Source organism: Neopsephotus bourkii, unplaced genomic scaffold, assembly GCF_033783945.1.
Source record: "Neopsephotus bourkii isolate Nb327-2 ecotype Australia unplaced genomic scaffold, CSIRO-AGI_Nbou_v1 NB_1358, whole genome shotgun sequence".
NCBI lineage: Eukaryota > Metazoa > Chordata > Aves > Psittaciformes > Psittacidae > Neopsephotus > Neopsephotus bourkii.
This window is the reverse complement of record NW_026901837.1, coordinates 3,402,822-3,462,093: the sequence shown is the minus strand read 5'-3', so window position 1 is coordinate 3,462,093 and position 59,272 is coordinate 3,402,822. Positions and strand designations below refer to the sequence as shown.

At 38.0% G+C, this 59,272-nt stretch overlaps 3 protein-coding genes across 5 annotated transcripts; all 3 read left to right on the top strand.

Moving 5' to 3' along the window:
- Positions 1 to 996: 996 nt before the first annotated feature.
- LOC133219468 (adenylate kinase 9-like) lies at positions 997 to 29,015 on the top strand. 3 transcript variants are annotated; one of them, XM_061366803.1, is made up of 12 exons: positions 997 to 1,123; positions 3,735 to 3,798; positions 7,719 to 7,771; positions 7,856 to 7,952; positions 12,981 to 13,093; positions 19,496 to 19,621; positions 21,541 to 21,615; positions 23,596 to 23,694; positions 25,587 to 25,726; positions 25,787 to 25,985; positions 26,439 to 26,577; positions 28,869 to 29,015. In XM_061366803.1, exons 1-12 carry the CDS (start codon positions 1,007 to 1,009, stop codon positions 28,880 to 28,882), a joined length of 1,236 nt encoding a protein of 411 aa, XP_061222787.1. In that variant the 5' UTR covers positions 997 to 1,006; the 3' UTR covers positions 28,883 to 29,015. The 3 variants fall into 3 exon arrangements, with proteins under 3 accessions (XP_061222787.1, XP_061222789.1, XP_061222788.1); XM_061366805.1 differs by lacking the exons at positions 26,439 to 26,577; positions 28,869 to 29,015 and adding an exon at positions 18,683 to 18,856 and having other exon boundaries at positions 25,805 to 25,997; XM_061366804.1 differs by lacking the exons at positions 26,439 to 26,577; positions 28,869 to 29,015 and having other exon boundaries at positions 25,805 to 25,997.
- On the top strand, positions 28,907 to 58,911 carry LOC133219497 (adenylate kinase 9-like). The gene is made up of 9 exons (XM_061366855.1): positions 28,907 to 29,025; positions 34,636 to 34,706; positions 48,495 to 48,701; positions 49,676 to 49,794; positions 50,748 to 50,960; positions 51,567 to 51,836; positions 55,245 to 55,363; positions 56,722 to 56,941; positions 58,819 to 58,911. Exons 2-9 carry the CDS (start codon positions 34,643 to 34,645, stop codon positions 58,909 to 58,911), a joined length of 1,305 nt encoding a protein of 434 aa, XP_061222839.1. The 5' UTR covers positions 28,907 to 29,025; positions 34,636 to 34,642.
- On the top strand, positions 30,824 to 32,090 carry LOC133219470 (uncharacterized). Its single transcript, XM_061366806.1, has 2 exons — positions 30,824 to 31,361; positions 31,425 to 32,090. The coding sequence occupies exons 1-2, from the start codon at positions 30,896 to 30,898 to the stop codon at positions 31,697 to 31,699; spliced, it is 741 nt and encodes a 246-aa protein (XP_061222790.1). The 5' UTR covers positions 30,824 to 30,895; the 3' UTR covers positions 31,700 to 32,090.
- Positions 58,912 to 59,272: the final 361 nt, after the last annotated feature.

Below are 59,272 nucleotides of genomic sequence, written 5' to 3'. Positions count from 1 at the left end.
AGGGGGGCGGTGCTCTTCGGTTGCCCGGGTAACGGGGGTACGCAGCCGGTGGCGGCGGGTGCGCGCGGCGGCCGTTGCGCCCACACTCTCCCCCTCCCCACACTCGTTTTACGTAAGTGACACCCCCTCCCCCCACCCCCTTCCCGCCCGTTCCCACCCTGTCCCTGAGGGGCGCCGGCCAGGGAAGTGCTGGAGGGGCGGAGGAGAGATCAAAGCCCCACCAGTTAGTTGGGGTGGGGGGTTAGTTTATGTCTTTGGTTTGGTTGAGGTGGTGTTTGTCATTAGGAAATTGCCCCTTAGTTGTAAAGGTTTGGGAAGGAGGGAAACTGCTGGAAACGCTAGATAAAGTTCAGCCAGTGAGTTTGTGTGAGAGAAATGGAGGCTTGGTTTGTATGTGGTAGGTTTCTTAACACTAAAATACTTCCCCTGTTATTCAGAAGGTCTTATTCTGAAAGTATCTGAGTGTTTCAGTTTAAAGTTCCAAAACAAACATTTTCAAATTTTCAACCTGAAGTAGAGAATTTTAAAATGACTGGGGTGGGCGTGGGGTTGAGACTTAAGTGTTTCTCTAAAGAAAGCAAGGTTTTGGTTTGCCTTCTTCAAAAAGGCTTTATCAGGCACCTCATGTTTTTGGACTCCACCTGTTGGAAAGACCCACCCAAATTTTGCTCCAGCTTACCTTGACTAGAAACTGCTGTTTTACTCTGTTGCATAGCACTGGATGTGTAGTCCCAGTCCTAAAAGAGCTGGGATTTATGTGAGGATGACAGAACAGATCATTAATTAATTCTACAAAGCCTTACTCACATACACAGCTGTGGACTCAGCAAGTAATTCCATTGACAGTGATGGTGCTCTTCTTGTAACAGCTTTTGTCACAAAACGATTCATCTTTCACCACATTATGATTCAGTTCCTTTTTTAAGTATGTGTCATTTTACAAGTATGTATTTTATAGCAAGCTCGGTTTTTTGTTTTGTTTTTTTTCCAGTCCTGGCTAATATATATGGCTTCATCAGAGGAAAAACAAGCTCAGCCCTTTGCAGACATCTTCAGTGAAGATGAAGCTGAAAAATCCTTTCTGTTGTCCAAACCCACTTGTTTAATTATCCTTGGAAAGCCAGTAAGATGTCCAATAGAAATTTGTTCTTAAGATATTCTAATAACAGTTATACTTTTATACTCAAATATAATAACATATATAACTGTTAAATTCTAGTAACAGTTATACTTTTTATACTCAAAAAATTAGATTAGTAACACAGCCAAAATGATCAAAGACCTACTTTTTTCTCTTTTGCACTTTGCAAATCCTGCAGTTTGGTAAAGATTCTAATCTCATTTAATGAGACCAAATTTTGGCCTGAGTGACCAATCAGTTACAATTGAAATTGTTATAACTGTACTTAAAAGTCACATGTTGCTCCAAAAGTTTCTTCTCTTTTCACATTGGCAACTGGATTGGTTTTATCTTATTTCAGTGTTGTAACTTGTAAAAATCTTGACAGATTAAAGACATAAATAGGCATAAAAGAACCATCAGGTTAATATACTGACTTTAAGACATGCAATGAGATATTAAATATTTTATTACTAAAAACACTGACATAATTTTATGTTATATATTTGGGAATAACTGACATACACCGAGCTGTTCCAGTAAGGAGATTTGTACTATATTTTAACTATAATTCAAGGTGTCTTTTTTTCTCAAATAATTTGTGGCCTTCTTTACTTAGGAACATTTGATGTTTTGTAATCCTAGACTTTTATTTTTTTTTTCCTAAATTTAGAAGACTCTATATGTGGTTTTACATTAGCACATCAGTTTGCTGAAGGGGGTTCTTTTGTGGTGCAAGGCTGCCTAATGTCTACTCAATCTGGTATGCACTTAAACATACCACTGGTGCCCTGAAAGCTGCTTTCTCTTGAATGTTGCAGTTGCCTGTGAAAGATGCCTTCAGAGCACCCCATTACCAGTGTGAAAGCAAGGTCCTCTAGCAGTCTGCCCTCTGCATTTGTGTGTGATTCTGTTAGCTACCACAACAGAGCCTGAAACCACAGTATGGAAATTTGCTTTGCTGTGCCTAGCAGGTAGAAAGGCAGACAGTGTGCACCTAGAACTGGCAATCAACCCAAACTTTGATGACAGTTGACCCACCAAGTCAAGCCCCAGTCCCGCTCTGCTCCACACCATGCACTAATGTAGAGCCATGCTGTGGTGCAGTATACCAGCACATAGTCACATGATGGTGGCAAGTTATATCATGGGAAATGGCCATAGTGCTAAGATGCGGCTATGTTTCCTTTCTTTAAAGACTTTCAGCGGGCTGGAAGGCTTTCAACCCTAGTGTTTGTTTGCACAGTTGTACATCCTTTTTTGCTCCTTGGCTCTAGTTGCTAGGTAATGCTTGACTGCAAATCTTTACATCTGACCAAACTGAGAAAGGAGGCAGGGTGGTGTTATGCAAGTGGATGAGATGCAAACATCAAAGTGAGACTATCTAAGGTGATAGCCAAAAGTGTTCCTTAGGTTCACGATGAAACAGTGTATTCAGCTCAGTAGAAAACTACAGCAGACTGGCTTGCCTTATTTTAAACATAGAATTTGTAACTTTACACAAAGAAGATAATTTTACATTTTTATAGAACAAACCAGCATAAAATACTCATTAAAAGACAATGCAAAAGCCATTGAATAAATATATATTCTCATCTGAAATCAGTGCCCTCAGTAGGTGCTTGATATTAATGCAAATTTTAACAAAGGTTTGAAATTGCACAGGCCTGGGCAGAAGAGAAAGGAATTAAATTCTGCTTTTATGATAATATCTATATGGCAGCTGTTGTGTAGATCATCTATCTTATTTAAGATACATCTTTTAAATTAATCACATTGCTGTTAAAGCAAAGCCATATGTATATATTCTCATCACACCTGTAAGATAAAAGGTATGAGTAGGCTGGAGTGTTTACTGATACACTCTTAACTGAGAATGTGTTTATATGTGGGATTTTTACTATTTTTTAATAATAGAATTTATCTAGGGCAAACAGACTGTCAAAAAAGGTGGTTTTGTATGTCCTTGAGAAAAGGACATAATCCTAAGGGTAGAAGGTGGTGAGTTTTGCAAAATCCCATTTCTGCAGCTGTACCTCGCAGGTAGACCTTAGAGGCCTCATTACTCTTGGTTCTGTTTCCTCAGGATTCATGTAAGCAATAAAATAAACATTTTGTCAGTATCTAAACCAGGTTTGTGGACTAACAAGAGCAGGTTTTTTATATTCAGTGGTTTAGTCAAAGAATATTATTCCTCTGTATCTTACTCAAATCTTATCAGATTTGCATCATAATTTGCTTTGAGACTGAAGGTAATAAAATTGAGTCCTAATGAACTTCTCATAGGAATTTATGGGCAAATCATAGCTGAATTTTAGATAGAGATACTCAGAAACAAAGTCAATGTGATTACTTTCAAGATAATTAATGGCAAAAGGCAGTCACAGTATATTAGCAATGCTGGGCCGTTAAAATAAAGGATGGTATTAAAAAGAATGTTTGTGTTTGTCCATGTGTCTATGCATAACTCAGAGGTCCTAATCCTGGTGGTAGCTTTTAATTGCTTTTAGCATGTGAAAACGTATTCCTTATTGTGTAATATTTTTAGGTTGGTTGGTTGGGTTTTTTTTCTTTGTACCTGTTTTCCTTTTAAATGTGTATTTTTTATTTTAAGGGTTCTGGAAAGAAAACATTGGCTAGAAAATTGGCACAAATATGGAAATGCATTTTCATAGACGGTAAACATATACTATATTTTGAACATTGCATTGGCTTCATAATAGCTTTTGGTTTAGAATGTCCTCACTGTTGCCTGTAATTCAAAATGGCAGGTTTCTGAATGAGGTAAGGACTACCAGTAGGGACCAAGTAACCATTTTTCCAGAAATGCAATTGCTGAAAGATAGCCTTTAGTTGTAGAGAGGATTAGAAAACAGCTTATTTTTAATTTTTCTGGTTTTAATTTTTTCAGATGGGGATATACATAACACATGATTAAATTCTGTTCCCAGTCCTGTAAGATGGTTCATGTGACCCTTGTTCACATGGAGGCAACTCATTCAACTCCAGAGAGCACAGAGATTTTTCAGTACAGACCATGAAAAATAAGAAAAATCTTTCCTTTCTGTTTGTGCAGTAACTAATACAAAGGGGGACTCCAGGAACTCCATGAACCAGAAATGTAGTTTTTGGATCAGCACGAGTAATAATGGAAGGAATAGGAGCTGGCACTTTCAAATTTCTAAAACAAAATTATCTGATGGCTTGTTTCAGAAGGTGTAGTTAATTTCTTCCACCATGCATTTACCAGAATAGAAGATATAATTTCATTTTCTAAACTATCTAGCTCCATTTTAAAGAGTCTCTGCCATCAAAGATTTTTTAAGATCTCTAGAGTAAAACCCGTCACTTGTAACATTATCTTGTTCCCTGTCATTATATCACTAGACAGCTATTTTCAATATATCCTGAGGCATCTCTGCAAGAAAGTAGTTTCCTACACAAAAAAATAATTCTCTGGCAGTTTTCTTTTGCACTAATTTTGTCAGCAGTAAATAAATCTGGGTGTTTTTTTTTTTAAGCCCTGTATCTGTGACATTATAAATCACAAATCTTGATTTATTCACTTAAGTTTTATGAAAAAGAAAACTTTTCCACCAGATTTGTCTTATAAGTTTGAAGGCTAATATAATTTTTTAAGTGGAAACACTGAAAGCACATCATAACCTTAACTATGAATTAGTTTCTTGAGTGCCTCTTTGGGAACACCAAGTTATAAATCTGATTTTATGGTGCATATGTGTACAGTTATTCTGTTTATGAAAAAACTATGTATCCATTTTCATTGCCTTTTTTTTTTTTTCTTTTAAATGTGTCCCCTGGCATTTTTTATTATTCTAATAAAATCCCTCTAGTGGATAGTGTAACACTTTTTATTCCTGTGAGTATGTAGGGTTATTTACCAAATGGTGTGTCCTTATTTTATTTTGAAGATTTTGAATTATAACATGGTAAAATTCTGTTTTAATAAAGTTCTATTTTGACTTATGTAAATAGAATTTTTTTAATTCATAGTATTGGCCAACAAAATATTAATGCTTGGTCTAAAACATAGATCAGAACGAAATTCAAAGCGATCTTAGGAACGTACTTAAGCCAATCCACACTGTTTGAATGTATTTAAACCCCTACTGACAAATGTCTATCAATTTTTTTAATTTTCCACATTAAAAAACCAAAACCAAAGAAACAAAGAAATTCAACATATATAAACATGAATGTGGGAGAAGTAATTTTTAGCTAGTCATCCTCTACACATCCTGGCAGTGTTCAAGGCCAGGTTGGAGGGGGCTTTGAGCAACCTAGTCTAGTGGAAGGTGTTCCTGCCTATGGCATAAAGCTGGAACTAGATGAGCTTTAAGGTCCTTTCCAACTCAAACCGTTATATGATTCTGTGACCTCCAGAGGTCATTGAGTCCAACCTTCCACTCAAAGCAGGATCAACTAGTGAAGGTTGCTGAGGACTATGTCCAGCTGAATCTGGAGTATCTCTAAGGACAGAGACTCCATGACCTCTCTGGGCAACACTTTGCAATGTTTGACTACCTTCACAATGAAAAATTGCTTCCTAATTACCCCCCTGGAATTCCTCATGTTCCTGCTTGTGTGTGGTGCTTCCTGTCCCATCTGCACTTCTGTGAAAGGAGTGGTTCTGTCTTTGTGCCTTGCCAGTAAGTGGTTTTAGACAGCAGTAGGAGCTATCCTGTTTTCTCCAGGCTGAACAAGGTCAGTTCTTTTGACTGCTCCTAGTATGCTCAGCACTTCTAATCATCTTGGTGCCCTCCAATGGACTCACTCCAGTGTATCAGTATCTGTTAAAAAATAATCCAAGATGCTAGAGAATTATTCAATGGAATAGTTTGCAGTCTTTTTAATTTCACATAATACTTTCTATCAATTTCTCCAATTAATTGGTAAATAATTTATACTCATAAATAAATCAGGGTCAGGGTATGTATACAGTGCTGATTTTCAGTTATTTGTATTGCTTAGTACATTTCCTGTCTCAGTTTTGGCCTATGGCAAATACTGTTCTCCTAAGCACCTATTCACAGTATGAAGAATAGTATCAGCAAGTCATCATTACTACTAGGAACAGTTTGAAAACAGCCGCCAGGTTTTAGGAAGAAAGATTTTAGCTGTATATATAGGTATCAGTCACCTGGCTTCAGGACCTTTCCCTGGCCTAGTTTATCAATAAGATAGATGTGGTCTTAAGGGTATTTGAAAACTTTTAAGTGTTTGCTTCTTTCAATGGTATAGAAGTGTGAAAGACTTCCAGGATAATTCTGCTATGATGTTGCTGTTCATGGAGACAGAAAACAGGTGTTTGAATTTAATGGGTGTTAAATTTAATATTTATTTAATTTTAGATAATTAGACTATATAAGGAATGTTTTTTTAAGATCTTTTTAAAATCAGATAGTTCTGTGTGTCTAAACAGTTCTTTTTCTAAACCCTACTTTTAAAATCTGTGAAGTGTTTGAGCTCAAAAACATATCTGTATTACACAGCAGTAATGCCAATTTGCTATAAGTCATTAGTTAAAGTAATCCTGCAAGGCTTCTGTTGTGCATTTATTGGTATTATTTGTAGGATTAGAGAGTAGGGAAGTCATCTACCCAGACATTGCCAGAAGGTACCAAGTTCTGGATGACAAAATATAATAATGGCCCTAAATATAATAGCTGTTCATTCAAAAACAGTCTGGTTGCTTGGAGCACACATACATAGAATCATAGAATAGTTAGGGTTGGAAAGGACATGAAGATCATCTAGTTCCAACCCCTGTGCCATGAGCAGGGACACCTCTCACTAAACCAGGTCACCCAAGGCTCTGTCCAACCTGGCCTTGAACACCACCAGGGATGGAGCATTCGCAACTTCCCTGGGCACCCTATTGCAGTGCCTCACCACCTTTACAGTAAAGAACTTCTTCCTTACATCCAATCTCAACCTCCCCTGTTTAAGTGTTAACCTGTTACCCTTTGTCCTATCATTACAGTCCCTAATGAAGAGTCCATCCCCAGAATCCCTATATGCCCCCTTCAGATACTGGAAGGCTGCTATGAGGTCTCCACCCAGCCTTCTCTTCTCCAGGCTGAATAGCCACAACTTTCTCAGGCTGTCTTCATACAGGAGGTGCTCCAGTCCCCTGATCATCCTCGTGGCCTCATCTGGACTTGTTCCAACAGTTCCATGTTCTTTTTATGTTGAGGACACCAGAACTGCACACAATACTCCAAGTGAGGTCTCACGAGAGCAGAGTAGAGGGGCAGGATCACCTCCTTTGACCTGCTGGTCACACTCCTTTTGATACAGCCCAGGAGCCTTAAGATCAATATTAAGGCTTTACAATATTAAGATTTTCCAGTACTGGAGCTCGGGATAAGTTACTAAGGGAATGAAATAAAAGATTTAAGTTGCTGTAACTTAGAAAGACACACTCTGTGGCTAAAGACAATATCGTCTCTGGATGAAAGATATACTCATACTCCTATGTGTGACTGTGTATGTATGTATCTGCATGTACATGTCTTTATAGAATATGTGTTTTATTAATTATTTTAAATTTATTCCGTCTAATGTGTTTCCTCAGCTTTGGAAGTAATCCAAACAAATATTCAAGAAAAAACAGAGTATGGGTTTAAGGTAAATGTCTTACCTTTCACTGAGTTTTGTCACATTCTTGAGAAATACATATTATGTAAGACTACGTTTTGAATTTTACCTTAGTGTCAAGAGTTGCTTTTTAAAGGTCAAAGTATTTCCGAAGAACTGGTTACAGAAATGATTCTGAAAAAGATTGAGTCACCACAAGTTACTCATTTTGGTAAGTATATTTATAACTTAAGCTTCTTAGAATGAGCTGGCTACAATTATGATACACTTTGCATCCATTACTGCTCAAATATAATTTATTTTAGACAGTAGAACTTTTTCTTGTGCTCCTTAAGTTGTGGAATACTTCTAAACTGAGAATGTATTTAAGGATGAATTTACTAATATGGGAGATCAGAAAGTGTCATACCAGTCCTATGTTGTGTTAATTTTGAGAAAATGAATTTGCCCCAAATTTTAAGTGTTCCTATGATTCTCATTTAACAGTAGTATCTGGTTAGAAAAGTTCTATGGCTTAAAATACAGATTTTTTTCTCTTGAATATTTCTGTAAGAACAACAACAACAAAATCCCACTGGCAAAAATATATTGAACGTTTAAAATAATGAGGAAGGGAAACAAGACAGCAAAAAAAAAAAAAAAAATTGAAAATGCAAACTATTAGCCCTTTTTTTTTTTTTCTTCTTACAAAATTGTTTATTTGCTTTGTCTCTTGTCACTGGGAATAAGTTGGATGAGAATAGTCTTGGTAGTGATAGATTTTGAGGAAAGATGATGTTAATTGAGGCTGTTAAGTCTAGCACTGTAGATCTTTGCTAGAATCTGAACGTGTTTTTCTGAAGAGAAAACAAATATATTGCTAAGTGGAAAGAAAGTAAAAGAAAATGTAGTTTCTTTTTCCTGCTGCTGCTCTTATTTGAAATTTCCATTATAGGAGAGAGACAGATATAGTGACAAGAAAATGTTACAAACGTAACATTCTACTGCTCTGAAAGCTAGCACGCTTCTATGAACTTTCAGTTGCAATGGCTTTTGTTCCTTTCCTAGTCCAAGACTCAACAGTTTTGCAACAGTTGCAGCCTTACCTGGTGAAACTAGGCTTTTAAAACACTATGCAAAAGAGAAATAGAGAACTTTTTTAAAAAGGAGATTATGAAGAAACAAAATTATGAGGGAGGAAGTAGCACCAGAACTGCCAGTCTCTTAATCCATGTCAGGTCTTTATTAGAAGCACGAAGAGATGTTATCTGAGTTCCCCTCTGAGTCACACTGGTGATGAATGCCTAAAATGTGTCTATCACAGAGTACTACAAAGATCCTAGAGACTGGAAACATGTCTATGAAATTGATACAAGTCTGGGTTTTTGTAGCCAAGCCATTTTCTATATTACAGGTGCCCCAAAGTAGCAAGGAGTAGAATTCTTACTATTTATCCTGCAAACTAGATCTCAGCTCCAAAACCAATTTTTAAGTATTTTCTAGTTCTTACGATTTTTTATTTAGCAACAATGATATTAATATAATCCTTGGAAAGCTTAAGTAGACTTTCAGCAGGAACTAATCAGTCAATTCACTGTTAATTATTCATTAAAGATTTTAAAAACAGTTTGCATGAGAGGGTTTTTTACTTTGAACATTTAGTTCAAAATGTTTTTTACTTTGAACATTTAGTTTTAACATTGTAAAATAGAAGTTTCCAAACAGTACACGCAGTAAGGTATTTTCAGTTATATTCTTCTGACTTAAATAATAAACACATGTTGGAGACTGATTTGTCAAAGTTATTTGGAAGTCCTAAAGCAAGTTATTAAAAAAAATTTTAAGTCAGTAAAAACTGTTTTTGTTGTGGTTTTTTTTTTTTTTTTTTTGTACTTCTGAAGGTCAGATATGAAGCTATTTCTTGAGATAATGTCTTTTTAAAAAATAAGTTAGGGAATGGAAACATAACTTAGGGTATTGTAGGTAAGGAAATACAGAATTATAAGCCCTATTTAGCTGACATGCTTGCTAATTATTTTTTTTAATAGAGTAAGAAAACAACCAGAAGTTCATATGTTAACCTAAATGATATTTACAAATGAAAAATCTATGTCACAGGGAAACTGTTCAATTAGTCTGACTTATATCAGGACCAAAGTTGTTTATAGTTATTAAGGACAAGCAATTAACTGATAATCAATGAACTGGTGATCTGTGAAAAGGTTCAATATTAGCCACAAAACAGACAATCCACAGCACTAGGCACTTGCCAAATATTAATCAACACCTGCAAATTTCTGAACACCCTCCTGAAACTAATTCCAAACAGTATACTTGAACATGCAAACCCTGTCTCAAACACGGACAATTTACAAGCACACAGTCTCTTTTCCAAGAATGCATATTGACCTATCTACACACACTTTCTGTGGGAAAGGTGGGTGCTCTAGCCTTGCGTGTGCCATTATTTGCTGCAGTCTTCTAATCCACACCCCAGTGAGAAAGCTCAAATGAGCTCGCATGGAAACACTCAAGATGTGGGTCACTGTGTGCTTCCTAGAGGAATGACGATATAAATTTTGCATGTATGGATAATAGATCCCCAAAGAAAGAGTCATCTTCAGTCCTAATACCTCTTACAAAGACTACTATGTTTTTGTACTAGTCTTGCGTTTAAATGTTATTACATAAAGTTCTATGCATTTTGAGCATGAACCATTTCTCTGAGGGAAAATTCTCACTATTAGACTTAAAAAATTCACCTGATTGTTGTTTAGTCTCTCATTCTGGCCTCATGAATATTGAGTTCCTTGCTATACAGTAGTTCTTACTGCACTGCATGCAGCCATTAGTAGCTACAGTACTACCCCACGAATTTGAAGCCATAAGTTCATGTGTCAGGCTGAGCACTCTGATACTAGGAAGAAGGTATTATTACCACAAGACATTTGGTGTCTGTCTGCCAAAGAGGACTCAGCATTGTGAATCCTGAGTAAATGGAGGCTTGTGAAGTTAGGTGCTTCAATATGCACACTGTGTTCCTGGTGCCTCCTTTTGAGAGGATTTAAGTTCCATGAGCACTGTGTATCCCAAAGGGCTATTCAGGCTCAATTTATTGTGAAAAATTACTAAAAAAATGCTCTGACCACACCACCCAAGTCTTGGAAGGCAGACACAGGGACTGTGAGAATGAAGACCTTGGGCCCACTGCAGGAGAGGATCTGGTTCAAGACCATCTTAAGAACCTGAACGTGCACAAATCCATGGGTCCTGATGAAATCTATCTGCGGGTCCTGAAGGTGCTTGGGAATGAAGCTGCTAAGCCACTGGCCATTATATTTGAAAAATCATGGCAGTCAGGTGAAGTTCCCTACAACTGGAAAAAAGTCAAATATAACCCCCATTTTCAAGAAACAGAAAATGGATGATCCAGCAAAATACAGACCAGTCAGTCTCACCTCTGTGCCTGGCAAAATCTTGAAGCAGATTCTCCTGGAAGACATGCTGAGGCACATGAAAAACAACAAGGTGCTTGGTGACAGCCAGCCTGGCTTCACTAAGGGGAAATCCTGCCTGACCAATTTGGTGGCCTTCTATGATAGGGCTAGAGAACTGATGGACAGGGGTAGAGCGTTTGACATCATCTACCTGGACTTGTACAAAGCATTGAACACTGTCCCACATGTCATCCTTGTCTCTAAATTGGACAGACATCAATTTGATAGATGGACCACTGGGTGGATAAAGAACTGGCTGGATGGCCACACGCAAAGAGCTGTGGTCAATGGCTCAATATCCAGCCGGAGACCTGTAACAAGTGGTTTCCCTCAGGGATCGGAGTTCGGATCAGTCTTGTTCAACATCTTTGTCAGTGACATGGACAGTGAGACTGAGTGCGCCCTCAGCAAGTTTGCCAATGACACCAAGATGTGTGGTTCGGTTGATACGTTGGAAGGAAGGAATGCCATCCAGAGAGACCTTGACATGCTTGTGAGCTGGGCTGATGCCAACCTTATGCAGTTTAACCATGCTAAGTGCAAGGTCCTATACCTGGGTCAGAGCAATCCTAGGCACAGCTACAGGTTGGGCAGAGAAGAGATTCAGAGCAGCCCTGCGGAGAAGGACTTGGGGGTGTTAGTTGCTGAAAAACTTAACACGAGCCAGCAGTGTGCGCTCACAGCCCAGAAAGCCAACCATATCCTGGGCTGCATCAAAAGGAACATGACCAGCAGGTGGAAGGAGGTGATCCTGCCCCTTTATTCTGCTCTCATGAGACCTCACTTGGAGTATTGTGTGCAGTTCTGGTGTCCTCAACGTATAAAGGACATGGAACTGTTGGAAAAAGTCCAGAGGAGGGCCACGAGGATGATCAGGGGACTGGAGCACCTCCCATATGAAGATAGGCTGAGAAAGTTGGGGCTGTTCAGCCTGGAGAAGAGAAGGCTGCATGGAGACCTCATAGCAGCCTACCAGTATCTGAAGGGAGGCTATAGGGATGCTGGGGAGGGACTCTTCATTAGGGACTGTAGTGATAGGGCAAGGTGTAATGGGTTAAATCCTAGAAAAGAAAATTTAGATTGGATATAAGAAGGAAGTTCTTTCCTGTTAGGGAGGTGAGGCACTGGAATGGGTTGCCCAGGGAAGTTGTGAATGCTCCATCCCTGGCAGTGTTCAAAGCCAGGCTGGACAGAGCCTTGGGTGACCTGGTTTAGCGTGAGGTGTCCCTGCCCCATGGCAAGGGGTTGGAACTAGACAATCTTAAGGTCCTTTCCAACCCTAACTTTTCTATACTTCTATGATTGTCCATAGAAGTGAAGATCTGTAAAGGCTGTATAAAAAGCCTGGACTTGTAGTTAAAATGTTTTGTATCATAGGTTGTCTTCCTTTTGCTATGCTTTTTACAAAGTCTTATAGTAGCAAAAGTGGTCACTAAAAGCTTATTAATTTTTCATGCTCCAGTGTCTGAGCTAGACATATGAAGCAGGTGGTCTGAGTATGGTCTTTAATGTCTACATCTTTCTTATGTTTCTTAACTGAGTTCACAGACTTTGAGAGCCCTTTATCAAGTTGAAAACACCCTTTTGTTTGTATTTCATCTGAAGTAGACATGGGTGCCGAATTTTCTTAATACTGTTATGTCATGTACATGGTTTAGAATTGTGCCATTAAATACATGTATTTTTTAAAGGAGGTGAGTGTAACTTCTGCTGTATTTGTCATAATCTTCTAATAGGTATATTTAATAAAATGCATTTGGCAGGTTATGTTCTCAGTGGATTTCCTTCTCTGTCAGAGGAATACATGACTGTTTCACAGCAAGTAGAGAAAATAAAGAATCTAAAATTAAAACCGGATTTCCTGATCAACATTAAGGTAATGTCATCTTCAGTAACTTGCTAGTAATTTTTCTAATTACTATTGAACTCATATGCTGCATATGTCAAAAGATAATGTTTTTCCTTTTGCATTTGCACATAGTATTTTTTTGAGCAATAATAAATTCTTCTCTTTTGTATTGGAATGAAATTACACTAGTTCACTCCATTATAAGTATTACTCATGTAAAATAATGAACATTATCCTAAAACGTCAATAGCACTTAGTTTTTGCATTTCTAACAAATAGAAGGCACAGGTTTTCAAAAAAACTGTGAATAACACGATTATTACGGAATTTTGGATACATGTGCATCTGCCATGAATGTGTTTCTGGAAGAACCTTTTCATATACGGATGTTAGAGAGCTAATTGTTTCATTTTGTACTCAATAATTGTGAAACTGCTTCTTAGTTACTATTAACTCCTCTCACTTACAAATCTCAATTTCTTCATGACAGTAATGTGACAGACCAGGCGTTTTACAAAAGTAACTCTGATATTATCATAGAGAGAGAAATACAAATCTTTGTTAGTATAGGATTAAGAAGACCTACTCAGTGTAACTTCGAAGAATGGACTTGCCGGCTACGTACATATTAGTAAATAAAACGAATCAAGAGTGACTCTTCAGGCATCAAGCCAACTGCTTTGGCAGAACACAGTTCATCTATCTTGTTAGCCAGAATGGCATGGCTGTGTCCAAACTGCCTGCTGGGAAAAAACCCAGGCTTGTGACATTCTGCAGATTGTGCCCAGCTATTTACCAGGGGAGAATACTAGCTGGCCCACACCAAGTTTTGCCAGATTCCATGCAGATGAAGTAGTGGTATATATAATAATGAACAAGGGCTCAGTCCTTTCCTCTTGCAATTTTTTTTATCAGCTAGAGTATTTCCATCTTTTACTCTGAATGTGCAGAAAGAGCTGCCAAGCCAACTCTGAAAAATCAGCCTCTGGTGTTGTGCTACATTCTTATTGGGATTTTGATTGTAGCTGTAATATCTATGTGGTTAGACAGATACTAAATTCCAATATATGGACCTAGTCTATGACTTTGCAAGATCTAATTCTGTGAAAGTCATATTTTCGAGACTTAGTTTGTTTGACCATAATGAAAATTTGTGAGTGCCTATTTTAAAGCTTTCTTTCTGTGCTCATAGAAAGATCTTCAAACATCAGAGAAACGTATCAGTGTGCTGCTTCTCTGGCAGTTTTTTTTTTTCAGCTACAGAAAGTCCATCTTTGTTTCAACACCAGATACTGAGAAATCCTAGTTCTTGAGAAGATATGTTGTATAGTTTCATGTGCAACAGTACAAATAGAAGAGTGATACTAACTACACTAGAAAGAACACAGAATTCTTGACTTCACGCAGTTACATCATCTTCTCCCCTGGGAAGATGACTGAGACTGAGTGCTCATTCAAAATCCTTGTCCCAAAGTCAAATGTATAATATCGCTTTTGATTTCAGTGGGTTCAAGCTGTTTTCATAAGTATGTTAGAATTGTAACCATTTTCATTATATCAAAAAGAAAGGGAGAAGGGAGATTCTAGATAACTCTGGAAATGATGAAATACTGTTATTAGCAGACCAATTTAGAGAAATATTTTCCCTCCAAGAAAAAGGACAGAAAATGCACTTTTCAAAGCAGAAAACATATCAGATCAAATTTCTCCTTCCCTGTTTCAAAATATGCTGTGTCATATAGCAGTCATGTCAGCTACATGACTGTAGAAATATAGAAATACCCTAAATTATTGTAATACTTCAAGAGATACCTCAGGAAATGAGTGTAGTGGACCTATTGCTAGCAATGCAATCTCAAAAGCCTTGAATTTTCTGTAGAAATCAATTTTCTGTTTCTGTGACAATTTGATCTTAATGCCTGATCAAGAGGACTCTGTGGATGAAGCACTTTATAGACAGATAGGAGCAGCCTCACGCTCACAGGCCCTTATCATCATGGGGGACTTCAACCACCCTGATATCTGTTAGAGGGATGGTACAGCCTGGCAGAAGCAATCCAGGAGGTTCCTCGATTGTGTGGAAGACAGTTTCCTTCTGCAAGTAATAGAGGAGCTGACAAGGAGAGGTGCCATGCTTGACCTTGTGCTCACCAACAGGGAAGGGCTCGTTGGAAATGTGATGCTCCATAGCAGCCTTGGTTGCAGTGATCACAAGATGGTCAAATTTGAGATCCTCAGGACAGTGAGAAGAGCGTGCAGCAAGCTCACTGCCCTGGACTTCAGGAGAGCAGACTTTGGCTTCTTCAGGAACCTCCTTTGTAAGGTTCCATGGGATATAGCCCTAGAGGGCAGGGGGGCCCAAGACTGTTGGATGATATTCAAGGATCACCTACTACAAGCTCAGGAGTGTTGCATCCCAGCTAGAAGGAAGTGCAGTAGGAGGGCCAGGAGACCTTCTTGGATGGATAAGGAGCTGCTGAGGAAACTTTGAGGGGAAAACAGAAGCTTACAAAGGTGGCAGCAAGGACAGGTGGCCTGGGAAGAATAGAGAGATGCAGTCCAGGAAGCTAGGGACCAGGCTGGGAAAGCTAAGGCCCAGTTAGAATTAAATTTGGGTAGGGATATTAAGGATAACAGGAGGGGATTCTATAGGTACATTGCAAATAAAAGACAGACTAGGGACAACATGGGCCCCCTCCAGAAGCTATCAGGAGAACTGGCTACCCTGGATTTGGAGAAGTTCTGAATGACTTCTTTGCCTCGGTCTTCACTGGCAAATGCTCTGACCACACCACCCAAGTCTTGGAAGGCAGACACAGGGACTGTGAGAATGAAGACCTTGGGCCCACTGCAGGAGAGGATCTGATTTGAGACCATCTTAAGAACCTGAACGTGCACAGATCCATGGGACCTGATGAAATCCATCTGTGGGTCCTGAAGGTGCTTGGGAATGAAGCTGCTAAGCCACTGGCTATTGTATTTGAAAAATCATGACAGTCAGGTGAAGTTCCTGACAACTGGAAAAAAGTCAAATATAACCCCCATTTTCAAGAAACAGAAAATGGATGACCCAGCAAAATACAGACCAGTCAGTCTCACCTCTGTGCCTGGCAAAATCTTGAAGCAGATTCTCCTGGAAGACATGCTGAGGCACATGAAAAACAACAAGGTGCTTGGTGACAGCCAGCCTGGCTTCACTAAGGGGAAATCCTGCCTGACCAATTTGATGGCCTTCTATGATAGAGCTACAGAACTGATGGAGAGACATCAATTCGATAGATGGACCACTGGGTGGATAAAGAACTGGCTGAATGGCCACATGCAAAGAGTTGTGGTCAATGGCTCAATGTCTGGCTGGAGACCAGTAACGAGTGGTGTCCCTCAGGGATCCGTGTCAGGATAGGTCTTGTTCAACATCTTTGTGACATAGGTGACATGGACAGTGGGATTGAGTGCGCCCTCAGCAAGTTTGGTGATGACACCAAGCTGTGTGGTTCGGTTGATACGCTGGAGGGAAAGGATGCCATCCAGAGAGACCTTGACATGCTTGTGAGCTGGGCTGATGCCAAACTCATGAAATTTAACCATGCCAAGTGCAAGGTCCTACACCTGCGTCGGAGCAATCCCAGGCACAGCTACAAGTTGGGCAGAGAAGAGATTCAGAGCAGCCCTGTGGAGAAGGACTTGGGGGTGTTGGTCACTGAAAAACTTAACAGGAGCTGGCAGTGTGCGCTCACAGCCCAGAAATCCAACCGTATCCTGGGCTGAATCAAAAGGAGCATGACCAGCAGGTGGAAGGAGGTGATCCTGCCCCTCTACTCTGCTCTTGTGTGACCTCACTTGGAGTATTGTGTGCAGTTCTGGTGTCCTCAACATAAGGAGGACATGGAACTGTTGGAACAAGCCCAAAGGAGGGCCACGAGGATGATCAGGGAACTGGAGCACCTCCCATATGAAGATAGGCTGAGAAAGTTGGGGCTGTTCAGCTTGGAGAAGAGAAGGCTGCATGGAGACCTCATAGCAGCCTTCCAGTATCTGAAAGGAGGCTATAGGGATGCTGGGGATGGACTCTTCATTAGGGACTGTAGTGATAGGACAAGGTGTAATAGGTTAAAACTTAAAAAAGAAAGTTTAGATTGGGTATAAGGAGGAAGTTCTTTCCTGTTAGGATGGTGAGGCACTGGAATGGGTTGCCCAGGGAAGTTGTGAATGCTCCATCCCTGGCAGTGTTCAAGGCCAGGTTGTACAGAGCCTTGGGTGATCTGGTTGAGTGTGAGGTGTCCCTGCCCGTGGCAGGGGTGTTGGAACTAGATGATCTTAAGGTCCTTTCCAGCCGTAGCTATTTTATGATTCTGTGATTCTAAGTACAGTATTTTTGTGTTATCTCAGGTTTTTCATATATGTCTGAAGGGTAAGTGCCAGTGATTAGAAAGGAAGAAATATTATTTATTTTTTAGTGTGGCCCACCTCCAATGCCATGGTAGAATTTTATGGTATCTATCTTAAGACCTGTTGGAGATCTGGGGACTTTAAGTGTGTATTAATGCACATATAGCTCAGGACAGCTAAGGTAGAAGCTTTACTAACTATGATCACAGTGAACATTCATCTATCTTCTCTTCTGATCCCTTGTCCTCTGCTGAGTGATTGCAAAGACCGAACGAGCTTTTTGTTTCAGGTGAAAAAAAAAAAGAGATAAAAGAAAGAGTTAAGGAAAAACAATCCTTTCAGTGTTGCAAAGTCAGGTATCCAAAGTCCAGGTATCTTGCTAACAGCCACAATTCTAAGGAGCAATCAAATAGTACATAATGTGACAATGTAGTAAGAAGACTCTCGTGGAGCATATTTTAGTGGCACAGCCAGTATTAACTTAGCTCAGAAGCAGGGAAGCAGAAACAGTCAGAGATTGTTAGCTTTTAGCTGAAAGGAATGTTTTAGTTAGGGTAAATGTTTTAGTTAGGATGTTTAGTTAGGAATGTTCTAGTTAGGATAAACTTTTTAGGCAAACCTCTCAAATCTTAAGTCTTAATAATTCTACCACCACATACCACATACAGATTTATCTGTGTTTAATGTTAAACTAAGTTTGTGTCTGAAAGGCTTTTATAGAAAGACCATTTCTTTCTCTTCCAGAGATCCAAACTGCTGAACTCCTTTAGCTTCTGACACAATAGCATTATGCTTTTGGGTAATAGTAGAACTCTGAGAGGTCAGAGGCACCTTGTAAAATTAACTTAATCTTGCTCAAGTCCAAACCACTTTGGCATAAATTGAAAGAGCAAGCATAAGCCTATCTGCAAAGTACTTTTATCTGTAAACTGCACCTACACTTGTTATACTGCAAAGTATAACTTGCATGGTAAAATGTGCTCTAGTGATTACACTCCTGATACGGAATGTAAAATGCTGATGGAGAAAAACTATGCAAGTGTTTAAGTCTTTCTTTAATATTTGCTGCTTTTGAAAATTTCATGTTTACTCAGAATGTCATGGGAAAAGTTTATGAATCCCAATATTTGTCAGACTCTTACCCCCCATTATGCAGTTTCAGAAAAAAATAGTATTATTATGGCAGTACAATAAACACATGATTTCTTTTTACTTATTCCTTGCTAGTGTTCAGATTATGACTTATGCCAAAGAATATCAGGGCAAAGACAACACCCTGATTCAGGGCAGGTGTATCAGAGGAACCAGTGGGATCCTGACATACTAGAAAAGCATAAGAAAAAGAAAGGCCAGCAGGAAGAAGACAATGAAGCAGAAGAAGACAAAGAGCTGGAAGAACAGGTAAATATTGCTAACATCTAAAGAGTGCAAAGTATTATAATGTACTCTTGACAAAGCAGAACAATTTTCATAGAAACATAGAATGGTTTGGGTTAGAAGGGGCTGTAAAGCTCATCTAGTTCCAGCCCACCTGCCATAGGCAGGGACATCTGCCACTAGACCATGTTTCTCAAAGTCCCATCAACCTGGCCATAAGTTAAAAGGGTGTATAAGGAGAAGTATGACTCCATATCGCCTGTTTCTTGGTCTAAGCAAAAAAAAAAAAAGTTTTAAAATTTTGTTTATTGTAATTTTTACTAGTATTTGCAGCATAGCAGCTTGTTTTCTGATTTAGTTGTTAGAATACTACACATGGATTTTCTTTTTTTTTTCCCCTTTTCGTTAAGGTATTAATATTGAATTCAGGTTGAATTATTCTGATTTATAATACTGGCCAGAGACTTACAACTGCAAGTTCTAGTCACACTCCTCTGAATTTGCAGAAACTACACTTCATCAGTACAGGATCACAGTCAGCAATCAGTGGACTGATACTCATTGCAATACACTGGAAATCTATTTTATTTACCTTTGAATAAAGACAAAAAATAGTTTAGATATTATTTCTGTATCTTTAAATATTTAACTTTCATTCTGCAGACTGAAGAAGATACACTTAAGAAGTCAGAATTTTTGCATCAGTTAGTGCAGAGGCCTGAAGATTTTCTTGAAAATGCAGAGAAAAGAGTTGGAAAGTATAAGGATATTATGCTTCATCCTTTAGAAGTAAGAAAAAGCAAAATAATGTGATTATACATAACAAAATATTTTTTTTAAAAATATCTTGCATGGTTTTCATTGTTGGATTGGTTTTATTAGTTTGAGATTTATGGTATGGATATGGGTACAAGGCATGTTAGAACATACCTGCAAGTTCTGAAATTCATATTGAAATCAATGATACAAAGTTGTCATCTGTTGGTGTTGTTTCCACTCTGGAATCAAGACAAATTAATCCACTTTGAGTTCTAAAAGTGAAATTGTACCTGCCACCACAGATGCTTCCTAAATCAAGGAAGTGAAGTATTTGAAGAGCTCAATGTATCACCATTACTGAAGTCCATTCTAGAGTGCAGTCCTATAACAAATCTGCTCTTTCATCCATTGACTTCCACTCCAATAGGTTCCCTTCCTCTCTTGCTCCATTGCCTGCAGATCTATATACACATTAATTGGCCCATCAGTTTGCTTTGTCACCTATTTTATTTCTGCAGCTGTGATATTGCTTTTTAATTTCCTTGGGTTCATGAAAATTGGATTTACTATGCATCTTTCTTCTCCCCCCACAAAAGACAAACCCCAGACCAGGTCCAAAGCAATAATTTGTTTTCTTTCCCCCCCCTTTTGTTTTTTTTTTTCCTTCTGATACAAACAAATGCAAAAGCCTCATGCTTGCTGCACATGACAATTATTGTTTATTTATCCCCATCAATTTTGCTATGGATTAGATAACTATAGATAAAATTGTATAAAACTGGCTCAATGTTCTTTGCTCACGTAACAAATTTGTTACTGCTGCAAAGGGAAAAGCGAAGAGTTGTTATCATTAATCATTACACAATCTCACATGGATTTCTCATAAGTGAACTAATGGAAAGTTGTTTAAATTAACTGACTTTACATTGTACACCGAACTTCAGCACTTTCAACATGTTCCACTAGTTGGTAGGTCTTACTTAGACTTGTAGTGAAATACTACAGTTAGGGGAAAACCTATTGAACAACTGCAACATGTGAAATAACTAGTTGAAAACTGAGTCAATAAATATGATCCTATTGTACAGAAGCAAGTATTATGGATGTACCAATAAGACCATTGCATATAAAATAAACACTATTATCTTCTCTGTAGAAGAGTAACAGAAAGAAGTAATTAGTGATCTATTTCTACCAAATATATGACAAATAATTTATAGTATAAAAGAATTAGACTAGATGCAGGGAAATACACTCTGGCTGTAAGTGTAGTAAAGAACCAGAACAGATTGCCTGTAAGTTAAGTTGTAAAGTTGTAAAGTCACCTTTATTAGGCATTTTCACGGCTGGGGTCAGGCCAACATCTGACAGGAATGGAGTAAATGTTCTCAATCCTCAGTCAGAGACATTAACAACTGACATGGGATGTGTGTTTTAGTCTAATATCTTATTTACTAATGGGAATATTGAAAATAAGAAAAATCAAAGGTATTTCTAGAATTTTATAGAAATTGTGCTTTGGGACCAAAATTAAAACATTGGTTTTGTTGGTGGTATTTCCAAGAGATCTGTTAATTGACACTGCCACCATTTTCCAAAAGAGAATTGGGGTAGTTAGACAATTAGAAGTTGAATTTGTATGCAAAATGTTACTGTGTCTTGATTCTTTGTAGCTCTCTTGCATTTGAGCTAGGATATTTGTTTTCTGAACTCACTGTTATTCCAATTTTTTAATTCTCTCTGTATTTAAACATCACCAAATAAAAGTTTCTCTTGAGAAGGTTTTTTAAGTCATCAGTATGACTTATCAAATGATTTACGCCAAAAATCTTGGTTTTGCAGAGTCCACAGGAGTCCAGCCTTTGATATGTATAGGAACAGAATGAGCTTCAGTGTCATTATCTTGTTAACTATACTGATTTGATGAGTATGTCTTTGTTCTTAAACAGGACTTGATGGCTGAACAGGATTGTGAGCGTCTTATTGAAGTGGATGGAAATCAGCAACCTGATGATCTCTTAGTAGTAAGCTTTAATATCCTTTATTAAGGTGTTGTGTAACCTTTATTAAGGTTACACAAAATTTTAAATTGTGTATAAAACTCATTTAATTGCTATTGGAAAGCATGACCTCTGAAATGCTTGCTTTTGTTGCTTTATTAGAACAATAATAAGATTCACTGCATTGCCCCAGGCTTACGTACATGTTACATGAGAATATTTTCAGGCAGGCTACAAATTTTTATATTGTACCCATTTGTTTTTTGCACTTTACTTTGTGTATTAGTGTAACATATTACTAAGATGACGAATCAAGATATTTTCAGTATATTGCAGAATTGGCTTATTTTGTGCTGGTGTCTAAAATAATGACAGGATTTTTATTAGATTTGATATTGGTTTACAGTGTAATAGAAAACACTTCATTCTTTTAATAATTCTGGGTGTTTGTGTCTAACTTTTGAGGTCATAACATAGCAACTCATTCTCCCTATTAAAAAAATACAATGCTAAAATTTGAATATAAATAATCTTCTCCTCTGCTTCAGAAATAAGAACTGCTTCAAATCAGAATCTGAAGTATGGAGTTGGAAATGAAGTGAGAGATTATCTTTGACAATGTAGGAAGTGAGCTGCTTCTGCAGTTTCCCCACTGTTTTTTGAAGCAAACTGAACAAAACTGTTAGAACAATTATAATTCTCTATGTATTATTCCAATTTGTGCTAAACTTTACCACCAAGAGTGGTCCTACGAGGAGAAAAATACAGCCACCACCAAAACAAACAAACAAACACCCCCAAAAAAGCAACAACATAAAAAAAACCCACCCCACACTAATTTTGTAGAGTTGGAACAGAAAATGTCCTCATTTATGATCTGTTTGTGAACATGACAACAGAAAATCTATACTGAAGGCCATCACATTGTGTAATGATTCCAAACATTTTACCTATAAGTAAGGCAAAGACCTATTATGAGACTAGTCCAAACATGGCAAAATTTGCTTTTTATTTTAAGAATACTTGCATTCCATCAAGATTACATTCAGGAAATACTTCAAGTAAATTTAATATCATCTGATTCTCATTGTCAGACATCTGGTTTAAGTATCTTTTTAAATCATGGAATCATAGAATCAAAGAATAGTTAGGGTTAGAAAGGACCTTAAGATCATCTAATTCCAACTCCCCTGCCAGGGGCAAGAACACCTCACACTAAACTATGCCACCCAAGGCTCTGTCCAACCTGGCCTTGAACACCGCCAGGGACGGAGCTTTCACAACTTCCCTGGGCAACCCACTCCAGTGCCTCACCACCCTTGCAGTAAATAATTTCTTCCTTATATCCAATCTGAACTTCCCCTGTTGAAATTTTAACCCATTACCCCTTGTCCTATCACTACAGTCCCTAATGAAGGGTCCATCCCCAGCATCCCTATAGCCCCTCTTCAGATACTGGAAGGCTGCTATGAGGTCTCCACGCAGCCTTCTCTTCTCCAGGCTGAACAGCCCCAACTTTCCCAGCCTCTCTTCATATGGGAGGTGTTCCAGTCCCCTGATCATCCTTGTGACCCTCCTCTGGACTTGTTCCAACAGTTCCATGTCCTTTTTATGTTGAGGGAATTACCCAAAGTTGTTTTACTTCCAGTTGTGGATAATCTGATGTCCTAAAGAGACTTCCCTCCTTTTCTGATTGAAGCTCATCTGAATACTTCCAGCGCTGTTTGGGAAAGAACCCTTCTCAGCCTATTCCTTTAGATGGCTTGGTATTCACAGCATAATTAGGAGACATAAAGGCAATGTGTGATTCAGCATTTTTCACAGCCTGTATCTACCAAATAAAATTCAGCTCAATAACCAGCATGACTCCAAGCTAGGGTCTTAGTGTATAGGTAGCCATGATATAGATGATAAGTTGCAATTTTAAGAATACTTTGGTGGTCCTTTTGGATAACACAAAAGCAGTTTTGCCTGGGATTAAGTGAAGAGTTATTTTCTTTTCAGTCAGTGGCAGTTCAGCTTCAGTCTCTGGGTGTTAGAACTGGAGCACCTATAACCAGACTTCAATGTGATGAAGAAGAAATGCTGGAGGGACTGGAAGATGTAAGTGTGCTTTTCTAAACTGTGATTTGCTGTAATAACCACAAAAATATTTTTTTCTTTACTGCTGTAAGCTTATACTATAGAATCTGTGTTTCATAACAACCAGTTTGTTTTACTATGCAATAGGGGTATTTTTTGAGCTTTGATTTTCCAGAAGTGTGAATTTAAGCTAATTCTGGGACTGAAATCCACTTAAAGAGTATGAAAAGAAAATAGTCTGGCATTTTAAAGGAAAAAAAAAGTTAGGTTATTGTAATAAGATTTTGAGCAAAATGTTTGTTTAGCAATAGAGGGAGAATTATTTCCTTCCAAGAAAATAAAGAAACTTTAGCCAAAAGATTACAATCTCAGCAGCTGATTCCTGCCTGCTCTTTTCCTGACCGAGAAACAGCATGCTAATACAAATTTAGCAACATGTAATTAATTAGAAACATGACTAGTTAGTGCTGAATTTTTCTGAATCATGACAATTATAATTTGTCCTTCCAAATAAAAATAAAAAACTAGATCTTTGCATAATGTTTTCACCTAGATTCACTTGCAGTCGTCTTTTCTATTTCTAAAACAAAACTCTGAATGCATAAATGGTACCGTAATAGGGAGACCCCACTATACATTTTCAGAGAAACACCCCTCCTTTCGCTTTTCTGTTTTCTCAGTACCTGACAAAATTCACAAGTGAAAGACTTTATGTGTGAGAGGTCATCTGTATTTATTAGTTAGTCTGTGTGTTTGTGTTAATCTGTGTGTAAATTTTAGCATCCACAGTATTTGGGGCAAGGAGTTCTGCAGCTTAACTGGACATTATATACAGAATTGCTTCCCTTTGTGTTGACCCTGCCACTTTTTAGCTCAGTGTCCTCTAGTTGTTGATACACAAAAGCCAGTAAGTAGTTTTGTTCTCTGTATCTGCCCTGTAATAACTCATAATTTCAGATTTTTGTCTGTTCTTAAATAGCTGTTTTGTTCCTGGACCAAAGAGTTCCAGTCTACTTAATCTTATTTATTCTTACATGAAAATATTTTTGTGTAAATGATCAGTCGTATTATCTTTTTTGTAAACTTGTCCTATTCTACTGTGTACTTTTTGAGATGAAGGTAGCACAATGCACATAGCAGTAAAGATGACAGCAGGATTTATACAATTCAAAAATTGAACCATTATCTTCTTTCTTTGCTAATAATTCCTAACATTTAGGTTGGTTTTCTGACTGCTTGGGCATTGACCAAATGCTTTCATGGAAGTATGTATTACAATTCCAAGATCTATTCCTGAGTAGTGGCAGTAAATGACAACTCATCATTTTCTGTGTAAACCTGCTATTTTTATGTCCGGCTTCCTAGATTCTGGAGGCCTGTTTGCAGGTTTTCACACCCAGCATCTGTCTGTACTATTCTGAATAATTTAGAGTCACCATAAATTTTAGGATTCACTCAATATTCATATTCTATAAAGGTATATTAAACTTACTCCTATCACATGACGTTTTTGTGTGCCTAAAAGAGATACTTTGACCTTGCTATTCCCCTCACAGACCGTGGTTCTTTATTTATCCCATTTAAAAGAAAACTTGGCCATTTTCTGTCATCTTCAGTAAGTGGCTGATTTGTACCTCTTTATCAGTTTAAAATTCTGAAAATAGTAAATGGAGGCTAGAGGAACTATTTTAGGTACTATTTTTATTAAATAAACTCTAAAAAACAAATTGATTCTCCTTAAAATTGTCCTGTAATTCTTATCTATGTGATTTTTAAAAAATATACTAAGAAGTGTGGTTTTCTATTCAGGTTTGCTTGTTTTCCAACAAAATATTTCAAAAAAGGCGAAGAACATGGCATATGTAGCTTCAGTCAAAAATTACGTATGCTGTTCTTGCTGTTTTAATAAACAGGGTGAACTTTTCCGGGTTCTGTCATCTTACCAACTAATAGCACACAGTTACCGATGGCGTAGAAGCAGATGGGGGAAAGTATGTCCTGTGGCTCTAAAGAAAGGTGATATTGTAATGGGAAATCCAGACTTAGCTGTCAGGTTAGTGGAATTTGTCACTATTTATTTCTATTTTATAAGATAACTATCTATGTCTGTTAGCTTCTCTTCTGTTTTAAGTTTTCTAGGTAAAATGTACATACTGTCATCCCTAGAGGCATTGAGAGTATTTATGTTGAATCCACGGCCTTACCTGTTACCACCAATGCCACTTCCTCCTTGTAAAGTACTAGTATTTGGTCCTCCATTCTCTGGAAGAACAACTCTTTGTAACCTAATTGCACACAAATACAAAGGAAAGGTAGGTTCGTAAATGTCTTGTGTAACAAGGGTATCAGCTGAGGCTTGGAAAACAGTTAATCCCATTCTTGTTGTGTTATTAATATACACATTGCAAACATGGATTATAGAGGAAATACGATATTTTAGTGAAACTCATTTATATAAAAGTAGCTAAATTTAAAAAATATTCTTATTTACTCTCTGTGTAAGACAAGTATTTGTGTCAGTTGTTTATATAACAAATACTATGTTTTTAGCATAATGCCATGAATAACTTTTGTATATAAGATACTGAAATGTAAATGCAAATTAGAAAATATTTTTTCTGCAGAAAAACTCCTGAACTTGAATTATATGTATTTTTTCCTGAAATTAGCACAGCTTTTCCAAACTCATTTCATTCTATAGAAGTTGTATCCGATGCTACATTTCTCTTCTGTGATATTTTTTCTTTTTCAAATAATTTCACTAGGTTCTTGATATGGCCAAACTCATTCAACCCCATCTGGAAAAAGCAAAAGAAGAAAACTTGGAGCAAATGCGAAGGGATATAATAGAAAAAGCTATAACAGCAGTAAAAAACAGGATGGAAGAACAGTCAACAGAATCAGGTGAATAAGGTGTTCCATGGTCTTTGAAGCTATCTTATTCACTTTAGGTAATTTAACTGAAGCAATTGCTGTCACTTCGACTTAGAAATTATTACAGAAGTTGTTACAGTTGTTGTGCAATAAATATGAACTAAATGTACATGCAGTGAAGAGGACAGCTAAGTAAAATTCAGTATTTTTGATATTATATGTAAATCTTCAGAAGCTGAAAACCACGAGAATCTAAAAGAGTTTTCTGAGCTCTTTTTCAAGGAAGAAATTGGTTCTGACTGATACTGGTTTAAAATTTTCCATTTGAATGACTTTCTAACAAGTTAAATCTCTGCAAAATTGAAATTTTCTTCAAGAAAACACCTCGTCAGCTAGCCTGATGTGAACCCACAGTGTACATATTTTCCACTTTGGAGCAGCCTGCCAAGTACGCTGCCTCAGATGGCACAGTCACAAGACTCTCCAGTTCTGGTCACATTTAGGCTTCATAAGCTGCCGAGGTTTTTGCAGCTTGATAAATTCAGAAAATATTTTCAAAAGGTGAAAATAACATATTTTTTTTACATATTTAAAACAAAATTTAGATGCTCTTTTTTCAGAAAAGTAAATGGGTTTGGTTGTTTTTTTTCTAAATTATTTAGTTTGAAATTAAATTTTTCCACTGAATTGGAATTTGCATTTCCAGTTAGCTCTAGCTATGGTTCCAGTGGGCAGTCAAGCCATTTTGTCTTATTCAGCTAGCAAGGAATCACCGTGTTTGACTTAGTCATGTATAGATACATATCTAACAAGAAGCCAGTACATTCTTTTGGTGCTGCAAAACATAGAAGTTGACAGTGATACAAAAAGTGTTGGCATTGCAGTAAGAACAGTGGTGAACTATCACACCAAAATAAAAATCATTAAACAGTTTCATGTTCCAGATTCTTGGCTATGTAAATACTTTTCAGGATAGTATGTGAAATCAAATTAGCATTAATAAGAATTTAATCCTAATTAATAACCTTGGTGAGCTCAAGTGATTTTATTGCAAAACAGAACTACGAACAGATGAAGAATGTAAATTGTCACACAAAGGAGGAAAGCTTCAGAAGGAGAAATTAAATATTTTTGAATGTTTGAATCTAGATCTGGAGATAATTATCCCAGAAATTATTTCCTATTCCTAATGAAATTATTTAGGTAATTACCTACTAAATTCTACCATTTGAGAGAATCACTTAAAATATAGAAAAGACGATATATCATTATAATTAGTTAAATGGCTTCCTGGCTGCACTGAGTGCTCCCAAGTCCAGTTGGGCCCTAAACAGCGAGGCTATGAAACTCCACTGAAGTCTGCGGAGTTTCTGTCTATTGTCAGAGTAGGTCAGGAGGTTGAAGGAGTTGGTGCTTAAGACTCAATATCCATGTGATGCAGTTATTCCTGACCAGAGGAAATAAGTATTTCAGAATTTTGTGACTTTTTAAATTTAAAAAAATCTGCATTGTTAGGAATGCCAGAGATAACTGCTGACCACCCAGAAGTTCAAGCAATGGTAGAAGCCACAACAACTGCATCAGTCTCTGAAGTTACACTGCCACCTGAAATATATGCTGAAGTATTGGAGAGTGCTATTGCAGAGGTAAAGCTACAAGTGCTACATGGCAAAGCACTTGTTTTCTAAGAGCAACCTGTAATAGCTTATACATTATTGATATATGTTCTTAATTTTTCCATTTGAAAGATCAGTTTTGTTTATATCACATAGTCTGAAAGCTTACAAACAATGATGGAGAGATTGAGCAAGATCATGAAAGACAAATCTAGGAGGACATATATCTCTCTCTCTATACACATACACACACACACACAAATTGTTTCTATTGTGCAAAGTACCTGGGCTACAAATTGTTAAAGCTTGGGAGAATTATCTGAGCGAAGTATCACTGTATGCTCACCTTATACTCTTAATAGTCACTATTATTAAAGAGCTCAATGCCAGATACAAGTGTTTGAAAAGAATTTTATATAAATGTTTATCCAAGAATACTGAATTGTTTAAGATTTGTTCACTGCTGTGTAACTACTGAAAGTGGAATCTAAAATCTTTACAGGCAACCTTAAAAAAATCACTGGCACATAAATCTCTATTTCATTCAGACATACAAAGTTATAAATGTCTTACTTTTATTGACCTGAAATGACAATAGGAAAAACTCATAACGTTTAGAAATTCATTTTGTATTGTGCAATCTTTTTGAACAGCTCACAGACTCCCTTAGTCTTTTTATGTTACTGACCTGACATTTTATAACAGCTTATCAAGAATAACAGAGGCAGGTTTCCTGGTGCTCCAGAAAAAGGAGGATGGGTAGTGGATAACTACCCTCTGTCAGCAGATCACTGGTCAGCTTTATCAGAAAAAGGACTTTTACCTGACACTGTTGTCTGTCTGAAGGATACAGAAAAAAACGGTTAGTAAATGCACACTAATGAAACTTGATCTTTTCTTTTTTATCAGTGTTGATAGCTATATGTAAAGCGTTCCCTATCACGAGGTCAAAGAAAGTTGAGCAACTTTATATCCTGATACAATAGCTTAGTACCTATGAAATTAGAGGAAGGGATTTGTTGTTTCAAGCTGGAAGAAAGGTTGGTACTGGGCATGAAAAGCTGTTAAAAGTTTTACCTTTCAAATCATGTCTGAATGGATTTTGCCTGTTTGATTCATACCACACCACAGGTTTCATTGCTCTTTGGCAGTGTTTGTCATTACCTGTTCAACCAAGTGCATTATCCAAAGGTCTTTCAGTAGTAGAAACTTCCATTTCAAGAAAGGAATGATAGGTCTACTCATACTTAGTTCAAGAAAGCTTACTGCATGATTATTAGAATCAATCCAGAGAGCTTTTCAAACCCGTGTCCCTGAATATAAAAATCAACCTTGGCGAATCAAGGTTACACAGATAGTTCAGAACAGATTTCTTATTAAACCAAAACCAAACCAACTTTTCAAAAGCATGTAATCTGATCAGCTAATGATCCTCACAACTCAGCTACAGTACCTGAACTTAGTCACATAGCCTTGTGAAATTTTGTAATACTTCAAACATCTTAATTAAAATTCTTCCACTGTGGCTGGAGCTCCTATACAGACTAAATACAAACTCAACATTTACATGGGGAAGTTTTAGATTGACAGAAAATCTTTTTTGCTGCTTCTATCATTTAAGATCTCATCTCAGATACTTTCAGAAAGCACTTAAGGACAAACTGCATTGCCATGCCTCATCTTTGCTTCCCAGACATTTCAAGTATATTGAAATATTCATGAACCTGGTTTCTGGGACACAGTGCATTGCCCTTTCTTAATAACCACAAGAATGCTTATGGATATTTCCTTGAATTATCTGTTTTCTTTCATTTTGGGTTAGGGGTTTTGTTTGTTTCTCTCTCTCTTTTTTTTTTTTTAATTTTGTTTGGACAATTGTGATAACTTTTCATTTGATTCCCATTAATTTCTGTCAAATAATAATGAAGTTGTGAGGTTTACATTTTCACAGCATTTTTAGTCATTACTTTTGTCCTGGGTTCAGCAGTAGCGGTCATTTTTCTCCTTCTTAGTAGCTGGTGCAGCGCTGTGTTTTTAACTTTCAGTCTGGGAACCGTGCTGATAACACTGATGTTTTTAGATGCTGTCCTGTAATGTTTACTCTGACCAAGGACTTTCTGAGTCTCATGCTCTGCCAGGGAAGAGGGGAAGTTGGGAGGAAGCAGAGACAGGACACCTGACCCAAACTAGCCAAAAGGGTATTCCATACCACAGCACGTCATGCCCACTATATAAGCTGGGGGCAGTTACCCGGAAGGGTTAGATCACTGCTCAGGTCAGGCTGGGTGGTGAGTGATTGTATTCTCTTCCCTTCTTATTTCCCTTATCATCATTTATGTTAGCAACAGTGGTTTTGTGTTATACTTTAGTTAATGGACTGTTCTTATCTCAACTTGTGGAAGTTACATTCTTTGGATTCTCCTCCCCATCCCTCTGGGAGCCAGGGGGAGGAAGGGGGGGGGTGAGAGAGTGGCTACATGGTTCTGAGTTACTGGCTGGGCTTAAACCACGACAGTTCTTTTTGGTGCCCAATGTGGGGCCTGAAGGGTTGAGATAATGACAGATCTGACCAGAGTGTGTCTAATCATAGTTGTGATAAGCATCCCTAATCCTAACCCTAACCCCCCCCCCCCCCCCCCCGACCATTTACAGCATCATTTGAGAGTTCTGAAGGTTTTGAAAGGCCTTTAGGTACGCTTGAGACCTGTCTGCTGACTGTGATAGGGATCACCATGTTGGCATGCATACAGAGTGTGTTTTACCTACAGCCACTTCGCCTGGTCCCAAGAGTTAAGCAGAGTTGGGCTTGGGCCTTGTCTAGGGTTAGACGACCATATAGGAGGACCAAGAAATTTTCCGCGAGGCTGGGCAGTCATGAGTGGCAGGGTGTGTGGGATAATATGGGCAAGCATCTAGGCCAGTGGGCCCCTCCAGTGCTTTGGAACTTCACCACTGAACAAGTGCAAAATCCAGAAAAATTAGTAAAACACTTAAATGAGGAGTGTTGTCATTCTGGCTATACAAGAGAGGGACAAATCATGGCAACATGCTGGGGCTTGACCTATGGTTACAGAGCCCTGTTCAACACTATCCAGCACCTTCAAGAGGAAAAAAATGTCCCTGAATCTGAGGGCAAAGCAACAGTCAGTGCAGCTACTCCAGCTGCAAGCACAGAAGCTACACCAGCCACAGCAACAAGTACAGTAGCTACTCAAACTTTGACTGCAACATACAGTGCAGTTACTCCAGCTCCAAGCACAGCAGCTACACCAACCCCAGTGACAATTACAGTAGCTACCCAAACCCTGACAACAGATACTGCAGCCACTCCAACCACAGTGATAATCACTGCAGCTAAACCAGAGGACCAATTCGTACCAATATCGGTTGCCCCTCTACACAGGGGGAAAAGCAAAAAAAAAAGACAAGAAAGACAAAGGAACAAGATGAAGAAGCAATGGCAAGGCACTTGCTACCCAGGACAGCATCTGATCAGGAGTCATCATCACATGAATAAGAAGAACAAGAAGAGATGACTTCTCGACCTTGGACTTCAACCGAGCTATGGAATATGCAAAAAGATTTTACTCATCAACCAGGGGAGCACAAGGTCACCTGGTTGCTCTGATGCTGGGACAATGGGGCCGATGGTCACAAACTAGAAAGTAGGGAAGCCAAGCAGCTGGGGTCATTTGCTAGGGAAGGGGGAATTGACAAAGTAATTGCAAGAGAGAAAAAGTCCCTCAGCCTTTGAAAGCAACTCTTGGCAGCTGTGAAAGAAAGGTTTCCATACAAGGATGATGTTATGAGTCGTTCGGCCAAGTGGACTACTCTAGAGAAAAGCATCCAGTCTCTGAGGGAATCAGCCACTGTAGAGATGATCTATCACATCAAGCTGAACACCGGGGACGCACCCATAGATCCAGATGAAGTTCGACATGTACCTCAAGAGGATTTGGTTTTAAGGGAAAACAGCCAATGAACTCAATTGTATGCTGTTGCCTATTATGTAGCAATTTTATCGCCCACCAACTAGATGTCTTCAGGTCACCAGCAACTGGCCCTGACTTCCCTCTAACCATCATCCCAACAAACAATGAGCTTCGATGAAACCAGACGAGTTCTGCAGCATCATCAGCAGGCAACGATCCAACACTGCATACAGCCTCTCCTGCTCTGAAAGACTGTTACAAGAGATGGAGCCCGACATCATGGACAGTGTGGACTCAGCAGCTTTATAGGGATTGGTCCATGCACTAAGGAATGATCTCTCTTTCTCTGTGTGTGGATGTATATATATGTATATATATGAGATAAGAGTGATGGCATATTGAAAATGTGGGATCTGAGCATGACATGAATGGTATGGAATAAGGGGTGGATAATGCCTGGGTTCAGCAGTAGTAGTCATTTTTCTCCTTCTTAGTAGCTGCTGCAGTGCTGTGTTTTTTACTTTCAGCCTGGGAACAGTGCTGATAACACCGATGTTTTTAGATGCTGTTCTGTAATGTTTACTCTGACCAAGGACTTTCTGAGTCTTATGCTCTGCCAGGGAGGAGGGGAAGCTGGGAGGAAGCAGAGACAGGACACCTGACCCAAACTATCCAAAGAGATATTCCATAACACAGCACATCTTGCCTACTATATAAACTGGGGGCAGTTACCCGGAAGGGTTAGATCACTGCTCGGGTCAGGCTGGGTATCGGTTGGTGGGTGGTGAGCAGTTGTATTCTCTTCCCTTGTTATTTCCCTTATCATTATTACTATTGGTGGTAGCAGTAGTGATTTGTGTTATACCTTAGTTAATGAACTGTTCTTATCTCAACCCATGGGAGTTACATTCATCTGATTCTCCTCCCCATCCGTCTGGGAGCAGGGAGGAGAAAGGGGTGGGGGAGGAGTGAGAGAGCGGCTACATGGTTCTGAGTTACTGGCTGGGCTTAAACCACGAAGTATAGAATCATAGAATAGTTAGGGTTGGAAAGGACATGAAGACCATCTAGTTCTAACCCTCCTGCCATAGGTAGAGACAACACACTAAACCATGTCACCCAAGGCTCTGTCCAACCTGGCCTTGAACAGCGCCAGGGATTGAGCATTCACAGCTTCCTTGGGCAACCCATTCCAGTGCCTCACCACCCTAACAGTAAAGAACTTCCTTATATCTGACCTGAACTTCCCCTGTTTAAGTTTGAATCCATTACCCCTTGTCCTTTTACTACAGTCCCTGATGAAGATCTCTTCTCCAGCATTCTTGTAGGCCCCCTTCAGATACTGGAAGGCTGCTATGAGGTCTCCATGCATCCTTCTCTTCTCCAGGCTGAATAGCCCTAACTTTCTCAAGCCTATCTTCATATGGGAGGTGCTCCAGTCCCCTGATCATCCTCGTGGCCTCATCTGGACTTTTTCCAACAGTTCCATGTCCTTTTTACATTGAGGACACCAGAACTGCACACAATACTCCAAGTGAGGTCTCACAAGAGCAGAGTAGAGGGGCAGGATCACCTCCTTCAACCTGCTGGTCACACTCCTTTTGATGCAGCCCAGGATACAGTTGGCTTTCTGGGCTGCGAGCGCACACTGTCTGTACATTCTTTATATTTTTATTTTAATGGTTTTAATATTTTTCCTCACAGTTTTCTTCATATGCATACAAACAAAATATATGCCAGAGTAATGCTTGACATTTGGACATATAAGATAAATCCTTTCAGTGCTGTCTGTCCTTTTAGCTTTCATCATAACCTTCCCATATCCTAGACTCAGTTTATTATGTGCTTGAAATTAAAATCAAAGCTCTAAAATCTTAGAAAGCAAGGGTATAATAAGAATTAAGTGGTGTATATGCATTTTCTTGGCTTTAGAAAGCTATCATTTATTAAATACTTTTCCTAACTCAACCATAATTTTATACACATGAATAAAACTCAATATTGTTATATACTTGTATTGCAGGAGTCTGTATAATACGCAGAACATACTCAGCAAATAGGGATGAAATTAATCCTAAGATTTTGAAAAGACTAACTGATGAAGCATTAGAAAAGAAAACAGAAGAAGAAGAAGAAAGGTAAACTATTCCAGATATCTGAACAAGAAACTTCTAGCCTTACTTTGTGTTAAACTTATCAGTGCATTTATCAACATAAATGTAGTAAAACAGTACACTAAGATTAGTTATGATGTACAGGAAATAAGCCAGTATGTGTCAATTTTGAGGAATATCTCATTTAGATCAGTAAAGATGGTGGCTGAAGATTCTCTTGCTAAATGCCTTTCATTACTCCAGCCTTTTGATGTAATGAGACAATAGCATTTTAGATTATAAAATATATTTGATTTTTATTTTGTACAACCCAAATTATATTTCAGTTCCCAATGTTATTTTTCCACATCTTTACATTTAATGTATCTGCAACTTGTTTCAGCAGTATTTATGTTAGTCTTAAGAAAAATAATCTTTTACTTACAGAGGAGAAATGCAAGAAAAAACAATATCAGAGGAAGAACAACCTCTAGGGGCTGCTGAGGAGAAAGGTGAAAGTGTGTATAATTTTACTTCTATTTAAACTAATTATGTATTTCAAATCATTTAGCAATTTGGTTTTTATGCAGATTTTAGTTTTGATTTCCTTTTCACATTCAGCATCTAGAACAAATTACTTCATATTACTATCTTTGTTTCCTTCACTGAATCAGGTATTCATTTCTATGTATCATTCTTAATCAATGTAGATTAATAGAGATGTGTAGTAAATCAGCCAGCACCATTGTGCTTTTCAATAAATTCGAAGGACAGGACTCTCTGTCTCCTCTTTCTAAGTGGGTTATTAACTGTACTGAAACTTCCTACTCATGTAAAAATCTGTATTTGCTCACAAGTTAGAAAACATTGTTAGAACTTCACCAGTAGCTGATAAGAATCACAAAACTCTGAATTTCTGGTTTTGCTCCAAGAAACTCAGCCTGAAGCAATGGAAAGGAATGAAAATTATTTCAGGACTGGCTCTCTTAACTTGCAAGAATTGCTGAGTCTGGTAACAACATAGAATCATAGAATCATAGAATAGTTAGGGTTGGAAAGGACCTTAAGATCATCAAGTTCCAACCTCCCTGCCATGGGCAGGGACACCTCACACTCAACCAGGTCACCCAAGGCCTTGTCCAACCTGGCCTTGAACACTGCCAGGGATGAAGCATTCACAACCTCCCTGGGCAACCTATTCCAGTGCCTCACCACCCTAACAGGAAAGAATTTCCTCTTTATATCCAATCTAAACTTCCCCTGTTTAAGTTTTAACCCATTACCCCTTGTCCTATCACTTCAGTCCCTAATGAAGAGTCCCTCCCCAGCATCCGTATAGGCCCCCTTCAGATACTGGAAGGCTGCTATGAGGTCTCCACGCAGCCTTCTCTTCTCCAGGCTGAACAGCCCCAACTTTCTCAGCCTGTCTTCATATGGGAGGTGCTCCATTCCCCTGATCATTCTCGTGGCCCTCTTCTGGACTTGTTCCAACAGATCCATGTCCTTTTTATGTTGAGGACACCAGAACTGCACACAATACTCCAAGTGAGGTTTCACAAGAGCAGAATAAAGGGCCAGGATCACCTCCTTCGACCTGCTGGTTACGCTCCTTTTGATGACCCAGGATACGGTTGGCTTTCTGGGCTGTGAGCGCACACTGAACCCAGCTCATGTTCATTTTCTCATTGACCAGCACCCCCAAGTCTTTCTCTGCAGGGCTGCTCTGAATCTCTTCTCTGCCCAGCCTGTAGCTGAGCCTGGGATTGCTCTGACCCAGGTGTAGGACCTTGCACTTGTCATGGTTAAACTTCATGAGTTTGGCATCAGCCCAGCTCACAAACGTGTCAAGGTCCCTCTGGATGGCATTCCTTCCCTCCAGCATATCAACCGAACCACACAGCTTGGTGTCATCGGCAAACTTGCTAAGTGCGCACTCAATCCCACTGTCCATGTCTTATGTTATGAATTACTGAATCCAGAAGCTCAGCAGAGGTGAGGCTGCTGAAGCTCCATGTCCCTAGTACCACACAGTAATGAGTCTGAGCGTATCTTCCGATTTCAGCTTGTATTCTCTTCTTACGATTATTCATGCTTGTTCCTCCCAACCTACTTTGATCCCTCTTTCTCCTTCCCTTTGGTGCTTTTCAGAAATGCCTCATGATATTATAAGTCTCTCACAATCCCAAACTGCTTTTCTTGGCATCTCCTAATGAATGACTTACCCTGTAGTCAGTAATCACCCTTCACCAGGGAAAGCCTCTCTAGTTGACTCATCTCAGTAGATCTCACCCCCAGACAATGCCTTCATCATCATCATTTAATGGCCTAAAGGTTATTATTGTTCTGATTAGATTCCTGGAGTATCCCCACCTGTCATTATGCTTCCCCTCCTTTGTGCTTACGTAGCCTTTAATAACATAACCTAACAACATAAAAAAATAAAAGAATTATGTGTATTACATGAGGTTTCCCCTCTAATAACAGTATTAATAAAATATTTGGGTAAAGAGTTTCTCACTTTGCTTCTTGACAAAAACATACTAATTTTGTTTAGCCACTCTTTATTTCATGTAAAGATCCTACTTTTATATCAGATTTGTGCTATACTTTGTTTCCGGCAATGAAAATATAGCTGTCCTGGGCAGGATTGAATAATCCTTGAGACGTGAGATTTTGGGGGCAGGTCAACTGTCACAGATAGACTGAATTTTTGAACCTCAGAAAATTCTGTCAGTTGGCTCTGGATTTAGAACCTCAACAGTCAAAATTGACTTTCAGGTTTGTACTTTCCTTTTTATCTTCTTCAAACACTGCTTATTTTCTTCGAAGAATGTTACTGTCTAATTTAGATCTGCTGTCAAGATGAAATACCATGCACAACTATCTGTTTCTATATTAAGAATAGAGACTGTGTAGTTTTTTCTTCCTCTGCTATGGGATTTCAGGTTTTCTCCATCATAGCCTAAATTATCACCTAAGGACCAGAGCTGAAATTAAAAATTGAAGGGCATGAATTCCCATTTCCTTCCTCCCTCCCTCCCTCCCTGATTGCTTTTTCTTCCTTCCTTCCTTCCTTCCTTCCTTCCTTCCTTCCTTCCTTCCTTCCTTCCTTCCTTCCTTCCTGCCTGCCTGCCTTCCTGCCTTTCCTGCCTGCCTTCCTGCCTTTCCTGCCTTCCCTTTCCTGCCTTGCCTTCCTTTCCTGCCTTCCCGCCTTCCTTGCCTTCCTTGCCTTCCTGCCTTCCTGCCTTCCTTCCTTCCCTCCCTCCCTCCCTCCCTCCCTCCCTCCCTCCCTTCCTTCTCTCTTTCTCTCTTTCTCCTTTTTTTTTTCCCTCTCAGTAGTGAGGCCCTAAACTGCCATTACTGTCTTCCTTTCAAGCATGACATACTGGATTCTGTAGAAAAATATCATGGCTAAGCTTAAGCTGTGTATTGCCAGTATGTCTCACATACACTTCCTTTCATTATCCAGGCTGGTGTTTATTTTACCTATATATAACAAGGCCTAAGTCATAAATGTAGTATAAGATGGACTGAATTTAATAAATGCTTATAATTTTTTATTGGGTAACATTTAATCTACTCTCTGAAAAAAAAATACTCTAGCTTTATAGGTTTTTTTTAATAGCACATATATTAAAAAAAATAAATAAATCATTATTACTTTTCATTGTTGCTAGTAAAACACATATCTTCTCCAAAGTGAATGAGTTCTAAAATATTAAATGCAAAGGGTTGTACACAGATACTCTATTATCTCTGTCTCAAACAACAAAGTTCATCCTGGTTTTGAACATCTAACTCATTTTGATATGAGTACATCAAAACAATTATTAATGAGAGAAGTAATATCATATACACAGTTGTGCTCTTAACACGTGTCAAGTCCTTGTTCAGAGAAAATCATGTTTTCCTACGCCCACAACTGATTTCAGTAATCAAATACTGACTCACCAAAACACTTTAGTCATATTGCCCTTAGCCTGACAACAGTTTTATTTCACATGTGCCATCAGCACATTTGACTACAGCTTTTCTCCCATGTGACATATCTTTACAAAAATATAAATGAATGCTATGTTCACAGTTTTGGGAGCTTTTATATAGCAGTTATGATATAAAAATGAAAACTCAGAATAATACTGCAGAGCCCAAATCATGCTCTTTTGGTGTGTCATATAATACAGGAATCACAGAATTGTTAGGGTTGGGAGGGACCTCTGTAGGTCATCTACTCCAAACCCCCTGCTAAGGCAGGGTCTATTCTATTCTATATAAATAAATGTGCATTTCAATAATTGCAATTTATGTAACATCAGTGGGACATTGAAGTAGCTGGGATTGCTTCAGGACTGAATATAACCAAATTTATAATAGCATTTGTACTTAAAAGGAAAAAGTGGTTCCAGTAATGAGGTACTTACACTTGTCTTAAAGTAAAAGTAAATGATAAAGGAGACTGGATAAATTTAACATGTATTTGAGTAGGAAGCTAAGTTCAGTCCCGAAAATGTCTATTGAAGGTATGCAAAACAATTGTATGTGGTAACTCTTGCTTGCAGTGTCTAGATGAATATTACAGCCACATACTTTTTTTCATGTCCCTTCACACAATTATTATGAGCTTAAATTATTTTCAGGCATTCCTTACTGCATCAGCTTTGTGTGTGTATGAATTTATTTGTGCTAGGATACAACTGTATGACTTCATGAAAATATATTTCAGGCATTATAGAGAGTTACACAACTTTAGGTAGATCTGTGATTTCACTCCAATCTGGCTGAAGTAAAACCTGGCATATTTATTTCTTGACATGTTTCAGCAATAAAATATCCCATGAAATTGAACTTGTCCATTAAAGCAAAAGTTGTCATGGTTTAGGACTTTATTTTCTGTACTTTATTTGTCAGTCCTGCTTTTCTACCAGAGATTACCCCTTTCTTATAGCAAAATCAACTGGAGCACGTTTGCCTACACCTCAGTAGCTCAGGGTGTGTGTTAGTACAAACCCGTCTTCACTGATGTTTCTCCTGCTACTCTTGCTCTTTGAGCAGAAGCTCTTGCAAGAAGTAATGGGTAGGTGGAGCTGATGATTTCCACTGTCGCCTCCCATGCTTGTCTTTCACAGATTTTAATATCAATGTTTGCTATAAACACTTTAATATTGATATCCCCACCCCCTTTCTCATATTACAGATGGTGGAGGGTTGAATTAATACCTATCTCATTGTAGGTATTAGAGCTCATATGTTCTTTCTTTTTTATTTTTGTTTTTATTTTTATTTTTTATTTTTATCATTGTGTTAAATGCAGTAAGATACTTTAAGCAACAACAAAAAAGAAATTTTTGACAAATTGGCAAAATGAAAAAGCAAAATAAAAATTCAACCTGTACATGTTGGGGTATTTCCTTTTTAGGCTTGAAGAGTGATGCTTTTTGGAATCAATTGTAATTATAACATTGACTAGGCAATTAATGTGTGCTCAGTCCTGCAGCCTCTTCGGGGGCTTATATTTTCTTTGTTTTTCTTCATTGGTTTCAATCCTGATTTGTGGTTTGTGGTTTTTTCCTCCTCTAACTGGAGGCTTTTCAGTGAGAGGGTTTGAACAAGGACAGTTTATTAATCTATAAACAAGGGATTGCAAGCTTGTACCACAAACTTCAAATCAAGCTGTAGGGATAATAACTTCACAGTTTGTTCAGTTTTTGTGCAAAGTTGCATGATCTTCAAAACCATTTTCAGCCCTCCTTTGTAAGCCAGATATCACAATTACATTCTAATGCCTGTGATCACAGCATTTTAGTCAGCAAAATTTCAAAATTTAAACCAGAAAGGTTATGAAAAACTTTCTCAATTAGATCCCAAATACTTTCACTTCTTTAATTCTTTTAGTCTCTCATTCAGAGAAATAAAGGCTAAGAGATGTTGGTTTAGTACAGTTATGCTTTCCTTTGCAGAACAAAACCCTATAATCAGAGCCATCAGCTGTATTATCATTCCTTTACCCTAACTTTTTTATTTTAAAGAAGTTTATCATGGAATAGTCAGATTCAAGTTATTTAAACACTTATAAATGCGATTAAATATGCAGTGCATGTTGTTGTTGTTTCATGTTAAAAATAATGCACCAGGTATTTGCACTTTGAAAAAAACCCACAAAATCCCACTATTGCATCTACTGCCTAAATACCAAATTAATAAATGTTTACAGAGATCTAAGGAAATAACAAAGTGAGAATTGCTGAAATTTCAGGTTGACATAACCTCTTCAGAAATCCATGAGCACTCTCTACAGGATGAAATGATAAGGGAAGGAAATCAGAAGAGACAAAAGACTTTAAAAAGTTACTGTCATGGGCCACGTAGAAGGTAGGAAAAAAAGTAGAAAAAAATCAGAAGAAAATACCAGAAAAAAATGGGGGGAGGGGAGAGGAATAATCCTATTGCAGTATTCACAAACACCTACCTGTGGTTTTTACAAACTCCTGTCCTACAGACCATTTCTAAATTTATATTATATGTACATTAATCAGAAATTACTAGTCCATTCCCTGTGGCAAGGGATCTTGGGAAAAATGGGAATGAATGAATTTTAAGTTTGGATGTAAATGATTATGTCCTGTATTTTCCTTAGTCATCCGTTGTCCTGCTAACAGCTTGCTAGATTTCACATGAAGTCATGTGTACTTCTTTTTGGTGTAAGGCAAAATCGTGCAGCACATGGAACTCCATAAAACCATAAGCTAATGAAAAGATAAACAAAAACCTGTAGTATCATTCTCTCAGAAAACATTTTTAAAGCAACTCATCTTTAATGGAGACTGTTTTATTTTTTTAAATACGGACTTTAGCTTTTATCTACTAGAATGTTTAGAATATGTATAAAGTCCAGAAGATAAATAAATCCAACATAAAACATCTTATTTTAAATTACAAGTTGTTAAATATACACATTTTTATGCATTAGAGTCAATTTCCTCTGTAAAATGAGCTTTTTTATTTCCCCAAACACCATAAATCAGCACACACTATATAACTTTCTCTCCTAAGTACATTTCACTGTAATAAGCTAAAAATTATTTGGCAGCATTTAAAAAAATGCAATGAAAAGTCCGTATAAACAAGCTACATGGTCTGTTTCAAAAAGACAAATGAAAATACATTCATAATGAAATACGTATCAGTTCCAAGGAATGGAAGTGTTACTGTTATCCTATATTTTGCCTTTCTGTTTATTTTGATAGCTAAGCTCTAATGAAGAAGACATGCTAGCTTCTTGTCTTTCTCAGCTTTGGCAGGGTTTGAGAGGGGAGGAAAGAAGGATTTTTTCATCTTTTTTGTTGCTGAATATGGACTGAGGGCAGAACAAGTCATATCTAATACTAGCAGAACACTCAAAAAAAAAAAAAAGGTATTAAAGCCTTTCATTCCCCAGAAACTCACTTGGAGAATGTGGGGGCAGAAAGCCTTTGAGGATTTTTTGTCTCTATGGTAACTATGCTTGGTAATGGCAAAGAAGACACACAGCAAAATAATACGAGAGACTGCAATATAGGCATTCTCTGTGAAAGCTCCAGATTGAGGGCTGGAGAAGATTGTTTTCTATCACCTCTGTGATAAGGAAAAGAAATTGCAAGGAACACTGTTAGATCAAGCACCAGTGTCTCTGAAGGAAATTTGTTTGCATTTTTAGATCCTTTTATTTTTAAATCATTATTGTCTTTTCAAGTATTTTTCTTGACTATGAAATTATCGTCTCACCATACATCACCTCTGCAAGGAGAATTGTTGTAACTTGTATCTAGTGGCAAAGGTACAGCTGCCTTACTTACTTACTTACTTAAAAGTATTTTCAGTATCTTTAGTCCCTGAGACCCAGTTTGAAACAAACCAAATGCCAGAAAGGCAACATTTTTGTCATAATAAGATTCAATACCTGAATCAAACCCAAATAAAATTTGAGTTGTCCATTTTGGGGGTTGTTCCTTTTCCCTAAGAATGTAATCCTTTTCTCTTTTGTTACTTCACCCCCTTTCCAGGGGAAAGTTTCTCCAGTTCCCTTAGGCCTGTATAATCTATTTAAAAGCTCCGTAAGTATGCGATAATGCAGTAATGATTGTAACTATGCAATAATGCTGCTGGGTACATTTGCTTAAGCAAGAAAGGTAATACGTTATAATTTTGTGTCTAGAGAATCAGGGCTGGAACATGTGCGAGTCCACCATTTACTAAATATGGGCTGTCAGGAGTGTTGCAACATGAATTGCATGCCTGAGATTAGGTTCATATGAGAAGCACTCTATTGAATGGATTCATTACCATGTTCAATATTCTGCCTCAGACAATGACCAATATTCATTTAAATCCATTATTCTGCCTGTGTATTTCCAAAGTTCCATGACCTACTCAGAACTGAGAGTTTTTAAAGGGCAGGGTTATAAAAGACGACCTGGCTAGACGCAGACAGCACGTGTTACCATCTTGCATACATTATTGTTTTGAACAGGGCTGTGGTTCACAAGGCAACGCATGTGATTTCCACAGTGTGAATGTGCCAGGGATAGCACGTGCAAAAAAATAAAAAAGCAGCTCACATAACCTGGTTATTAATGTATCCTTTGCTTATTTTCTTAAAATCTGTGTTCCTAATATAACCATCATTTCATAACACATTAGAACTGCCCAAATTTAAGCAGGTTTTACCTGGCTACCTCTCTGTCTCTTTGGAATACATCACTACTGAATATAACATACTTAATTGTACCATTTGCACAACATCTTCTAATGGACATAAAAAGGAAGGTATTTTCATGTTCCTATTTAGAAACATGGCAAGAGACAGAACTGTCATTGCATGGGCAAACTAATATGATATATATAGAATGAATGTGTAATTTAGTCAAATTCAAATATTAATAAATATTTTCAAGAAAAAATAATTTATAATTCAAGATCAGACTACTTGAAATTTTCAAGGTGTTTCTGCTTAATGATATGCAATTTTGCACTTCTGGTTTATGTTTAGACTAATAATCTTTCAAACAGAAAGAAGGTTAGCCACTAAGGGGTGAGTCTAACAGCTGTGTTGTTCAAACCTGTTAAAAAAAAAAAAAAGGCGGAAAATGCATTAAGTATTCTTTGTTATAAAAGATCACAAAAATACTTGAGAAAATGCTTAGGAGCAGGGCAGCCCTGGCACTGGGCACTGGGCACCTGAGACAAGGGTGTGCTGAGGCCAGGTTGGGATGGCAGCCCATGTGTGGGCCCAGCTCAGCAGAGCCTGTGGTTGGGCAGGGCTGTGGGGTGCTGGAGATCAGCCCTGATGCAGCATTGCTGAGGCAGGAGCTGACAGCCCTGGGGGCTGACATGGGGTCTTGGGCTGTGGGTGGGTGGGGGGAGCCCCAGGGGCCTGAGCAGTGACAGCCAGGCCCAGGGGAATCTTCAGGTCCCTAAGCCAGCATATCAGCTGCCATAGAATGCCTGATTTATTTCAAATCTCAGTTTATCACATACATAGAGGTAAATGGAGTTATTGAGAGAATAGAGTTTCAGCCTCTTAAGTGGAAGAATAAAATTCTTAAGTACATTTAAATATCTAGAAATGTCCTGTATTTCTAGAGGACTACACATTAAGACCCAGACTCAAAAGGAGATGTAGACATTTCAGGCCCCAAAACTGCTATGCTAACTTTAAAGTGCCTGGCTTCATATATGCAATTAAGAGTTGTAGAAATAGGCACAACAAGTAGCAAACTAGCAAAGGGCCAACCTTAGTGAGCCGTGAAGAAATGTTAAGAGGAGGGCATGTATTTGAAACCCTTCACATTTCTAAATTTGGCCAAGGGCAAAAGAACTCTAGGTCTTTGGCAATTAACTAACTGGAGGCAGGGCAGGGGCTTGCTTTCTTCTAGAAGACAGTAGTGTCGCTGACCTTTGATATAGAAGCTTCATAGGTAGCTCAGCCATCCAAGTCATAAAAACTTCCTAGATGTGTTCCTTGTCCTGCAGGTGCTCACATAGCCAAGCTGCTATTGACGCTTCCAGGCAATGCTTTAGTTGGTAGCATGTTAGACAAAAGTTAGGCAGCATTTCTACTCTGACCATTACGCTGAGACCTGCCAAATCTGACTGGTACCTAATCACTGAAATCCAGCTACGCTGTACTTGCTACTAGCACTTTTTGATCTGGCTCTGTTTTGGGAATTTAAGTGTGGCATTTGTGTATTTCTTCAACAATACACGAGAAGACTGAGAGCCATTCAGCTCTGGGAGGAAATACTAGTTTTCTTAAAGAAATAAATTGTAACAAGGCAATCTAACATGAGCCAGAAAACTTGTTTAGGTTTTTCAGGTTGAGGCAAACTCGAATGTTGCAGTGCTGCAATTTCACATAGTGAGCATTAGCTGCTTAATGCCAGGGAGTAGACATTTACCACTGGGTTTTTTAATGTTTTGGGGGTTTATATTTTTAAGAAAATGGTCAAAGCTTTTAACACACAAGGCATTATGTAAGGTTCTCCTTTTTTGGAGTAGGAAATTATATAAGGAAAATGAGTACTAATGGTCCTTTTTTGTAAAAATCAGCAAAAGTTCATTGGATTAGACTGAACCTGTTGTTGCTTGTGTCAAAATCTGTTCCTGCTCTTTCAAATTCCAAACAAGACAGAAACAAGAGGAGAGGGAAATTATAGCAAAGTAGAAAATCACTCTATCCGCTCTTCAAGCTCTTTCTTGCAGCTTTCTTTCTGGTAAGAGACAAACACAGCATACACTGTGAGTCCTAGCAAACTTACAGTAATATCAGACCATTTAAGTTACTGCTCTCAACTGCTTTTCTGTTTGACAGTACTGATACACAATTATTAAACAGAGCACAAAAGAAAAATCATGAGAAAAATAAGAAAATCGGGATTGAACATTACATGCGTGCAGGGAATGGGAATAGCAGTATAATTTTAAGGCAGGTGCAGTGCATAATTTATGCTATTATCTGCTATAAACTTTAATTTTTTATTACACATGTATAACCAAGTTCTCTCTAAATATGTAACAGATCACTTCATAGAATCATAGAATCATAGAATAGTTAGGGTTGGAAAGGACCTTAAGATCATCAAGTTCCAACACCTCTGCCATGGGCAGGGACACCTCACACTCAACCAGGTCACCCAAGGCCTTGTCCAACCTGGCCTTGAACACTGCCAGGGATGAAGCATTCACAAACTCCCTGGGCAACCTATTCCAGTGCCTCACCACCCTAACAGGAAAGAATTTCCTCCTTATGTCCAGCCTAAACTTCCCCTGTTTAAGTTTTAACCCATTACCTCTTGTCCTATCACTACAGTCCCTAATGAAGAGTCCCTCCCCAGCATCCCTATAGGCCCCCTTCAGATACTGGAAGGCTGCTATGAGGTCTCCACGCAGCCTTCTCTTCTCCAGGCTGAACAGCCCCAACTTTCTCAGCCTGTCTTCATATGGGAGGTGCTCCAGTCCCCTGATCATCCTCGTGGCCCTCCTCTGGACTTGTTCCAACAGTTCCATGTCCTTTTTAAGATGAGGACACCAGAACTGCACACAATACTCCAAGTGAGGTCTCACAAGAGCAGAGTAGAGGGGCAGGATCACCTCCTTCAACCTGCTGGTCACACTTCTTTTGATGCAGCCCAGGATACGGTTGGCTTTCTGGGCTGCAAGTGCACACTGAAGCCAGCTCATGTTCATTTTCTCATTGACCAGGACCCCAGAGTCCTTCTCCGCAGGGCTGCTCTGAATCTCTTCTCTGCCCAGCCTGTAGCTGTGTCTGGGATTGCTCCGACCCAGGTGTAGGACCTTGAACTTGTCATGGTTAAACTTCATGAGTTTGGCATCAGCCCAGCTCACAAGCGTGTCAAGGTCCCTCTGGATGGCATTCCTTCCCTCCAGCGTATCAACCGAACCACACAACTTGGTGTTGTCAGCAAACTTGCTGAGTGCGCACTCAATCCCACTGTCCATGTCAGCGACGAAGATGTTAAACAAGACCGGTCCCAACACCGATCCCTGAGGGACATCACTCGTTACTGGTCTCCAGCCAGACATTGAGCCATTGACCACAACTCTTTGCATGCGGCCACCTAGCCAGTTCTTTATCCACCGAGTCGTCCATCCATCAAATTGATGTCTCTAAATTAATTTCTGTACATTTATAACAACGCACAATTGGAAAGGTGCAGTCATAACTCTTACGAGGCCTGGTTTAGTGGTTAAATCACACAAGTGAGGCTTGAAAGTCAGAAGAAATGAATTCCCTTTTTCAGTTCTTTTGCAGACTTGGTTGTGAAATGGAAGTACTCCAGTTCTCTGAACAAATAGATCTAGATTTCAAGCTGTTTAACATCGATGGTTTCTGTTTCATATAACTCACAAAAGTTTGTCAGCATCTCTGCAAAGGTGAAACATCAGTTATCCAGGAATTGAGACATTCCCATCACAGATCACTTTTCAAATGTAGATCATAATCTTTGTCTACCTGTCACAGGCTCAGAATAGTTTGGGTTGGAAGGGACCTTCAAAGGTCATCTAGTCCAGAGCTCTGTCCAACCTTACCTTGAATGTTTTCAGGGATGAGGCATCTACCACCTTTCTGGCCAAACTGTTGCAGTGTTTCACCACCCTCACTGTAAAAAATGTCTTCCTTATATCTAGTCTAAATCTGCCCTTTTTTAGTTTAAAACCATTGCACTTTGCCCTGTCACAGCTCTTCACATTCTATCCATTTTTTTTATGGTCTACTCCTCCTTCCTCTCCTGTCCCTTCTAAACAGCTTATAGCCATTGATAGATGTCAGCCTTGTCACCTTCTTAGAGGAACACCCCTTAATTCCTTTGAGGTATTTCACAGGTGTTTCCCTATTGGCTCCTATTACCTCAGGAGCTGCTGGCCCATATCTGTAAGACTTCAAGTGTACTCCAGTGTCGCCAGCACATCTCAGAGCAATAGGCTGAGGGCCCCCACTAGCGCCCCATCCCTCTAACCTTGGTGCATCATTCCATACCTTGTCACAAGCAAGCCTGGTATTATTCCACTCCCCCTTCAAGGCTAGTTTAAAGTTCTGCAATAAGCCCTTCTAGGTCATGAGCAAAGATCTTCTTCACCTTTTGAGGAAGGTGAATCCCATCTCATGTCGGCAAGCCTGGTGCCATGTAGGTCATCCCATTATCAAAAAAACCAAAACTGTGGTGGTGACACCAGACACAGAACCATGTATTAATAGACTGGGTGTATCTGTTTCTTCCAATGTTGCTGCCTGCAACAGGAAGGAGAGAGGATGCTCCAAATTCCCTTACCACCCATCCCAAGGCCCTGAAGTCACCCTTGGACTATGTGTTGCTGCTTCATTGCTACCCATATGGAAGAGCATTAATAGGAAATAGTCTGAGGCTTGGCTTGGAAGTTTCCTAGTGATGTCTTTAACCAGGGCCCCAGGGAGGTTCTTTCAGGCATAAGTTCTCATTTGTGTAAGAACTCTTATATTGCATAAGTTAGTGTTCTGGCTCACTGCTTTGCCTTTATCAATTTAGAACTTCAGTCTTTGATACTATCCTTCATATCCTTGACATTTACACTGAAGCCGTCTTCTTTGTTTCATCCCTTCTTTTTCCTTTCTCTCCTAAATTTTGTATTTTCTCTGCGATTTTGCCGTGTTGACCCTTACATACCTGTGTGCCTTTGAGTAAATGAAGGTTTAATTCTGTATATTGAGATCTTATGCTGAAGAGAAAACATACCTAGTAGTATGTATTATTCTATTCAAGTAAAGAGAACATGCTGCATTTGAAATATGTGCTTAGGTACCTAACATGCAACTTGAACACTCCACAGCAGCTTCAGTAACCGAACCTGAACCAGGTCAGAACATGAAGTTGCTTCTTTGCACTGTGTGTTAATTTTCCAACTCTATCTGTATTGGCACATTCCAGATGAGGCATGACCATATAATGCCCTCTCAGAAACTGTTTGTGATTAAATTTTAATTTTTAAATCAATGTATATTCCTTCTATTTCTTTGCAGGAAGAGTCATATTTATTTGGGTGGTGATTTAAATAACCATATGCAAAAGTAATTTGACCTTGTATATACTGCATCAACATAATGAATTTGGCATTTTTTAATTATCTTTGTAAACTGGTAATATGATTCATAATTATGGGGGAGGGAAGGAAGCAGCATTAAAAAAAAAAGAAAAAAAGCCACCATGGTTGAGGAACAAAACAATAAACCTAAAGCATAATGCGGCATTGCCTCATATATACCATTTGATTTTCAGAAATCATCCTACCCGAGTTTACAGAGGATGATCTTCTAGATATGCCAGAAATGGAAACAGTTAGAAAGAAGATTGACCTTTTCATGAATGACTGGAAAACAGTGGAGTCAGAGATCAAGCAGTCATCTTTAATTCAGGTTGCTGGTTTAGAGATTGCTGAGCAAACTCCAGAAAGTCTGCTTAATCAAACTGTGCTGGTTATGGAAAGTAAGTAACACCGTTTATGTGATTTACACTTCACCTAACAAGAGGGATTTTGGAGAGCTTGCATGATGAATATATTGGGTGTAGGTTATACTCAGTTCTGTATTACTAACATGTAATGGAAACAGGACATGCTGTGTTATGTGGGCGAGCTGAAAAGCACACAGCTAGCCTTTAAGACATAGGGAAAGTGGTGAATATATATATTTAAAATATATATATGTGACTCTACACATAGGTATGTATAGCTCCCTAAACATTCTGGCAATGCAGTTTCCCAGTTACTTCTTGTGTCTGTTTATGTCAGGATACCGGTTTGAGAAATGAACAGATAACAAAGGTTCATTAATGTACAGTATTCGTTTGAGTCAATGAGGCTTTCGGGGTATGCAATAATCTCATCTACCCATCAGTAATCTCATCTACCCATCTGCCTAGACTGTGTTTCAAGACTGGATTTTTTATGGTATTGATACTTTTTTTTTTTTTTTGCCAGTTACCTTTCTTCACCTGTATTCTCAAATCTCTAACCTTTTTGAGTACCGGCTAAATAATATTACTTTTTTCTATCATTACTACAATGCAAGTGTTTTATTAACCAAAACATCTGTTGTGCTAGCTTTATAATCAAATAAAATTTGACTGAGGACTTTCCCCAATGAACAAAATAAAAAAAAAAAAACCTGTTGCAAACAGTAATGGCACTATCTGTGTGTGTTTGTATAATACTTCAGTACTATAAGTTCCTATTGAAAATACCAATTTACTTCAACCAAAACCAACCAGTAGAATTTCCATTTTGGAGGAAGCAACATATTGATTCCTACATCCAGGGAGAACAATTTGTTCTCTGAGTAGGAGAAATGCAATATACAGTTGGCATGATTTGCTTATTTTATGGACAAAGAGAATATATTCTGGCATAGACAAACGAAAAATATTGAAACAGAAAAAAAAATTAAATTAACATTTTTCAGAACCTTTTAAATATCATGGTTGGGAATTATCTGCTGAAGACTTAGATGAGGAAGCAGAAGATCTGGCTGCAGAAAGTGAAGACGAAGAAGTTGAAGAAGGGGAAAACGAGAATGAAGAAGTAAGGATGCTGGCTTTGTCTGTTTATACTTTTATTTTAACTAATTTATTTCCAGTTTCAGCATAATCTCAGAGAAGTCAGTTTTTGCACTTGATTTTTTATGAACTAGTTTTAGCCTTCCTACAGAATAAATATCGTCGTATGCTTCAAGAACACTTTCCTTGCATTTCTATGTTCTGGCTGATAAGTTTTACTCCAGCAAGAATCATAAATACCCATGCTAGCAGAGAGAATGAATGTACAGGTGACAAAGAGAGGGGTTATTAGAGAAACAGATGTGAACTTTGATTTCTGTCAACTAACAGTTCTGTGAGACATCACATAAACATCAGAAGCAGAGTCCTAATGTGCAATTCGCTGTTTTCTCTCAGCTATTGATACTTTTTCAACACCCACTTTAATTACGTTAAAGTTCTAGCTTTGTCTTTCTTTCATTCTTATCCCATATTGGAAAAATCCCATCACCAAATTTAACAGTACAGCATACCCGTATATTGTACTGGAGCAGTATTGAGCAGATTTTTTAGAAATTAAATTTATTGGATAAGTCATCTGTCTTCACAATACCAGCTCTCACTGCCTTTTCTAAGGAGTTCTACTTATGCATGTGTAGCAGCAACAGAAAAGTTTCAAGAACACAGCAGGAAAAGTTTTTATCACAGATAGTTCTAGCCTAATTTTGGTCTTTAATAGCTACCTATGATATTACAATTTCAAACTTAAAAAGGTCATTCTTTTCTCCCTGGGTTGGGCATTTTTGTATTCTGACTCTGAATCTAAATAGTGTGTATTTTCATAGACTTATGTTCATAGACTTACAAACTCCCTTGAGAACACGATTCTTATTCAATGCTCAGCTGATGTATTTGACATTGCTTAATCTGGTCTACCTAAAACCTAAGTGAACTGAATTCAAACAGTTGTGGGTTTTTTTAATTTCATAATATTTTCAGGATGAAGAACAAATTAAGGAAAAGAAAAGGCACATGGGAGACACAAAACACTTCTGTCCAGTCAGTCTGAAAGAGAACTTTGTGCTTTACCCAGGACTCTATGATCAGGCAGCTAAATATCAAGAAAAGATCTATTACTTTTCAACTCCAGAGTGCAGAGATAAGTTTCTGAAGAACCCTGAGGAATATGTGGCTCACAATAAACCAATACAAGTGAGAATTTTCAAAATTGCTTGAAGCAAATAATAACATTAAAATCACTTTCTTCCATTTTCATTTATAATGGTTTGTTATTGTTGAGGGTTTTTTTTTCTAGGTAATAATAAAATATCAGGCAAGTCCTTGAAAAAAATACAACTTCCTTAGTGACTTTTTAGTGTACATGTAAATTCAAACACTGAATAATAATGCAAATAAAGCAGAAAAGACAGGAAGATTATAAAGGCTTACAGTAATCCTAAAATGTGATTTTAAATTCACACATATTGGGGGTATGGGGCGGGTTTACTATCTTTAAGTGGAGTTTTTTTGGCAGGTGGGGCTTTTTTGTAAGGGGAAGAAAGCTAAAGAAGGGAAGAGTCATCAGAATTGTCTAATGAAATTACATTTTTACCTACTAGCATCGACTGCCGTAGTGTATTTGTCCAGTATTTCCAGGGAGCAGGAAATCTGTTTGGAACATCAATAAATAGCCTTGAACAAATAAAATGCAAAATTGTGTGACAGGTTTTGATGTAATTTTTAAGATCATTTTGAAATTGAAAAACAGTGGGGGGTGCACTCCAAATTGTTACAATATATTTCAATTTTTTCCTATAGGCTCCTCCATTACGAGTGTGCTTAATTGGGGCTCATGGAGCAGGTAAAACTATTTGTGCACGACAGGTAGCAGACAAATTGGGCATTTTCAATATTCAGTTTGAAGAATATCTACAGGAATTGATCCTACCCAAAACTAAAGAGAAAGTTGGACCCCATTTTGATGAAGAACCTGAAGAAGATGACAATAAAATGCTCATGCTATCACAGGAACTGGAAGACTTTTCTCAGGCCATGACTAAAACTGAAAAAACTAAAAAAAGCAAACAGGTAATGATCTGATCTTTTTTATGTCCATACACAAAATATTCATTTTCAGGCCACAATTGGAATTTCCTATAAAATTCTTGTTTGATTAAAAATTACTTATGTTATTTACTTGATAAAATTTTGAAATACTAGTTCTTGACAATGTTTTCTTATGAATGCCACAAACATACTTCAAAGCATTTTCAAGACTTATGTATAGGGATTTTCCTAAATAGTACAGATAGGTGCTAAATGGGGCAAAAGAAGAAAAATAGAGATTAAAAAAACAAAAACCAATGAAGGTCATAATGATAATGTGAAGGTAAACATTTCAGTGTTTCTAACAGGGTGAGATAGTAATTTTTAATACAGCAGGTTCTGTAATCTGGATTGTAGTGTTGTCTTTGCACATTGACTGTAAAGTTTCAAACCAGAGAAAGCTCTTAGGTAGCATAAAATATGTCATGTAGTTGAAAAAACTCTTTCCAATACCTGGATACTCATAATACTGATTAAGTGACTAATAATAGTTTTCAGAAAATTAGGTTGAATGCTCGTTCAAAATAGTTCTAAACATACATTCTAAACCCAGTCTCTTACAGGGTATAATTTCCTTAAACAATAAACATTTACATAAATGTTTATCAGGAGAGAGTGATTTCTTGTATTAGACAGTGATTTATTGGGAAAACCAGACAAGGTTTCAATGCAAATTAATTCGTCTTTATATAGCAATGGAAGTGATAAAAGCCGTTATTGTTTGGAGAACTCTCAGCACAGGTACACAGCATATGGATCTTTCAATTGAAAATCTACCTCAACAATACAAATAAGGGATTCTCCAACTTGCAAAGCTTCAGGAAGAAAGAAGTTTCTGCACCACATTCTAAGAGGCTTTTTCCCCCTCTTTTTTTCTCCTAATACCTGCCACGTAGGATGTCTTTGATGACTACTAACTTGAAGGAATATAAATAGGATCAAATTTTTTGTTTATGTAATTTGGACATATACAAGTCAATGGGATGCATTCACAGGTGCCGAGGAAGATGCCAAAGGTGCATTCAAGGCCACTCTCTATTGTCTTGAAAAGCAGGGTAGGTCCCTGATAGCTGGAAGATAGTATTCCTTCTGAACTAATGCAAGAGCAGGTAATACTGGAAGCAAATGCTTCAATACAGATGGAGTATGGAGCAAAATCTTGGGTGTCAGCACAAAAATTCAGCTTTTCATCAGTTAAATCTAAGAGGAGGTTCTTTTGCCAAAAATATGGCAAGTGTTCCTGGCAGTGATGATTATGGCTGGCTCTCACTGCACTTTATGTTTTTGGGCATCAATACATGTCTTACATTAAGGCCTTTCTGTTAGTATTTTTTCCTCATCTTTTTATCTGCTGGTAAATATTATTCTACACTAGTATCTTTTTCTTAAAATTCTTGTAAAGTGCTTTTATCTGATGGCACTACCAAAGCACAGCTAATGCAATTTGAATTTAGAAACCCATTCACTGGTCTACACACAGGACTCCAGAGGATCATTCCCAAGGCTGCGGACTCCCTAAGCATTTCTCTGAGTACAACTACTACTACTGTCCAGCTACCCAGTTTTTCACCTATAATATTCAAAGCAAAAATACTAAAGGCACAGAAAACATACCATGCAGTCTGGGAAGTTTAGCAAGAAGATATCATGCTGGTTGTTTTAGTATGTATCAACCAAAACCTTCACAGCTCTGACAGGTCTGCAGTGCAACCTTGCTCTTTGAACCACCGCTGTGTGGGGTGTTCTCTTTCCTGTACCAGGAATATGCATCTTGTGTGTCTTCTCTTTTATCAGCTACAAATGCCATTTCAAGAGCTCATCTGCCCTTGTGAGAAGTGTCAGTGGTACATACGGCTTTTACTATTTTCTTCCACTTCACACATTTCCTTCAAGATGTCTCTGTGTTACAGATCTGGCTAACACTTTGCCTACTTAGGTATCTGCCCACTAACATTTTGCTGTGTCAGGCACTAGACAAAATACTACTCATATACATGCTACATTAGATCCGTGGCTTCCAGCATATTCTCAAGTTCTTTTAGCTACATTAGCAGAATAGATGTCAAGCGTAGGAATTCTTACTCAGACGTGTCCTTGCATCAAGCAGTTCCCTACAGTCACTTTGAGGGTTCCTTGGATCTTTTGATCATTTGGATCTTTTTATTAAAAAGGGTTATTCCTTTATTTTCTGACAGGTTATGCTAACAAATTCTTGGGCAATTTGGGCTAATATGAGTACTACATAGAGAAAGGACAGCAGAACTTCATAATAAATGCTCAAAAGAATGTCGGGGACAAATCCATTTGCTGAGACATACAGGAGAATACCTAGCTGCATATCAAGATTTCTTTCCAAGTGACTCTGGATGCAACTTAGGTGCATGTGTGATCACAACTGACATTTAAACAACACAATCTTTTGGTAGTGTATATCTCATCTTCTTGATTTTTTTCCAAATGAGACCTTTACAACATATGGCAGAAAAAGTAGTGAACTCTTTAAAGGATACCAGATACATTTTCTCGTACAAACTTTGCCATTCTGTTTTACTGGGGGAAAAAATCAACTAGCTAGATAACAGTATTTTCTTCTACAAATGTTACCATGAAAAAATTACGCAACAGGTCAGGAACAGTGATAGTGTCTCACTTTTAATACTGTCTTTTATCCAATAGACTTACTGTGACAGATATAAACTAATCCAGAATCACCAATCCTTTTTCATTCTTTCTTACTGCAGTTTGTGCCAGGAAGCCACTCTATGAAAAGTTCATCCTGACCCATATGAATCTCACAGCTACATATTCTGAAAAATCAGGTTTTCACAAGAATTTAACAACTAGATTTGATATTTGAATGCTCTGTATTTGAGTAGTTGCTAATACTACCACTGCTCTGTAGGACAATGCTATTTATCTGACTTCTGGTCATATACTTATCCCCAGTAGCCTTACCTTTCTTTAAATCTTCTGATTGTATCAAAAGATAAAAGTTGCTTTTTAAAAAGTGAAAAAACCCCATTTTGATGTAGTGCAGTTAGTTTTCCAGCAAGAGAACATGTATAACTCAGTGGAAAACTTCTTGTAGGCAATTAGGAGAAAGTGCAATCATTTCAGTTCTGTGCTATTGAGCATATGCATAACTAAATACAACCTCAAGCATTTGAAAATATCTCAAAATTTATAATGCAGTGAAATGTGGCAAATGAGTTTGCTTCTGCTGTTTTAAATCAAATTCAAACAGTACTTTACTTAGCAAAAAAACCCACAAACAAAACAACCAAATACCAAAACCAAACCACAAACGTCAGGTAGATCTTGCTTTCTTTCTGGTTTTGGTGTTTTTTGTTTTGTTTTGTTTTTTATTTTGTGGATTTTCTTTATCTAAAGGAAGCGAAGTTAACTCCTGAGGAAGAGGCAATCAAAGCAAATCTGATGGATAAAGACCCACTGCCTCCAGAAGTTCTTGATAACATTGTTCTTGACTGGTGGAAAAAAGAGCCATTCCGGTAAGTAATTATATTCTCTTTTTCTTTAATTAATCTTATGAAAATATCATTCATTGTGACCACAATTACAAATTGCAGAGATTATTCAAGTGCTCTTGTACTTCTTACGAATCATGACCTACCTCTCAGTCTTGATCTATTGTTCTGTTTTGATTGGCATTTTGACAGTAATATGTTGTCTCACGTGCTCTACACAGGACTGGACAAAAAAAGTTGGTGCACTTGATTTGGATTAAATCTCCTGAACAGCTGGGTAGTTTCCACGGGCTTACAGGATAGATATGTAAACAAACCTTTTGTGTTTTCATGTAATTAATAAACATGGAGAGCTGGAATCCAGCTGTAAAAAATGGCTTACATACATTGTAAATATTGTGTGTAAAGCAAAAGCAAATTTTGAGGGTCTCCAAAATAGAACAGAATCAGGTTATTTTGTGCATTCATCACAATCTACAGTGATGCATCCACAACAAACTTATTTTCATATCAGAGTGTACATGCGTAACACTGTGATAAATGTGGATTATTGATGCATGGATAAGTATGACCATCAACTCCTAGAAAGCATGTAATTTCAGCAGGGAATATCTCTTTTTTCATGTCCTATCTCTTCCATCCGTTTCTATCCAAGTCATAGCTGGTTTGGTTCTTTTTTTTTTAATGTTTGAACATTAAGTTTCAATTCCTAACAGTATGAGAAATGCCTTAAAAAGAATAAACAATATCCTCATGTAAACTTTTGTCCTGCAGCCCACAAATAGGGCACAACATTCTCTTAAAAGTAATAAGAGAAATATTAACACAACTTGCAGCATTATAGAATTACTCATCTAATTTGAGATTTTAAGAGCTCCAACAAGCCATACAGCTTTACAGACATACCTGACCAGGTTTTAATATCTGCAGGAAGGGAGACATAGGTCATGCTCAGCAGCAAAATCTGCTGAATGGCAAAAAAAGCCAGGGCAAAACTCCTGTGCTAGAGAAGAAATTGACAGGCATTGCTGAAAAACAAATTTTCAGGCAACAAGCTTTCTGCAGCAGATGTTACCAAAATGATCTTTGGGGCACCTTCTATTTTTTCAAAAGCAGCACCTAAGAGGTACTGCTTCTAGAGTCACACAAGCAATACTGAGGACACAATTTATTTTGGCTTTTTCAAGTTCTTTACACTGTAAAAAGATCATACCCGAAAGTACTTTTTCTGTTTACTTTTAGTATATACATTTAATAAGGGAGTTGCTTTGGGGTTGCTTTTTGTTTGGTTTTATTTGTTTTTTTTTCAAATTAACTGCATTTTCCCTGTGTTGTGCTTTAAACTACATTGTGTAATGATAACTATCTTATTTTCCAATTAGGTCCACAGGATTCATACTGGATGGTTTCCCTCGTACTTCAGATGAAGTCCAGTATTTGTCAGAACGAGGACTTTGTCCTGATGTTGTAGTTTATATTCAAGTAGAAGAGAGTGATGTTCTGGACCGTCTTTTTCCTCCACGTCTGCAAAAATGGAAAGAAAGACAGCATAAAAAAATGGAAAATATAAAGAAACTGAAAGACCTGAAAGCAAAAATAAGGGTATGTTTTCAGTCCTTTTTCTTAATTTCAGCAGCACACGGATCTGAACACAGATTTTAAAACTCACAAAGAAGTGAGGAGCAGACAGAGAAATAGATATGGAAGCCAGAAGACACACAGCATTTCTAGATCTACCATAGAAAATAAAAAGCACTAAAAAGAATTTTGGGCTGCTTTCCTCCTCTGTGCACTTAATTCATGCAAGAGTTTAGATACCTTGCAGCCCAAGAAAACAGCTGTGCTGCCAGCCAACTGGCAGTCTGACAGAATGGCAGACATCTGGAAAGTCCTGGACAAAAGGCAACTAGATGGAGAGAGTGAACGTGGCCATATAAAATAAAATACACAGCTCATGCATCGTACTGTCGTTGCATCTCATATTCCCTGTGCATATGTGAGTTATCTGCATCTCCCATAGGCTGACTTCACAGGTACTGTATGGTGTATGTGTCTTTTTCCAGCTGTGATACTCTGCATAGAAATGTAATAACAGTAAGCCACGTTCTCAGTCCTGTTGCAGCTGCAGAGTCTCCCATTCAAACAAACCTGTGCCTACTCCTAAACAGGTTACAAGTTATTTGAAGTAACCTGAAATGTCTATGCAGGTGTTTACAATGAGGACATGCAATATATTCAAGGTTCCTAACTTTCTGTAAAAGTGAGATGAAGTACTTCATATGTACTATCAGAAAAGTTCTGAGCACAAGTAACTACAGAGCAGCTGACACACAGGAAATGAGTACAACGGAAACTGGGACAAGGCTCATACAATACCAGTACGTTTTCTGAACTGCCTAGCCAGGGTTTGGCTCTGAGAATGCAGATACATGACAGTAAAAATATTTTTTCAATTTAGTCTTTCCTGATGCAAGTTGGAAATCTTGCTGGAAAAGGTGCATCCTAGTGACAAACTGTGCAACTGACTATTGCTGTACTAAGCTCACCCTGTAGGCAGTTACTCTGATAATTCACATGGCAAGTATCTGTGCTACAGATCCTAGGGTTCAAACTTCTAATGAATTGTTTAGGTATCAATATAGCCCCTGACAAGAAGGAAAACAACAAGTTCCCGTTTAAAACATATACACAAAACAGTGACACAAATTGATAAAGGCACTAAGAAGGAAGAAAAGATCAGAAACAGGATTTCCAAATTAACAGTAATTTGATATTTTTGCTCGTGTGTATTGCAATATATATATTTTAGTTACAGATTATTTTTCCACAGTATACAGATGGTGAGCAAATCAGATGGTGCTGTGAGAATGCAGCATATCTGAGTCTACTGTTCAGTTCAAGTGGCAGCATTACAGTGTGCAAGAATAGCAATACAGGTTTAATCCCCATCAACCCCACTGGCCTTATGCAGAATTCTTCTGCATGTTATTTCTGAGTTAGGATTTAGCCATCAGGTATTTTCTACTGAATATGTATGGGGAAATATATTTCAAATGCTTACAACTTGGTCAAAATTAGGCAGTTCTAAGCAAGCATAGGGAACAGCACACATTTAATACAATGCTCATTCACCTCTTTCCTAAATAGTACAAAACACCTGTAAGTTTAGAAACTCTGTAGTTTACCAGTAAGTGTTATATTTTCAGTGTGATCAGAATCAGAGTCTTTCCTCCCCCCACAATCTCAGTCTCAGAAGTTGCCATATTAGTTTTGCTAAAATTTACTTACATGTTCACCTAGTAGAGAGGTGTATCTGGTCTGCAGAATTTCAAGCTGCAGTATTTTTTAATATCGGAAGCAACTGGAAACAGAGCTTTAAGGTGGAAAGAACAGTAATTCTAAGTCACATTACCAGTACTCACAAAAGAACATTTATTAGGAAATATCACTGTCTTCTTACATCTTTTTTTCACTAACAGGATAAGAAGATTGCTAGAAGAAGGGAAGAACTTTTAGCAGAACAACAGAAGAAAGAGGAGGTAAGAAAAGCTAATAAGAAAGATTTTAAATAGACGTGTATGTCATTCGTATTTTAGAAAATTCTAGAGCTTTTAGTTAGTTTTTAGGGCAATGTAGAAAAGTAAAAATATGGTTGTCAGAAACTTCTACTTTAAAAAATCATTTGTCACAATGTTTAAATTGTTTTAGAAACTATTAATTCATGAACACTGAAAATTACTTTAAATCATTTTCATTATGCTCCAATTCAGCAAAATACTTATGAATATGTTTAATATATCTACTTGTGAGTAGCTGTGCTGGTTTTGGCTGGGATATAGTTAATATTCTTCACAGGGCCCAGTATGGGCTACATTTTGGATTTATTCTGCGGTGTGATAACACAGGGATGTTTTAGTTACTGCTGAGCAGTAC

Excerpts from the sequence above, each read along its gene's own strand:
- LOC133219470 (XM_061366806.1), top strand. The coding sequence starts at position 30,896 with ATGTTGGCATGCATACAGAGTGTGTTTTACCTACAGCCACTTCGCCTG. Across the intron at positions 31,362-31,424 it reads TACACCAGCCACAGCAACAA|CAGCTACACCAACCCCAGTG; the intron begins GTACAGTAGCTA and ends CTCCAAGCACAG.
- LOC133219497 (XM_061366855.1), top strand. The coding sequence starts at position 34,643 with ATGCAAGAAAAAACAATATCAGAGGAAGAACAACCTCTAGGGGCTGCT. Across the intron at positions 50,961-51,566 it reads CTCACAATAAACCAATACAA|GCTCCTCCATTACGAGTGTG; the intron begins GTGAGAATTTTC and ends TTTTTCCTATAG. Across the intron at positions 55,364-56,721 it reads TGGAAAAAAGAGCCATTCCG|GTCCACAGGATTCATACTGG; the intron begins GTAAGTAATTAT and ends TTTTCCAATTAG.
- LOC133219468 (XM_061366805.1), top strand. The coding sequence starts at position 1,007 with ATGGCTTCATCAGAGGAAAAACAAGCTCAGCCCTTTGCAGACATCTTC. Across the intron at positions 7,953-12,980 it reads ACCACAAGTTACTCATTTTG|GTTATGTTCTCAGTGGATTT; the intron begins GTAAGTATATTT and ends TGCATTTGGCAG. Across the intron at positions 18,857-19,495 it reads ACAAAGAGCTGGAAGAACAG|ACTGAAGAAGATACACTTAA; the intron begins GTAAATATTGCT and ends TTCATTCTGCAG.